At 39.6% G+C, this 66,554-nt stretch overlaps 1 protein-coding gene across 1 annotated transcript; it reads left to right on the top strand.

The window, feature by feature from the left end:
* Positions 1-20,473: 20,473 nt before the first annotated feature.
* Positions 20,474-50,205, top strand: SESN3 (sestrin 3). Its single transcript, XM_010862112.1, has 9 exons — positions 20,474-22,223; positions 25,568-25,765; positions 27,338-27,520; positions 30,491-30,727; positions 31,325-31,499; positions 35,954-36,072; positions 36,899-37,089; positions 39,941-40,085; positions 42,337-50,205. Exons 2-9 carry the CDS (start codon positions 25,658-25,660, stop codon positions 42,421-42,423), a joined length of 1,245 nt encoding a protein of 414 aa, XP_010860414.1. The 5' UTR covers positions 20,474-22,223; positions 25,568-25,657; the 3' UTR covers positions 42,424-50,205.
* Positions 50,206-66,554: the final 16,349 nt, after the last annotated feature.

The raw sequence follows: 66,554 nt of genomic DNA, 5'->3' as shown, positions 1-66,554 counted from the left end.
TTTGCACTGCTGCTGCTAAGTCGCTTCCGTCATGTCCGACTCTGTGCGACCCCATAGACGGCAGCCCACTAGGCTCCTCTGTCCCTGGGATTCTCCAGGCAAGAATACTGGAGTGGGTTGCCATTTCCTTCTCCAATGCATGAAAGTGAAAAGTGAAAGTGAAGTTGCTCAGTCGTGCCCGACTCTTAGCGACCCCATGAACTGGAGCCTACCAGGCTCCTCCATCCATGGGATTTTCCAGGCAAGAGTACTGGAGTGGAGTGCCATTGCCTTCTCCAATGATTTTGCACAGTTCAGTGAAATTTTTAGGGGCACATATATTGTGATGCAGCAGAATGACTATAATTGAAAAGGTTATCCTTTTTTTTTTCTTTCCAAATTACCCTTGGCTTTTAGTTAATTCATTGTGATAGTGTGATTAATTTAGTAAATTTACTAATTATAGATGTGATAAATTGCATATAGAAATTCAGTAGACTTTTTAAAATAATTGGACCATTGGAGATCACAGATGCCTTTAAAATATGTCACCTGTGAGGGGCCCAGAGGGAACTGTCATGAACCCATCAATCAAATTAAAGGCTAAAAGCATAATTTATTATTATAACATTATGAAAATATATGTTTGGGGTAAAAAGAAATTTAAAAATTATAAAAAATCATGATCTCTAGTACATTTGTTTTTATCCATCTGCATATATAATAAGCCTAGAAAACCATATTGGAAGGATAGAAATCACTATGTTAGCAGTAGTAGTAGTTTTAGTATGATAAAATTATGAGGAACTTTTGTTTGCTCTCTGTATTTTTTTTTTCCATCATGAGTAAAAGTGTTAATAAAAAGTTAAATCCAAGAAAGAAAAACTACAGAGGTGGGGAGAGCACACAAAATGGGGGGGTATTGTACTAACAATAGTGTAATGTGTTTCTTCATGAGGCTCTTAAGGAGGACACGGTCCATAATGGGGGAAATTAGTAACCCTTGCCAGGAATTCTATCCGAAACTTAAATATAGGGCTACTTTTCATTTTGTGCCCACTATATTCTTGACACATTACTAGATTTTTTCCTTTGTACCTTATCTCATTTAATCCTCGTAGCATATAAAGTTGAGATTCCATCCCCACTTGACCAAAGAATAAATCAAGGCTTGAAGAGGTTATTTACCTGCTGCCTTGGGTGCTGCACTATTACCATTATAATGCATTACTTTTTCCTCTGAGGACAAGTGTATTTTTGAAACACTTGTTTGAAACTCATTGCCTTAAAATGTTGTAAAACATTGCCACTCAAGACTCATGAATCCATATTTCATGTTTTGCCACAATAAGAATAAATACTGCCTCAGTGTTTATCTGTGAAATTGAACTGGGGCCTCTGTTCCATATAGCATTCTTATTTGATATTTTCATATTTTTCTCTGAGAAATCAAGTAATAACATTAACTAAATATAAAAGAAATTGTTGACTATCAGAAATGCAGCTGTCCTTTGGTACCTTGAAATTGTTTAAAAATACTTGCCAACTAAATTGTACTGATTAGATAATCATATTTGTCTATTCAAATGTTATTGAAAATAATTGTATTCGCATGGGTAAATGTCTTAGCTTTGTTAAGTTCACTTCCACTCAAGCATAACATAAAATCACCATTTGATTCTTCTTTAAATCCTCTAAAAGCTATCTTTGTGACTAGTTTATTGATTTAGACATATACTTTGTCATATGGACTTAATCCTTAGATCTTGTAATCACTTATATAATTGTCCTGAAGAAACTTAAGTGTTGTTCCCACTTCTTGTACACTCCTCTTAGACAAAAGATAGTTTGGAGCATGACTAGGAAAACTAAAATTCTTTGCTTTTACAAAGTAAAATTACACTTCAAAGAGCTAACACTAAAAACTCATGAGGAAGACCTGCAGCTTCAACCTTTACATTCATAGGCTTCTTTTTGGAACCTCGCTGCCATACTTGGAGGAAGCAAATGCTGCCCAAGTGGAGAGGAAGCAAGACACCCATTAGACAACCAGCATTTGAGTGAGACATCTTGACTTGTCAGCCAACATGCTGAAAGTTGTATACATGTTTGGCATAGCAATGGTTGTTTGATTCTTCTTTTATACGAGAAAGGGGCTTTCCAGGTGGCTCAGTGGTAAAGAATCTGCCTGCCAAGCAGGAGACGTGGGTTTGACCCCTGGGTTGGGAAGATCCCCTGGAGAAGGAAATGGCAACCCACTCTAGTATTCTTGCCTGGGAAATCCCATGGACAGAGGAAACAGATGGGCTACAGTCCATGGGGTTGCAAAGAGTTGGACATGTCTTAGCAAATAAACAGCAGCAAAAGCATAGAAGAGAAAAATCCTGTATCTTTTGGTGACTGTGTTCCAGGGAAGAAACAGCTAAAGACCTCTTAAGATTGTGTAAATTCCCTAAAAATACATTAGGGAAAATTAAAATTCATGAATATACACAGGCCTGTGCTGTGCTGTGCTGAATCGCTCAGTCGTGTCTGACTCTCTGCGACCCCATAGACTGTAGTCCACCATGTTTCTCTGTCCATGGGGATTCTCCAGGCAAGAAGACTGGAGTGGGTTGCCATGTGCTTTGCCAGAGGATCTTCCCAACCCAGGGATCAAACCCAGGTCTCCTGCATTGCAGGCTGATTCTTTACTGTCTGAGCCACCGGGGAAGCCCAAGAATACTGGAGTGGGTAGCTTATCCCTTATCCCTTCTTCCAGGGGACCCTTAATCCCCCATGCCCAGAATCAAACCAGGGTCTCCTGCATTACAGGTGGATTCTTTACCAGCTCAGCTACCAGGGATGCCCCATAGACAGGCCTAGTAATTCTTAATGCCAAAGCCAAAACTCTGTAATACGTTGTTAAGTAGAATTATATGAGAACAACAAGTCAACAAATCCATGTATTATTTTGTGATGAATTTGAAAAATTATTTATGATATATAAAAGAGTATAAATCTTATGAGGATTACTTACAAGACTACTTTCATCATTCACACAAAGGAGTTTATCATGATCCCTTGATTTATTTGGCCAGAAAAAAAAAAAAAAATGAGAGAAAGAAGAAAACCTTTAAGCAACATGGATCCTGACAAGAAATGGATCTTTTCTTCTTTAGCTTTTTTAGAGTATGGTATGTTTTCTTAACTGGATCATTGAAAAGAATCTTCGATATACTTAAAGTCATTCTGTTATAAAGATGTATACATTATATAGTATATATTTATAGGTTATCTTGGCTTATAATGTTTTACCAAAAACTCTATCTCAGTTGATTAATAGACTATAAGAAAAATGGTTACTTTTAAAACAGTATTTGTTTTAAACTAGTGAAAGCAATGAGAAAGCAATTTTAAAGCAAATTGGTTGTTTTTCTTCTGAAAACTTTCTACCAGCTTTTAGAACCTGTCACCACATTGTGATTAACCAGAAAATGTTAATGCAAAAAGGCCCTTAGAGATCATCTTTCTCATTTTTTGTTTTTCAAATGAGAAAATTGATGCCCCAGAAACTGGTCAAGGTCTCTCAGTGCTTGAGAAGGGAAAAGAACTCAGGGTTTTTGTACTGTTTTCATTGTATCACCTAGCCTATACCATTCCGTTACATATCTGTTTATTATTGTTAGAAGTTTATATGCCTAATTTCACCAGCTAGTTTGTAAGTTTCTTTGGGGCAGCTTTTATACTTTGTATATTCCTAAAAGAGCTATTGCATAAACTGTTTAACAATGAACAGTTCAGTTAGTGCATATTGATTGGGTGGGTGGTTGATTTGAATATGTGTTTTTAACTTAGAATGCTTAGTGCAGTGTTCTGGTTCCCATTAAATATCATTTCAGTGCTTAAAAATTGGTAATACTTAAATTATATGAATGATTGTTATTTATTTCAAGGTAACTAGAAGACTGAACCCAGTCTGCTAATACTGACACCTTAAGTACAGGCCATCCTTAGTTAAAATAAGTGAAGTTAGTTCAGATAGAATAAGAAAGGACAAAAAGTTGCATGGATAACATCAGTATATAAGCCAGCTTGTAAAATGGGAGGAGCTATCAGGAGAATGACAAATTAAGGAAAGTCTTTGATTATTAGAAAATGATTATTTTCACAGGTCTCAACTGTAGCATAATTATAGCTCTTTGAAATGGCAGCCCACTCCAGTATTCTTGTCTGGAAAATCCCATGGAGGGAGGAGCCTGGTAGGCTACAGTCAGTCCATGGGGTTGCAAAGAGCTGGACACAACTGAGTGACTTCACTTTCTTTTCCATCAGAAACTACGTTATGAGAATTTTGTTGCCAAAACAAATTCAAAACTTTGGATGTTGTAAAATAATCCTATTCGTTTATAATATGTATGTGTGTATGGTGTGTTTTTTAGGACAAGAATGAGTCCAGCATGCCAAGAAACAGTTTTTAAGGAGGTGGTTGTCCAAAAATTATTGCTTGCTATAATTAAATATGTAATAGACTCAGTAATATAGAAAAATTGTGATCAACCAACATTTATTGAGCACCTGATTTGAATTAATTATTCAAGTTAATTAAAATGAAACACTTCTTTCATAATCAAATTGGTGACAGAGAAGATAAAGATATGTAAGGATATGACGAGGTATCTGTATAAGTGAGAACCTGAAGAGAGACAATTTACAGGATTTGAATGACTCAGTATGGTGAATGTAGGAACTCAGTTGGGTCTTATGAGACGAATGAGCTGTAACATTGTAATAAATATGAAGAAGGGATGTGGTAATTCCACTTGGGGGTTCCAAGGATGTAGGAGCAGAAGTCCAGGAGTTGTGGGGAGTCAGCAGATCAGTGTAGGTGAAGTGAAGTGCTCATGTCAGAAATACTTGGAAAACAAACGTGGGAAAGCTCGGTATGAGCCAAAATGTTGAAAACCTTGCTTTTACTGTACTTATGCCCTCCCATCCCCCATCATAGCTGGTGATAAATCATAGCCCAGAATGGAGTAGTGATGATGGAAATGGAAAGCATATTAGAGTCACGGAGAGAAATTTTGTGAACAGGAAGTAAAGAACCTGATGTGAAGTTGTTGTTAGATATTAGGATGTTATTCATGATAGGAAATTTGGGACTTTAGATGCAGATTAAAAGAATGAAACTCTTGACTCTTGGCAGCAATTTCATCTCCCTGAACCCCATATCCTTCCATACGTCTACCTCATAAGCATATATCCCTGGATTATTAGAATCAACCTAAATCCAAGCTGCCTCAGTCTCTCGATTTCTTTAATACCAGCTGGTGTCACCATTGTGCATCATCCATTCATCCAGTGCCGAATTCTGTGATGCATCTTAGATGTCTCTCACTACCCTCATGGTCAGTCAATTCCATTTATTCTATCTCCTAAGTAACTCTCAACCTAATTCCTTTTTTTAAATTTATACTGCTTAGCTACATTGAATCTTTTTCCTAGAACATACAGTAGCCTTCTAAGAGACTTGATTTCCTTCAGCCTCCCCCATCCCAGTCCATTCTCTAACTGATGTCAGAAATGCATTCTCAAAAGATAAATATCCTTTTGATGTTGTCTATCATTTCTATGAAGTCAAAACTCTTTAGTATGACATTCATGATGTGACTCTTGCCTATGTATCAATCTTAGCCCCTAAGACAGTTTCAGGGATTATGTAGAACCAGCATATAGTTCCCCAAATGTGTCATGTCTTTGTATTTTCTATTCCTTTTGCCTGGGATGTTGTACTCTTCCAGACCTAGCCATTCTTTTCTAAGTAACCTGGCAGATTTTTATTTCTTCCTAAAGAATTATACTATCTGGAGGGCAATTTTGCTTCATCCCCTTGCAGACTTAGGTTTTCCTATCCTGTTCAACTCCATTAAAGGTCCTCACAGGTTTTTTAACTGTGCATCCAAATGTATTTACCTCATGTTTTCTTGATGTCAGTGCCTATGCTTTATTTATCTTTACACTTCCAATTTTTAGCCCAAGAACTTCCAGATAACAAATTTTTAAAAAAGGAAAAAAAAATCTGTTGAATGCATTAATAGTTCTTCTTTATAAAAGTTGCAATGTTTAATCTTAGTAAGGTTTAAAATATACTTAACACATTTTTTTCTTCAAACTCATGAAGTACTAAAATTTTATTGTAATAGATGCCATTTATTAAATGCCTATTTCATATCAGGGACTTTGCTATGCACCTTTAAAAAAAACTATAGTGAAAAATGTCCAGCTACACAAAATCAAAAAGAACAGTGTAATGAGCCTCCAAAACCCATCATCAAATTCAGTATTGACAAGATCTTGCCACTCTTTATCAATCTTGTGAATCGAATATGGCTGAAGTGACCGAGCACGCACGTTGTTGTCATTGTTGCTGAAGTAATTTAAAATTCTTTTCCTTCTACCCCTACATATGTCAGTATGCATCTCTAAAATATAGACACATTCTTGTATAGCTACAATGCCAGTGTCACACCTAACAAACTTAGCAATTATTGCTTGAAATCATCTAATTCCTCATCTTATTCAATTTCCTCCCAACTGTTTAGTGTCTTTTTAGAGGTAACTTTTTCTGAATTAGGTTCGCCATTCCATTTGGGAGTTAGGTCTTTTAAGTCTCTCTTAGGAGTTGTTCCTCCAATTGCTTTTTGTTTTTCAGGCCCTTAACTGGTTGTTGTCAGCTGTCCTCTAGAATATTTCATAACCTGGATCATTTTCTATGCTTGTTGTCCTCATGTTGTCATTTAATTTGTTCCTCTAACCTTCTGTTTCCTATCAATTTGAAGTTGGGGCTAAATGCTTGATTAAATGGGCTTCCCTTGTGGCTCAGCTGGTAGAGAATCCACCTGCAATGCAGGAGACCTGGGTTTGATCCCTGGGTTGAGAAGATCCCCTGGACAAGGGAAAGGCTACCCACTCCCGTATTCTGACCTGGACACTTCCATGGACTGTATAGTCCATGGGGTTGCAAAGAGTCTGACATAACTGATCATGTTCAAATTATTTTTGTATATAGACATTTTCTTCATCCTATTTTATGGTTCTATTGATGGATTAGAGCCCTAGTAGTGCGACTGAGTGACTTCACTTTCACTTTTCACTTTCATGCATTGGAGAGTCAGACATGACTGAAGCGACTTAGCAGCAGCAGTAGCAGTGAGACTTAAGGGTCAAAGGGCAGATGCGTGTGTAATTTTTCTAGACATTGTCAAATCCCTATCCAGAGGGTGTTTAATTTTGCATTCCCACAGTTTTTGAGAGTACCTGTTTCCCTGTAGTATTGTCAAAAAATATGTTGCCTACCTTGGATTTTTGCCAATCTGGTGTGTGAAATATAACATTTGCTTTTCTTTTTATGAGTTGTTTCTTCTGTTAATTGCCCATTCCTTGTTCGTTTTTTGATTTGGTTGTTGGTTATTCCCTTTTAATTTTCAGGAGCTCCTAATATATTAGCCATTGTGTGTTAAATTGCAACATTTGCCTTCTGATTTTTATATTTTTGTATCATACAGAAAATTTTTTTAAAGTGTGTGTATGTATATGTGTAGTTGAATTATCAATTGTTTGTTGTTTCTGGATTTTGAGTCATAATTAGTGAAGTTCCATTTGTTGTCTATTTATGTGCTAATACAGCACATAAATAAAATATTATGTTTTACTATATGGTAAGGCTAGCACCCCTCCTATGTTGCTCTTACAGGGTCTTGTTGATCATTCATGCTTAATTGTTTTATAATTAAGTTTATTTTACAAATAAAGAAATGAACACTTCCATAGAAGTTCTATGGCCATGGCAGTATGGAGAAAAGTAAAAAAAATAATAATTGTTCGTAATGATTCCTTCATACCTTGTCTTCATATGAAAGTTAATTGTAGCAATCTTTTTGCAACTGAAACTTGTTTCAGAAGGACACATAATTAGAAGGAAGAGAGGCAGAGTATATTGGAAACATTCATTTCAATCAGTGCTTCCCAAAGTGTGGCTGTGGAACTCGGGCTAAATGTTTAGCACAAAACAAAGCAGTGGCCTTCTACTGACATAGTAATCATTATTTTCCTCACTGCTCTGTATTCACAGTAAAAAAAAAAAAAAAAAAAGTTGGTTTCACTGAAGAATATCCTTGTTAAAACAGTAAAAATTAGGCATTTTATTAAATCTTGACCATGAAATGCTTAATCATTTTCAAAATGGGGAGTATATACATAAAGATCTTCTCCATGCCAAAGTATGGTGGTTGTCTTGAGAAAATGCAGCTGTGTGACTGAGTTGTAAGCCAAACTAGTCTCTTTTTATTGAACACTATTTTATATGAAAAAATGACTGACTGATAGTTATGGTTATTCAGATGGGTATTTGGCAGACATTTCTACAAAAATAAACAAAGTGAATCCATCACTTCCAGGAAAACAACCAATAGGATTTACTGCCAAAATAAAATTTGGACTTTGAGGAGAAAACAGTTTTGGAAAACTGGTATCCTCTACCATGAGCTTGTCCATTTCTCAAAGCTTAAAGATTTTTCTGATATGAACAGTGGTGACATTAACGTATTTTATTTTAAATAATATATTCAATGTATGAACATTTGGAAAGCCTGCCAAAGTCAGTGATCCAATATTTTCTTTTTTTTTAATATAAATTTATTTAATTAGAGGCTAATTACTTTATTGTAGTGGTTTTGCCATACATTGACATGAATCCGCTATGGTATACATGTGTTCCCCATCCTGAACCGCGCCCCCCCCCACCTCCCTGATCCAATATTTTCTAAATGGCTAATCAGATCAGATCAGTCGCTCAGTCGTGTCCGACTCTTTGCGACCCCATGAATCGCAGCACGCCAGGCCTCCCTGTCCCTCACCAACTCCCGGATCGATCTCTTTAAAGTATAAGATAAACCAATGGATTTTAATGTAACAAAGTAAGATGATTACTGATGTGGTTTCAGATTCCACATTCCAACAAACTTAAAAGCTACTGTTTGTCAAGTCTTAATGTAGTATCATATCATATCCAAAATTATCTTAAAAGGTTATTAAAATACTTTTGTGAAGCTGAGTCTTCTTCATGCTATAAAACATATAGAAAGAGATTGAATATAGAATTAGATGTAAGAATCCAGTTGTCTTTAATTAAGCCAGATATTTGTGCAAATGTTTAATTATGTTACTCAGTAAAATTTTTGTTTTGATTTGGAAATTATAGTTTCAAAAAATTCATTTCTGTTAATATATAATGGATTTATTCTATTTTTATTCTTAAATGAATTAAGTATTTACATTTTTCTTTGATTTAATTTCTAGTATAATAATTACTGATAGATATCACTCACATTGGGCTTCCCTGGTGGCTCAGTGGTAAAGAATATACCTGCCAATGCAGGAAACACAGGTTCGATCCCTGGGTCAGGAAGATCCCCTGGAGAAAGAAGTGGCAACCCACCTCCAGTACTCTTGCCTGGGAAATCCCATGGACAGAGGAGCCTGGCAGGCTACAATTGATGGGGTTGCAAAAACAGTCAGACAAAAGTTAGCATCTACAACAAAACAAGAAAAAAAATCACATTAATAAAAGCTTTGGGGATCAATAATTTTTGGAATATAAAGAGTTTCTAATATCAAAAATTTTGTGAACCATCTATGTACATGAGCATAATAAGTCATGTTTTAATTTTGATTACAATGGGTTTTAAGTTTACCTGTATACATTAAAACACAGCTTTAATGTTTTTTTACAATTTCTCTAAGCTGAACAAGTGACCTTTATTTTGTTAATCATTGTGTTTTGAAAAAACTGGAAACTATCATGTCATTCTGTTTCATTAGAATAACTTAGAAGACCTTTTGATTTTGTTACAACTTGGGTAGTAGATGCTAAGTACAGAGGTTTGACTTAAAGCCCTACTTTTCTTTCATACACCAGGTAGCTACATTCACAGCATATTTTTTTATTTCTCTAAAAGGCTATCAGCCATATACTGAGTAATATTAGAATGTTCTGTAACTGTTGTTCAGTCGTATTGGACTCTTTCCACGGCCCCAGGGACTGCAGCATGCCAGGCTTCCCTGTCCTTCACCATCTCACAGAGTTTGCTCAAATTCATGTCCATTGAGTCAGTAATGGCATCCAACCATCTCATTCTCTGTTGCCCCCTTCTCCTCTTGCCCTCAATCTTTCCCAGCATCAGGGTCTTTTCTAATGAGTTGGCTCTTTGCATCAAGTAGTCAAAGTATTGGAGCTTCAGCATCAGTCCTTCCAGTGAACATTCAGGGTTGATTTCCTTTAGGATGGACTAGTTTGATCTCTTTACTGTCCAAGGGACTCTGTAACTGTAATTGTTTCTAATAGGAATCTTGATTTCAAAAGTTTCCATTTTTTATTTCTTTTAATCTAATTGGGACATAATTTTAATAGGTAAAACTTTCTAAAATTAAAGCCAAGTTTTTACTACCGCACAATAAACCTCAGTGAAGTCGCTCAGTCGTGTCCGAGTCTTTGCGGCCCCATGGACTGTATTTTCCAGGCAAGAGTACTGGAGTGGGTTGCCATTTCCTTCTCCAGGGGATCTTCCCAACCCAGGGATCGAACCCTGGGCTCCCACATCACAGGCAGACGCTTTAACCTCTGAGCTACCAGCAAAACCTACACAATAGACAACATTAAAAACTGTATAAAAGTAAAGCAGTTCTTAATACTTCATGGGGAGCAATTTTATAATCAGTGGTAGAAAAGTGTATTATCTATATGTTATTAGGGAAGCATTGAATTAAGTAGTTATTATGGACTTTGTCTCAGGTGCAGAGTTTTCTGTACCTGAGAGAAATCTCATTTTCGGGGTACTTAGCCCAAAATTTTAATATATTCAACAAGTACATTTTGTCATTCTGCATCTCTAAAGAAAGTGTTTAACACTTAAAAGGTTGTATAGGAGCCTTTGTTGCTCAAGATCAGTGTCAAGGCATGAAGTATCATTACTGATTTTTAAGAAGGTAGCACAAAGTACAGGAAATTGCATGTACTGCTTGTTTTAATAACACTAGAAGATAAACAGAGAAAAGTGAATATTTGTCACATAGGGAACCCAGATGATACAAGGAAGGTCATAGATTGATGTCTAGGACTGTGGTTATTAATTTAATTTATTGGTATGTCTCAATAAGAGTACAGAGAACTGCCTCAAGTCCACAGGATACTCTTCCCCATTGAAGGAAGGAAAAGGGATGGAAGAGCCTGTACCAGACTTCTGTCTCCTCAGTTCAACTCATCATATGCATGAGGTCTACTCTTTTCATGTTGCTGTGCTATAAAGGTACAGATACTGTGTTAGAAATTGATCCTGCTGTTTAAGGTATTTATGGTCTGAAGAAAGTGATAAGATAATGATATACTTCAGTAGCTCTAAGAGAGAGAAAAACTAAATAGAATTGTGAACCTTAAGAAGAATCATTTTAATTTCCTAGAAGAACTTGGGAGTTGGTGTGAGTGGAGGAAGACCAAAGGAGTTGGTGTTTGAGCTGGGTCTTAAAGGAAGACATCAAAAAGGCAGGACAGCGCCTGGAAATACTGGTTCAAATGTCTAAATTCTGCACAACACAGAAAAGATCTGCCACGTTAGAACTCCCAAGTTTTCATTGACAAGTGAATCTAGCTTGATTTATGCTACTCTGTGGTGTATTACATGGAAAGTGGGAAAGTAGGTGCGCTCATTGCTGCTTATTACCTCTGGATGGCACTGGACTTGAACTTGACTTTAGGTTTACTGTTTAAAGGAGTAGCTAATGTGGCCTTATGTGAATCTTTAAAAAATGGAACTGAAGTTTACCTGACACCATACTCCATACTAAAGTTGATGTACTCCAAAATGAACAAGGTACTGTCCCAGTCCACTCGCACCTGACAGTTTACTAGGGGGAAGAAGGAGGTAGAGAAGCTGACAAGTGCACTCCTTTTAGTGGGAATGTTTTGAGATTGGAAGTTAGAAATCTTAATTAGTGTGTGTTGTTGAAGAAAGCTGAAATTGATGCTCTTAGTTACAAGATCTTTTTTGCAGTGTTCCTCAAATGATCGTACCCAGCGGTAGAGCTCTTGCAGAAAGGGCTTGGTTGCTTTAGTTTTAAGAGCTCAGTTAAAAAGGGGAACCAAAGTCTCAGACCTTTAGAAGGCAACAGGATTCCCCACTTATGAAGGGGAATTTTCAGTGCTCTTTGGATCCTCAGCGAATATTTGCCACACCCTGTGTTCGGGGCTGGGCTCCTGATGCTCCTGGGGTCCCTATTACACTCAGGCTCCAAGGACTAGAAGAGATGTTGTGTAATTTGCAAGATTCTTGCCTCTGATGGTATTACAATTTTCTGCTTCCCAATCTTCTATCACTAAATGACCTTAGGTCTCAGTTACTTATTACAATACATATTTTAATTGTATTGATGGTCAATTCATATTTTAATCTAGAGTAAGAGAAGTAATAATTTTATAATCTTTTAGGCCATTTTGGAATAATGGGAAATAATGTATATTCAGGTAATGGCAGACATTTAAATATGAGTTTACTATAAAATTACACATCTATGACAAACTAATTTAAAACCCATGCTTTTCTCATTTAGGGATAGAGAGTTTTTAGAACATCTCTGTGTTCCTTTCCATTTGTCCGTTCCTTCTGAAATGTGTAATGTCATCAATTTCTATAAACCCAGTCTTTATTTCTGTAATTGTCTGCCAGGAAATAAGATGACATCAGTATTATTTCAAAGCGTTGAGCCACCTTCCCATCTCTGTCCTTTTTGCAGTGGTTTCTGCCAAAATGGAACATCTAAAAAGGAGAGGAGAGTCAACAACTGTAATTTACTGTTTGTATTGATAATTTCAGTTACTTTTCTTACAGTCACACTTAAAATGTTTGTTTGAGCATGCTTTTTATACTTAAGATATTTTGTCATTGCAGTGTGTTAAATTTTTTTGAAGCTATTGAACTATCTTCTAAGGATGCCCTTAAAAATCTTCAAAAATTGAGGGATTAGTATGTTCAGTGGAATCAAAAATTTCTGCTTTGCCAGAATTGTTTATATGTTAAACACATTTCTTTAACCTCTTCAAGTGTCTATATGTAAAGTTAATTACACACATTATTCTCAGTATTATTCTCTCCTATAAATATAAATTCAAGAATAGATAGAATTTGTATGTTTTTCTTTTACATTTTAATGGATAGAATTTGTGGTTTGGTTTTCTTTTCTTTTTTTTTTGCTTTTCCATTTTTTAATGAAATATACTCAAGAAGAAAAATGTAAAAATTAAATTGAATAATTTATTTTAAAGATACTTAGTAGCTTAAAATGCAGCAATTAGTTCTCTTTAACAGTTAGCCTCTTAGGGGCAAGTAATTTGCTGATTACCTCTGCTGCTGCTGCTGCTGCTGCTATGTCGCTTCACTTGTGTCCGAATCTGTGCGATCCCATAGACAGCAGCCACCAGGCTCCCCCATCCCTGGAATTCACCAGGCATGAACACTGGAGTGGGTAGCCATTTCCTTCTCCAATGCATGAAAGTGAAAAGTGAAAGTGAAGTCACTCAGTCATGTCCGACTCTTAGCAACCCCATGGACTGCAGCCTACCAGGCTCCTCCATTCATGGGATTTTCCAGGCAAGAGTACTGGAGTGGGGTGCCACTGCCTTCTCTGGTTGATTACCTCTAAAGACTCATAATTTTAAGAATTTGTAACTTTCACATATCTTAATTTTCTAGTGGGATTAATTTACATAAAGTGATCTAGTAAATTACCTAACAGAAAAGTGTCAGAATAAGCAATTTTTAAAATACAATTCATCTTTATGCTTTTGGTCTTTTGTTTTCCAGTAGATAATTACTTAATAGGCATAATTTCAGCTGATGAATTTCAAGCATAACTTCTTTCAGTTATAACATATCTGAAAAAAGATAAAGTTTTGTACCACTCTTGAGATCATAACCTTTGTAAAATAATCTCTTAGGACACATGACACTGATATATAAAAAGTATGAGTTCTTATTTTTTTAACTAGTTTTTCTCTTGATTGAAATTGTAGGATTTTATGGAAAAAATTTTAAGCAAATTCTGTGAATGTTGTCTTAAGATATTTGAAGGAAAATCAATTAAATTTACTACTGTCTAAAGTTTCTTATATATTTTATACCTCCTTTTATTTTAATAAGTCAACATACTGGAGAATTTCCTTTCTTCTTTTTAAGTTAGTGATTTGAAAATTGTCATCAAATTGAGACTCTGAATGGTATCTGCAAACTTTTCTGCCATTGTGATTAATTTGTTGGTGTTTTGGTTTTCCAGTCTTACTATCCAAATCAAATTTTTATTTCTATGAAGTTACCTTGCTGCTACTGCTAAGTCACTTCAGTCATGTCCGACTCTGTGTGACCCCATGGATGGCAGCCCACCAGGCTCCCCCATCCCTGGGATTCTCCAGGCAAGAACACTGGAGTGGGTTGCCATGTCCTTCTCCAATGCATGAAAGTGAAAAGTGAAAGTGAAGTCGCTCAGTCATGTCTGACTCTTAGCAACCCTATGGACTGCAGCCTACCAGACTCCTCCGTCCATGGGATTTTCCAGGCAAGAGTACTGGAGTGGGGTGCCATTGCCTTCTCCGATGAAGTTACCTTAATACTCGCTTATTCTGCTTGTGTTCATTCCTGAATTTTTAACCATTTTGTATCTTTACATTATCTGAGTGGCTGAAACCAAGACTAATCAATGCTATGGAGCCATGCTGTGCCATAGAACCTTTGGCAATGATAGAAGAATTCAGCTTGGTACCCACATGTGGCTGTTATATACTTTACATGTGGCTAGTGCAATCAAGACACTTAGTTTTTATCTCCTATTTAATGTTAATCAAGTTAAATTTGGGTTTCTCTGGTGGCTCAGATGGTAAACAATCTACCTGCTATGCAGGAGACCAGAGTTCAGTCCATGGGTTGGGAAGATCTCCTGGAGAAGAGAATGGCAACCTACTCCAATGTTCTTGCCTGGAGAACTCCATGGACAGAAGAGCCTGGTGGGCTATAGTCCATGGGGTCACAAAGAGTCGGACACAACTGAGCAATTAACGCAACAACAAACTTAAATTTAAATAGCCACATATGGCTAAGGGATACTATAATAGACAGTACAGTTAACAAACAAACCCGGACTTGATTTTTTGTTTTATTTTTACACAGTTATTAAACAAGATTTATGACTTCAAGTTCATTGTGTAAGATTCACTACTATGATCAAAGTCATTTATTCCCTAGGACAGGATATTAGCTTTATATTTAAGAAAGGAAAACTTCACAATATTATTACTCAAAATTAGTGCAACTGCAAGTTATTTTCACTTCTAATATAGACCAACCCTGGAATTCTTCTATTAGAGTAGTGTATGTTGAGAAAGTATATCACAGCTGTTCTAGTTTGGTGTGTTTTATTTTGTTTTAGGGAAAATTGATAGAATAAAAGTGGAATCTTCTTTTGTATTGCACTTTGTGTTTTTGGGTTTTGGGGTTTTTTTTTAAGTGTTATCTCCTCAAAAGCTAGGGCCTAGAATTGACATGACTCTCAGTTGTGAGGGGGAAATAATTCTTAGCATGAGAGACACTCTTACAGTTGAGATGGAGCTGGGGAAAGGAGAGCTGAAAGATACTGTTGGGAAAAGGCAATTATCAGATTTAGCGACTAACTAAATGCAGATTCCTAAGATAAAGGGTCGAGGATAACTCTGTAAATCAGAGCCAGGGTTACTGGTATTGTGTGGTGATTTTATAACTTAAAGAGGAAAGTAAGGACCAGCTGGTTTATGGTAGGAGACTGGTTTTAAACATGTTAATTTTAAGGTTCCAGCATGTCACAGGCAGTTCAAAATGGCCCAAGTCTGATGGAAGGGCAGAGCAGTGCTAACTCGAGCTCTTTAGCAAAGGTGCAGGAGTCTATTACAGGGCCTGCTTGCTTTTCATATCATATACCCTTCTCTCTCCTTTACCCACTCCACCCTTCTCCCACCAGTATGGTGAGGCTCACACAGTCCAGCAGAGTTTTGTTTGTATCAGGAAAATGGAAGCCATGGATCAGAATACTCACTTGAGAGAATGAATGCTGATGAAGGAGATGCAGGGAATGTCTAGGAAGAGGGTACAAGTGGTGAAAGAAATTGGAGGATTTCCTGGCTTCAGAGCCAGGAAAGCCAAACTAGGGGAGAGTTGCCTAGCAAAAGGCAGATCTGAGTTTTGCACAGAGGCAAGAAGGCTGGAGATCACAGAGGTAGCATCTCAGCTGGGATCTGAAGAGTGTGAAGAGCTGCCCTTCAGTGGGTGTGAAGTTTCAGTTATGCTAGATGACAAAGTCCTAGACATCTGTTACACAACGTTGTGCTTATAGTTAACAGTAATGTACTGTACAGTAATTACTATAATGTTAGGTGGGTAGAGCTCATGTTATATATTTTTTACCGTAAGTTTTAAAAGGGGAAAAGACAAAGTCCTTGATACTTTTTTGCAGACTGTACTATGTGCAGACATTGAGACAAAAGATTCTTAGAACTGGCTGATTTTTTTTTTTTTTTCTTTTCCCAAATTGCTTCTGTCTGAATTCACTCTCAATATGGTTGAGAGCATTTCTGCAATTAGATTAAAATGCTTAGTTATGGGATTGAGTAGGTGTGACCATCAAACCAGTAACTCTGCAGAGGAGTCATTTAACATTTCAAAAGGCATTAAGATGCCTGAAGATGTGATTTCACAAAAATCAGATGTAGTCTTGAGTAGCATGTCTGATGGTGGAGCCTTGTCCAATGGCGATATTTCCACAGACTGTGCAGTCAGAGTCAGAGCCACAGGTGTTTGTTGGGCACTTGAAATGTGACCAGTGTGATTGAGCAACTGGACTTTGAATTATATTTAATTTTAATGAATTTAAATATAGTCACATGTGGCTGATGGCTACTGTATAAGGCAACCCAGGTCTAGAGACTTCAGGAAAGTTAATCAGAGCATAAGTAAAGTAGGAACCCAGTTCTTGGGTATTTTGGATTTGAAATGAAAGATGAGGAAAGGTTTTACAAAGTATTACTGGAGACGAGAACTCCAGCTTATGGTTGTAAATGGAATCTTTTGGATATGGTATTGAGAAAATGGAGTATTTCCTGCCATATCAGTAAAAAAGGATGTGAGGGTCATCAGTGATTTCATCTCTCCAAATGTGAATTTCTGAGCCCTGAGGGCACCCAGGAATCTGAAGTGATCTGGCAGCCATGGCTGCAGCCACTCCCTGTGGTGAGCACAGAAGCTCAGATGTAAAAAAATGCAGCATACTGGCCCAGAGAGCTGAGATGCATATGAAAGGAATGATGTCAGTGAGCCCAGGCTCTTGCATCTTCCCATATGTATAAAAACACTAAATTCCTTGACTTGAGGTATCTGGTTTTCTTTAATTCACAAAAAATACTTTCAATGTTCAGACCTGCCCTTTGTTGCAAACTTCTGTATAACCTGACTCCTCCCCCTGCCTCCTTGGAGCAGTTCTCTCAGGGTTACTTGAGATGCTGCCTCCTGGGCTTAAGTCCTAAAAATTTCCATCAAATAAAACATAACTCTCAACTTTTTACCAACTGAGCTACAAAGTGAAATCACTCAGTTGCATCCGACTCTTTGGACCCCATGGACTGTAGGCCGCCAGGCTCCTCCATCCATGGGATTTTCCAGGCAACAATACTGGAGTGGACTGCCATACCCTCCTCCAAGGGATCTTCCCCACCCAGGGATTGAACCTTGGTCAGGAAGATCCTCTGGAGAAGGAAATGGCAACCCACTCCAGTACTCTTGGCTGGAAAATCCCATGGACAGAGGAGCATGGTAGGCTCCTACAGTCCATGGGGTCACAAAGACTCAGACATGACTGAGAGACTTCACTCACTCACTCAACTTTTAGGTCGTGACTGTTTTTTAAGTCAGCAGTACTATCCTACTTCTTTTGTGTTTTATTTTATCAACTTTAAAAACATATAGAGATAGAAAGTAGGTGGGGAATAAATGTTCAGTAAAAGAATTTTAAGGAGAATTTATAAACTGCCTTGATCATTGAAAGAACTTTTCCACCTTCATATAAATATACAAAGCAGTTAACTGAGAGGACAGTAGTATCCTCACCAGAAAAGATGCTTCTTCTACAGAAGCAGGAAGTAGGCTGATTCTTTCAATTGTGACACCATTTTAAAACTATAACTGAAGAAGTCTACATGTTGGTATAATTTTAAAATGTTAGTTTTCCCTTCTCTTCAGTGGGCTTCCCTGGTGATTCAAGACAGTTAAGGATCTTCCTGCAATGCGGGTGACCTGGGTTCAGTCCCTGAGTTGGGACCATCCCCTGGAGAAGGGAACAGCTACCCACTCCAGTATTCTGGCCTGGAGAATTCCATGAACTGTAGTCCATAGGGTTGCAAAGAGTCAGACACAACTGAGCAACTCTCACTTTTCAGTGTATAAATAGCTCTCTTAGGTGAGGCCACATCATCTCTCCCCTCGGCTATTGCAGTAGCTTCCTAGCTGGGGGTTTGTTTGTTTGTTTCTTTTGGGGTATTTTTCTTTGTTTGTTTGTTTTCCCCCCCCTCTGGAGTGACTGTATCACACCAAGAATTGTATTATTAAAAACAGAGATCTGACCCACAACTCTGCTTAGGGAATTTTTATCTGAACTATGTATACACTTGCTTCCCTGGTGGCTCAGTGGTAAAGAATCCACCTGCCAATGCAGGAGACGAGGGTTCATCCCTGGATTGGGAAGATCCCCTAGAGGAGGGCATGGCAACTCATGCCAGTATTCTTGCCTGGGGAATCCCATAGGGAGAGGGGCCTGGCGGGCCACAGTCCATGGGTTGCAAGAGTCAGACATAGCTTAGTGACTAAGTCACCACCAGTACCGTGTATACAATTAAAAGTTTCAAAAACATTTTTTGAAGGCTGTTTTTCACTTTTGAAGTTAGTGAGTTAAGTGAACATTTTCTCAACTGATGGAAATAAAATTGGTAAAACATATTGGTAGTATGCAACAAGAACTTTATAACATATTGGTAGTATGCAACAAGAACTTTATAAAGATTTATAACCTAAACCCCAGTAAACCCACATCTGGGAATCTTTCTAAAGAAACCATCTTAAATACCACAAAATATGCCCCCAAGTCTCTATACAAAGATATTCACCATAGCGCTATTTACAATAATGGAACTGTACATACACCAATATAAACTATACACCCACGTAAACCATGGTGGTTTAGTGGCTAAGTTGTGTCTAACTCTTGTGACCCCATGGACTAGAACCCACCAGGGTCCTCTGTTTATGGGATTTTCCAGGTAAGAATACTAGAATGGGTTGCCATTCCCTTCTCCAGGGGATCTTCCTGACCCAGGTATTGAACCCACATTTCTTGTGTCTCCGGCATCACAGGCAGATTCTTTATTTGCTGAGCCATTGGGGAAGCAAATGACTAAGTAAATGATAATTCATAAAATGATGTGCTCCCATACCGCTTTGTATATGCGTATACAAACTATGATATAGTTAATGCATTTCTGCCGGTCTACTACTTTTTCATGTCCCCACTGTACTTCAGTTCAGTCACTCAGTTGTGTCCAACTCTTTGTGACCCCATGGACTGCAGCACTCCAGGCTTCCCTGTCCATCGCCAACTCCCAGAGCTTACTCAAACTCATGTCCATCAAGTCGGTAATGCCATCCAACCATCTCATCCTCTGTCGTCCCCTTCTCCTCCCACCTTCAGTCTTTCCCAGCATCAGGATCTTTTCCAGTGAGTCAGTTCTTCACATCAGGTCGCCAAAGTATTAGAGTTTCAGCTTCAGCATCAGTCCTTCCAATGAATATTCAGGACTGATTTCCTTTAGGATGGACTGGTTGTATCTCTTTGCAGTCCAAGGGAATCTCAAGAGTCTTCTCCAACGCCACAGTTCAAAAGCATCAGTTCTTTGGCTGTACTTAGCACATTGTGAATGCTCAGTGAATATCTGCTGGATAAATGAACAAATGAGCGTTGACACAAATGAAATCATTATCAGTTGCTTCTTATCAACTGGTTAAAATTAACATGTTATATTCTTTTAAGTATAGAAGTATGCAGTTCCACTTATGATGAAAATGTATTTCACATTTAAACCTTGGCCAATCCAGAAAATATTTTTGTAGGCAAAATAACTATTTCAGACCTTTAAAGATAAATCAGTTGATAAATATATCAAGTAATGATTTTTAAAAATAAGTCATATTAGTAATAAATCATTCTCTATCTCCAAAGTCCCTTTGTACACTTTTAGTTTATTTTTCTCTCCCCATATTTTCTCTGAATTTCATGTATTTTTTGAAATAAATATATATAAAAGACTCCACTTATCTCCCTATTGACATTTTTCCCCTCAAACCTGTGATCTGTCTTCACAATCAGTTCCTCTAACTGCTTTGTTTATTTGAAGTGATCAGTTGTCAAGGAAATTGCCTTTCACATATTGGTGCCTTAGGCTGTGTTATATAGAGAGTATTCAAATTTTCATTTCCTATAATTTACTAAGACTAGCAAGGAGAAGAAGTCTGTCATTTTCTTCTAAATTAGTTTTCTAGGTAAACCCAGATGATAGTTGATGCAGGCAAGAAATACTAATATTAGAAATTCTAAATTGTTTCTTTTGACATGGAATCTTCTAATGTACTTCACCAGCAGATTGAGATCTCTTTGTCATCCCTTCACAAATATAACCTAGATGATTAGTTCTTCCTAAAGCACTAGCAGTTTAAGATGATCATTATTTAATATATTTATCTCAGTAGCACCCTGAAAATTGTTGGAGATTGTGTGCCAGACTTCTGAGGGGCAGGGCCCATGTCCATCTTGCTCACCCTGTATCTTGAGGCTACCACAGTATCTGGTTCGGTTCTCAAAAGATTGTTGAATACTTGACTGCTTCCTAATGAAGTGAGGGATTCAAATACTTTTTTGTGTTTGGTAGGCTCTTGGATTGTAAGGAACAAAAAAGATTCAGGCTACCTTGCGGAGAAAGAAATAGGGAAAAAGGGAGCGGAGAGAAGGGCAAGCTCAATGTTAACACTCCTTTCCAGGAGACGTCTGTTCCCCTGTTCTTCAGTTTCTCACTCAGTCTTTATAATATTCATAAACCATAGCAGAGCCGCTGTTTTTATATTACGACTTTGGAGGGCTTCTATTTCATAAACTTATTACTTTTATTATAGAAAATCAAGTGGCTGTTCCTCCTGTCTCTTCTCCTGGTAAGAAGGATTTCAAAACCAGAGAGCCTGCCTCTGACTCTTCTTGCTCTTCCTTATACCTACAGAGGAGGAAGTTTGTTCCTGATGGGAATTTTTCTGACTCATAGATGAATGTACTTAAATGGGGACACAAAAACAATATTTTTAAAAAGTTAAAATGAACACAGACATGCCATTGGTGATCTGGCAGATTTTACTACTAAGTAGAATAGCGACAGAACAATAAACATTATTATAGTCTCCATTTCTCGGTGAAATTAACCTCTGCTTCTCCATGTTTTACATTGTTCTTACCCAAAGCTTCAGAGGTTTATATTAGATATGCTTATTCCTATTTTATTCAGAAAGAAAAACAGAAATCAGACCATTGCTTTAGGAGGTTGTGTGTAATACTCTTAGAATCCAACTTTTCCTTTAGCTTTCAAATTGAGGTTCAACAGTATGCTAGTATACTGTTAGATATGATTTTATTATGGAGGCTGATGGTTTCCAGTCATGTCAAATATGGGCTAAAAAATCTCTGGTGCTATAGAGTACGACTGAGGGAAATAACATTTGAGGAGCCTGCTTGTGTGCCCAGCACCATGGTAGGAGCTTGTCTGTCTCGTTATCTTGTTCATGCAATGACCCCATAGTTTATTTGCTGTTGTTGTTGTTATTGTTGTTGTTTGTTATGGGGCTGGAGGGGGCGGAATCCAAGACCTAACACTTTGAGTTTACATAATTCTATTTACTTATTCCATTTATTTTATACTTTAGCAATTTATACCAATTTAACTTTTCATAGAAAGTCATCATTAATGCATAAAACTTTTCTTTTAAAAACAGGATAAAAGAATCAGAGTATCTCAACCCTTGACAAGAGGACCAAGTGCCTTTATTCCAGAGAAGGAAGTAAGTCAATCTGTCTTAATATATATAAAGTGATTTTTAAAATAACTCAATTGTGTCAAAGAATATCTGCATTTTTTAATATGGAAGTAAACATGTATTTTGCTCTTATTCTTATTTGTCAGAAAACCACAGAAGTATTTTCTTTTCAACTTCACTTGAAAGATTGTATGTGTAATAATCATCTTATTTGGAGTTAGACAGTACTGCAAGTTTAGAAAAATATAAATTTTACCATATTTGATTTCAAATATAGCATTTCTGAACAAAGCTGCTAACAGTAATAAAACTTAATATTATCATGTAGGTTTAAGGTTTTAAAATGGCCAGTGTTTCATGGTGATTATAGGTTACATAAATGTTAAGAAAAGACATTTTTAAGTGAAAAAGTAAGCTTCCCAACTAAATCTATTGAAGAAAACATGATATTCAGTTCAGTTCGGTCGCTCAGTCGTGTCCGAATCTTTGCTTCCCCATGAACCACAGCACACCAGGCCTCCCTGTCGACACATCACCAACTCCCGGAATTTACTCAAACTCATGTCCATCGAGTTGGTGATGCCATCCAGCCATCTCATCCTCTGTCATCCCCTTCTCCTCCTGCCCCCAGTCCCTCCCAGCATCAGGGTCTTTTCCAGTGAGTCAACTTCACATGAGGTGGCCAAAATATTGGAGTTTCAGCTTTAGCATCAGTCCTTCCAATGAACATCTAGGACTGATGTCCTTTAGGATGGACTGGTTGGACCTCCTTGCAGTCCAAGGGTCTCTCAAGAGTCTTCTCCAACACCACAGTTCAAAAGCATCAATTCTTCAGCACTCAGCTTTCTTTATATTCCAACTCTCACATCCATACATTACCACTGGAAAAACAGTGCCTTGACTAGACGGACCTTTGTTGGCAAAGTAATAATCACTAGTAATTCGTCTTTTCATTTGGTTCTGAGTCTCTGATGAGACAGAATGTCAGAGAATCTCCACTACAAGCTGCACTTTTGATGAAGCTGGGGGAGTCAAGATGATAAATGCAGAAAGAATGTTTGTGAAATGACACAAAAGATATTATAAGAAAATTTACATGCCTGTTCAGTGGGTATACATCTCTATGAAAGATCACAGCAATGTTTAGGACCTGGAGATTCCTAGCTGCCTTTAACTTATACTTGGGCTAAGAAAAATTTCAGGCCCACTAATTGAGTTTTCTCTGCTTCAAGGAGTTATTAACTCATATTAACCATGGTTAATATATTGATTTACTATTGATTGCAAAAAGGTATCATTTATCTTAAAGCACTAGCATTATTCCTATATTGTTCAGAAATTAGTCAAGATATGTTTGAATACCTATGATGTTTCAGGTATCCCTTAAAGAATGAGTAGAATTTGAATAATAATACATGTCAGGTCGCACTAGAGTCAGCAGTTCCATCATGTTCATTTTGACTTTTTAGTGACCTTGCCATTTCCATGAAACTCCAAAGTTACCTGTAATGTTTCAGGAGCTCAGGGACTGTAGGTAATCATGCATTAGAGAAACTGCTGGGCTTGTCCTGTTTCCCTCATAGAGCACACGGCTGCTCTTGGCAGAGTGATTGCCTAATACATATATAAAGGCTTCCTGAAATGCTGCCATTTACACAGAATGTATTTGGAGACAATCTGGTTTGCAGAAGCAACGGCTGTTTTCAGGCTCTGTTGCATCATACGAATCTATTAATGTCTTTTAGGCATCAGTTAAGCAGAAGAATCTTCTGCTGGAAAGCAAAACAAAACAACAAATATTCTGTCCCTAATTATATAGAGTTTATCATGATCCATTCCATTTTTAACTGTCATCTTGGTTCCCTGTAGTTGACAAAATGGGAGGACATGAACAAATGTAAATACATTTGGTTTTATAGTGAGCCAAAGTGGAATTGCCTTTTTTTTACACCATTGTAATTAACATTTCCTCACAATTAACACTTTTCAAACATTACATTTCCTTTGGGATTAAATTTTCCTCAATCAATAGTGCCTTTGTATAATTTGTACGTATCTTCAGAAGAGATTGTGAGGCCAGCCCTGAAAAGTAAACAGAGCTTCTTAAGATCAGTGTGGATCTTTAGAAAGACCACAAGTCTAGATTTGAGGAGACCTAGATTCTAGACCCAGAGAAGGCAATGGCACCCCACTGCAGTACTCTTGCCTGGAAAATCCCATGGACAGAGGAGCCTGGTGGGCTGCAGTCCATGGGGTCACAAAGAGTCGGACACGACTGAGCGACTTCACTTTCACTTTTCACTTTCATGCATTGGAGAAGGAAATGGCAACCCACTCCAGTGTCCTTGCCTGGAGAATCCCAGGGACGGGGGAGCCTGGTGGGCTGCCGTCTGTGGGGTCGCACAGAGTCGGACACAACTGAAGCGACTTAGCAGCAGCAGATTCTAAACCAGGCTCTACTATTAAATAGCTGTATGAGCTGAAATTTAATCTTGAGTCTGTTACCTTATCTAAAATAAGGAACAAATTCTTCGTAAGTCTAGAACTCTAATTCTAAAATGCCAATAAATAAGGAACCAAGCCGAGAAACACACATCTGATGTTCATTGATTCCCACTGAAACAAGTCCTTCCATGGGGTGCTAATAAGCTCTTAACACCTTCAGAAGCCAATTATTGGTATGATGCCCAAGCTGTCATTGTTTATAAACCTGTATGTGAATAATCTATTTTTGAAAAAGTCCTTTTGATTTTCTCAGATGCTGCACGTTCATTTTAATAACTTACCTTGTTTCTAGTAATTAATATGATAGGCTCAGAATGGGAATCTAGTATCCTATTAATTTTTCAATTAACACTTTCCTACAAATTATCCTATTTTTCTTTGTCACCAAAAAAGACTGCAGAAAGCTTTTTTAATGTTGAATAACGAAAACAAGCAAGGGATCAGACTGAAAAATGTCTGTCCTAAGATATAGTCATTAAGTGTGTTCATAGGCTATTGAGAGAAAATTCTAAATGCTTTCCCTCCCCACGAATCAGTGTGACAATAGCCAGGCAAGCAGGCCCTGAAAATTTTTGCCTTATGTGCCTGGCAAAGCAGATGGAAGCTTCTTTTCTCCAACTTCATAGCTGTGTGTATAATGTTTGATAATTTGACATTTGTTGTTTAATAAATTGTGGTCCCAGAGCCAAAAATGAATGGTGCTTTCGTTTTCATTTCTGTTTCTAGTATGAAAAACTGCATTATTTCAGTGTCTGTTAATGTCAAAAGGACCTTCATCGGCTTCAGTCATGGAATAATGCGTGTAAACCACTAGTGTGTTTACTTCTCAGCCTTGATTTTGTTTTGTGTTTCTTGGTTGAAAGGTTGTCCAGGCAAACACAGTGGATGAACGTACTAACTTTCTTGTGGAAGAATACTCTACATCCGGTCGCTTGGATAACATCACCCAGGTCATGAGCCTGCACACGCAGTACCTGGAGTCCTTCCTGAGGAGCCAGTTCTACATGCTGCGCATGGATGGCCCCCTTCCTCTACCGCACCGGCACTACATCGCCATCATGGTACGCTCACTTCCGGTTCCTGTGTTCACGTGACTTGGTCCTCATTTAGTCCCTCTCCCTGCTGGTATTACTTGTGGTGCAGAGCTAAGTATAATCACACGGAAACAACAACTCAAGAAGCTTGTGACCTTTTGGATTCCAAATCCACTGGTTACATTTTGAATGTTGTAACTCACATAATATACTGAATGTTTCTGATTTAATTATTAGTAAAGTTTTCCATGTTTAATCTCATGATTAAAGATGTTTATAGGGTCGAAAGTAATGTTCCTGCTGCTGCTACTGCTGCTAAGTCGCTTCAGTCGTGTCCGACTCTGTGCAACCCCATAGACGGCAGCCCACCAGGCTCCTCCGTCCATGGGATTCTCCAGGCAAGAGTACTGGAGTGGGGTGCCATTGCCTTCTCCGAAGTAATGTTCCTAGTGTCCCTCAAATTTTCCTTTTACTCCTGATAGTTTTCTTTCAGTATTAATATAAAACAGGTTGGTTGTGATTTTTTTATTTAGTCATTCTGTACATGAAGAATATCACTAATTTGGCTAAATAAGAGCAAAGTATTAGCACTAGGCGACTCTGTCAGAGAAGAATTCTTAAATAAGTTATACTACTAAGTTTAGTACTTGGTACAAGCTAGTTAACTAGTTAATTATAAATTGGGATGATGGGCAGCAGGAATAAGAAGGTAGAAACAGTGCTACAGTTGGACTGTTGCTGGAGAAAAGAACAAGATGCAAGTGCAATATATTTGGAGAAGTTAGGGGAACATCTGGGCTGGCAGAGTGATCACAGCCAGCCAGGAGTTAGTTTTTATCAAGTTGAATTTGTTTATGCTCTCACTGAAGTTTTAAACAACAAAAAAAGGGCTGCATCCTGTGTTTTATTAAATGATGAACTTGTCTAAGATTACTCAGCTTAAGGTTTTGACGACACTAAGTCTGAAAGCCAACTTAGAATGGTCACCAACAAAGAGAGAAATAAGATGTGGAAAACAGAGTAAAACAGTACTATTTAACTGAGAAGCAGCCCTGAGGAAACGAGCGGTGAAAAGTCTGTTTTGCATGGATTTACCAATTTATCAAGGCTGATTCTGGCTTGCCTAGGAAAGAAAGGGTCAGTGAGCTTCAGTTTCATCTCAATAGGAGGATGGGCACAGATAAGGCTGATTCACAGTTATCTCAAAGGGAATAAGAAAAATACTCAAACTAGTATATATTCTGAATTGGTACAAGTTAATCAGATTTTATTGTGTTTTAAATAGAATATAGTTGATCTTACTTACCATAATAAAATGAACATATACTTCCTTCACATAAATAGAAAATGGGTTCTAGATTGACCCCTACCACTTCTGGATGAGGAAGTAATTGGCTTCATGTGACATTTACTTATATGTCAGCTTTATGTATCGATTCAAGAATCTATGACAGCATTGTGATGAAAGTTTTAGGAAGAGCATTCTCTAAGAAAAGAATATTAGCTATAAAAATGAACTTTAAATGACTGTCCTAGTAATTGTAGAATAAGACCGTACCATGACTGTTTTATCCACCAAATCTTTTCTTTGTGTTGTAGGCTGCAGCTAGACATCAGTGTTCTTACTTAATAAACATGCATGTGGATGAATTTTTAAAGACAGGAGGTATTGCTGAATGGTTGAATGGTTTGCAATATGTACCACAAAGACTGAAAAATCTTAATGAAATAAACAAGCTGTTAGCACACCGACCCTGGCTGATCACAAAAGAGCACATTCAGGTACTGAGTATTTCTTTAGGGGAGAAAGAAATTTTACTAATGATTCTTAAAGTTATTTTCAGTTAAGTATTTTGCTTAAGACTTACTTTGAAATACTTGCATGTTAGGAATTTGAAAAATAAAAAATAAATAGTGTATTGAAATGTGTAGAAAATGTAAGTCATTGGGTTTAAGTTAAATATAAATGAATACTTCTCTGTAAGTGAAAAATCACTCAGTCATGTCCAACTCTTTGTGACCCCATGGACTATACAGTCCATGGGATTCTCTGGGCCAGAATCCTGGAGTGGGTAGCCTATCCCTTCTTCAATGTATCTTCCCCACCCAGGAATTGAACAGGGGTCTCCTGCACTGCAGGTGGATTCTTAACCAGTTGAGCTACCAGGAAAGCCCACTTCTCTTTAAGTAATCAGTAATTAGCAAATAGCTATAAGAAAAGTTGATTTCTATTTTCAAGCAGTAGGCAGAACAAAGAAAATGCATTAGGAGGATAACATACATAGGTTCTAGTCTTTAACTCTTAACTACAAAGTATGTGACCTTTTTTAAGTTAACTTTTGTGGGCCTTGGTAGTTCACCCTTCTATAAATGAGATGCCTAGATTAAATGAGTTCTAAATTCTTTTGCAGTTCTAACATTTCATAATTTTAAGATTTTGAAAAAATGATTTTTCAAATAAAAGTGATTTGCCAACTGATGTGTATATACTTACATGCCTCTAGAGACTAGAACTTAGATAAGAAAGAGAACTGTGATTGGCTGGAGCACTTGCCCTTCAAAAGCAGCATCTGTTAAAAGCCTCCAGGATGAGGTTGTTGAATTAGTGCCATGCTTGGCACTATTCAGTTAGTTGGAGTCATCAGCTAAATGATTATCAGCAGAAGCCTTAGGTACTTAAAACCCCTTCTTCTCATGCATTAGAAATGTCCTGGGTTTAGTTTTTCCCCTCATGTTGTTAGTTATTTGCCCAATTAAACCAAACTCAGCTTTTGTCAGTCTGTATACTCTCAGATTTGTATTATCTATTAGGGCTTGTTTATAAAATATGAACAAAGCTATAGCAGAAAGGTGCTATTTATAATAGCAAATAAGAAATTTAGAAGCAATTTAAATGTGTAAGGAAATGGAACTGAAATTCTGGGCTACAATATGCCCATGCTTAATAATTAATTGAAGACAGTGGAGCCTCATGAAAATCAAATTTTTCAAAAAGTTAGAAAAGCAGAGAAAAATGGTTGTATACTCTGATTATTTAATTATACTTTGAAAAATAAAAGAAGATATGTAAAAGTTACATAAAAGTGGTAGAATATGATTGATTTTTCCTTTTTTTCCCCCTGAGCTTTTGGTAATGTATTAAATTTGTATGTAGTTAAATAATGGAGAGTAAAGCAAAAGCAGTTTTTTGGTTTTAGTTTTTAGATGTGAAGTAAGCCAAGTGAAAGTTTTAGATTTGAGAACAGATCCCCATCACACACTGAAAGATAGATTAATTAGATAAAGATTGATGGGGAAAACCTTGAATGGATTAATAGCTGGAATTGTGATGATTACTGTGTTTAATGGCTTCACTTATGATTCCAACATTCATCTGGGAAAAGTGAAAGTGAAAGTCATTCAGTCATGGCCAACTTTGTGACCCCATGGACTATACAGTCTGTGGAATTCTCCAGGCCAGAATACTGGAGTGGGTAGCCTTCCCCTTCTCCAGCGGATCTTCCCAACCCAGGAATCCAACTGGGGCCTCCTGCATTGCAGACGGATTCTTTACCAACTGAGCTATCAGGGAAGCCCATTCATCTGGAGGATCCAGTAAAATAGCGTGTAAAAATATATGGAATTTAGAAAGATGGTAACAATAACCCGGTGTATGAGACAGCAAAAGAGACACTGATGTATAGAACAGTCTTATGGACTCTGTGGGAGAGGGAGAGGGTGGGAAGATTTGGGAGATTGGCAATGAAACATGTAAAATATCATGTAGGAAACGAGTTGCCAGTCCAGGTTTGATGCATGATGCTGGATGCTTGGGGCTGGTGCACTGGGACGGCCCAGAGGGATGGTATGGGGAGGGAGGAGGGAGGAGGGTTCGGGATGGGGAGCACATGTATACCTGTGGCGGATTCATTTTGATATTTGGCAAAACTAATACAATTATGTAAAGTTTAAAAATAAAGTAAAATTAGAGAAAAAAAAAAAAGTGCTCTGATATTTTTATTTTTTGTTGGTTTTTTTTTAACTTTTTATTTTGTATTAGATTATAGCTAGTTAACATTGTTGTGATAGTTTCAGGTGGATAGCAAAGGGACTCAGCCATACATGTACACATATGCATTCTCCTTTAAACTCCCCTCCCATCCAGGCTGCTGCATAACATTGAGCAGAGTTACCTGTGCTGTACAGTAGGACCTTGTTGGTTATCCATTTTAAATAGAGCAGATTTTTTTTAAATGTCCCTTCAAATGTGAGGTAGTTTTCTACAGTGTCTATCATCTGCTGTAGGTTCTTCCTCTGTCAGAGACGATATCCAAGACAGTTAAAAGTTGACCTACTGAATTAAATATTTATGTTATTTTTAAGGTAGAGTCTCTACCTTTAAAACCTTCAAATAAGTGGTCTTGCTAGAGAAACTTTAAAGTCCCTTCTAGCATCAGTGTTCTTGGATTCTCTAAAATACCTTATTAAAATAGCATAATATAGAAAAGTGCTTTGGAAACAGAAACTCCATTATATGTATAAGGAATTTCAGAGAAGCTACAGTGTAATTCTAATGTTAGTTTTGATAGGTTTAATGTAATATTGTTTGACCAAAGCTGTATCTTTACTATATGAAACAGTTTAAATGGAATTTTTAGTATTATTTCTATAAATGGACATATGGAATTTTATACATTTTTCCATACTTTCTAAAATTGCTTTGTAACATTCTATGATTTTCACTTTTATTCTTGACTGGCTTTCTCATTTCAGAAACTTGTCAAAACTGGAGAAAATAATTGGTCTCTGCCTGAACTGGTACATGCTGTGGTCCTACTGGCTCATTATCACGCTTTGGCAAGCTTTGTTTTTGGTAGTGGCATCAATCCAGAAAGAGATCCAGAAATCTCCAATGGATTCAGGCTAATACCAGTCAACAACTTCTGTGTGTGTGATCTCGCTAATGACAACAACATAGAGAATGCATCCCTTACCGGCAGCAACTTCGGGGTTTGTTTTCTTAACTGTTTTTCTTTACTACTTTGCCTTTAAACTTGCTACATTAAAAACATATAGAGAAATTATCTGATTAAATGGGATATTATATGCGTGAAATATTTTGTATAATCTTTTATTACCCTAAAACTTTAACCTGTTGCTGAAGTTCTGAATTGTCTTAAGGAGGCTTTTAAAGCAATTGCAAATCATAAGGCTTGTAAGGCTGCACCAGTTTTAGAAACAAGTAATAGTATAATCTAATATATATCAAATTCTGTTGTATTGAGTTGGCCAAAAAGTTTGTTTGCATTTTTCTGAAAGCTGTTATGGGAAAACCTGAATGAACTTTTTGGCCAATCCAGTAGAATTCTAGATTAAATAAATCCATTCATATAAACTTTCTGTGTTTGTAGCTGAAGCAGAAACACTATACCTCTGAAAATGTTTAATTTTGCCATATGGTTTTCTTTGGAGTTAATGGGAAGCCCACTTAGGAAATTAATGACTATGTTAGTGCCGCTGTACATAAGGTGATATTGGGAGATGGAGACATTTACCGGAACAACTTTTAATATTAATAACACCCAATATTATCTTCTCTGGCTCCAGATTGTCGATTCGCTAAGTGAGCTAGAGGCCTTAATGGAAAGAATGAAAAGGCTTCAAGAAGAAAGGGAAGATGAAGAGGCGTCTCAGGAAGAAATGACCACTCGCTTTGAGAAGGAGAAGAAAGAAAGTCTTTTTGTGGTCTCTGGAGATACTTTTCATTCATTTCCTCATTCAGGTGCTTTTTCTCTTTCACCATCTTTGCCTTTTCTCTTTGCCTTTGACTTCCCTGGTAGCTCAGACCCTGGGTTGGGAAGGTCCCTATTGTTCTTAGAACCCTGACTGACCACCTCAGACCACCTTCAGTATTTTCCATATGGATAATGGAATGATTCCACTATCATGTTCCTTTTAGTTAGTTCTCTTCTACCTGATGCTGATGCTATTGCTTCCCCTCTTGTGTTGCTGCATCTTTGAATATATTTCAAATCCAATTGAGAGGTACTTCAGCTGTGTATGTAGTTCATGCTCTTATCCTGGATAAAATGTTATTCAGAGCAGACCAACTGCTTATAAAGTTAGATAAGAGTATTTAATCCATCCTACTTGTGTGATTTTTTTTAATGATAGGTAAAATCCTGTTTCAATAGATGTAATTTGTAAGAAATATCTCTTCCTTTTTTGTGGGTGTGGAGTATGTGGGAGGATTGTTCTCACAATGCTGCTTTTTTCCAGATTATTTCTAAAGTTACACCAAAGTAACATTGCACTTGTATTTGCATTTCTTTGCAGAAACCTTTGGAATTATATAAAAATGTATTTTAGGTCATTTTCTTAGGTTGAATTTGGAGGAATTCATCCTGTATTAAAAGTTAGGCTTTTCTGTATCAAAAGGCTTCTTTGCTTTAGTCTTTAAAATACATTTCTTTTCCTAATACTCTGAGAGACTTTTAAATAGGAGGGAAACTTTTCAATTACAACTTAAAAAGATACTAAACACCACATAGTACATGTTATTAAAATAGCATGGAGTCAGTAGACTTCAAAAGCTTAAACCCTTCCAACTCATCAATCTACACAACATTTATTTTTAAAGTAGAGCTCTGTAGGTTTAACAGAGGGCTTCAAAATGACTAGTCATAAGGTTAGTCAGTCTCATAAATCCTGAGAGTAATTGATTTGGCCATGACTGGTTTATTAATATTAAATATAACATTGACCAATAGCTTTCAGAAATTTTACCAGGAAGAGCAAGATCCCTCTTTTATCATTTCCCCAGCGATTTCTTTTATGAAAGATTTTATCTACCAAATTGAGTATATTTAATAATGATTTCTCAGAACTTCTGACCAGCAGGAAATCCCAAATATAAAGAAGTGTTTCGGTTATTGGTTTGCTATTCATACTACAGACATTTATTGTACTCCGCGTAGTCTCAGCAGGGTAGTAGGCACTAATGTTTCCAGGCTAAATGAGACGTGATTGCTGCCCTCTGCAGGCTCTCATTGCTAGTGGGAGAGAGAGAAATGCAATATGAAGCAGAATGTGAGGAATAAATGGAGCAGTGATGGAGAGTTAGGAATGTGCACAGAAGGGGGCCTAGGGAGAGACCTCCTCTAGCCGCTTGGCTCTGAGCTAAACCTTAGAGACTTGAGTGCAGGGGAGTCAGGCAGTGGCTGGTGGGGGGGGGTGGGCAGTTGGTGGTAAATAGCACACCTGCCTGAGCCAGCACACAGTGGTGAGGAAACAGGATGGTGGGTGCAGGAGCAATTGGTTCTATGTTGTTAGGATGTGACACATGAGGTAGGTATTGTGAACAGGAAGCTGATTGGGTAGATAGAGACCTTATCATGATGACCTTTCCAGCCTTAAAGATCATGTAACCAGCCATATTTGCAACATGTTGACTTGTGATGTCTATAAAACCTCCAATCTGAAAACAGCTACAGGTGCCTCTCAGACTTTAATATGCATGTGAATCACTGAGGAATCTTGTTGAAATGCAGATTTTTGTGTTCAGTCTGTCTGTGCCAGGACCTGAGGAGCTACGTTTCAATCGTGGCTTCATGTAATGCCCATGCTCCTGGTCTGCACACTTGGAAAGCCAGGGTTGAACAGGAGAGGGTTTTAAGCCCGAAATAAAGTTTTGGAAGTTATCAATATATATTTGGGAGTTAAAATCAAAAGAGTTGTTTATAAAAAATCATCTAGAGAAAACAAGTGGGACAAAGGAAAGTAATGAGTGTAGGGTAAACCTTCTAGGGAAGCCAATATTTTAAAATGCAAACATTGTATTAAAGTTAGTAGTATGCATTTACTTTTAGACATTAATTTTTGTAAGTGTGAAAAACTTGGGTTTGCCTGGTGGCTCAGTGGTAAAGAACCCATCTGCAGTGCAAGAGATGGAGGTTCTTATCCTGGATTAGGAAGATCCCCTGGAGAAGGAAATGGCAACCCACTCCAATATTCTTGCCTGGGAAATCCCATGGACAGAGAAGCCTGGCAGCTACAGTCCATGGGGTCACATGGGATGAAAAATTCTAATATACATCTCTTTATAACTATAAATAGACACAAAATCCAGAAAAAGAGAGTAAACTTATTTAGCATACTTTACCTGACATAAATAAAACACTATATCCCAAACTGCAACCTTATACCATTATTTTCAAGTGCACATAGAAAATTTACCAATATCAACCATATATTGTTAATGAAGCAAATATCAGCAAATTTTAAGAGATTTAAACTTTACAGGGTGTACCTTTTGACTATAACAGAAGTAAGCTAGAAATCAATAAGGAATAACTAGAAGTTTCTCAAATGTTTAGAAATGAAACAGTATACTTCTAAATAGTTCATAGGGAAATAAAAAGTTGCAGTGGAAATTAGAAAATATTTGGAGCTGAATGGCAGTGAAAGATGGCACAGACAATATTTATTATTATCTTTTTTTGGCCATGCTGGGCAGCTTGTAAGATCTTAGTTCCCTAACCAGGGATTGAACTCAGGTGCCCTGCAGTGGAAGCTCAGAGTCCTAACCAATGGACCACCAGGAAATTCCCTAGACATTGATTTTTTAAAGCTTCTCTAAGACAACTAGAGCTTGAAGGGCATATATGTTTTATTTCTTTTTTTTGTTTAATTTATTTATTTTTGACTGTACGGGGTCTTCATTGCTACACAGGCTTTTTCTCTAGTTGTGGTGAGTGGGGGCTACTCTCTTTTTAAAATTTTTAAAAGATTCATCCATCTTACTATCCTTGTCTCAGATTCGTTCCTTTATGGCTGAGTAATATTCCATTGTATATATGTACTACAACTTCTTTGCCTAAGCATCTGTTGATGGACATCTAGGTTGTTTCCATGTCCTGGCTATTGTAATAGTGGTACTCTCTAGTTGCGGTGCTCAGACTTTGCATTTCTGTGGCTTTTCTTGTTGTAGAACATGGGTTCTAGGCACACGGGCGTTAGTAATTGCAGCACTGTCTTTAGAGCACAGGCTCAGTAGTTGAGACGCACAGGCTCAGTTGCTCCGTATCGTGTGGGATCCCCTTAGACTGGGGATCAAACCTGTACCTCCTTCGTTGGCAGGCAGATTCTTCACCACTGAGTCACTGGGGAAGCCCTTTTCTTATTATTGAAAGTATATTTTAGAATGTCAGTCTTTCTCTTCTTAGATGCTTGAGCAAGAACTTTTGCCTTCTAAAGTGAATTTTGAATTTACTAAGCAAGTCTTAGACCTTGGTGGAAAGTTATATTCTGATTTTAACAAGAGGCTACATCATTTATAAATTAGGAAATAAATTGTTTCATTCTTTACTGTTCACCATTCCCAGTACTAAATTTGCTGGTCACACGAAGATAAGAGAAAAATGACTCAGTATGTGGCTGAGTTATGTTTGTAGACTTACCGTGTTTTAAAATGGAAATAGAATCTTATTTTTCCCTATAACAAGTTTCTTGGTTTGATCAGTATGATAAAGCATTTCAGATTCCATTTAGAGATTCTAAGAATAGTTTTTCAAGTCTTTTGAAGAAAATGTTTGAAGTTTTCTACAAGGGTACTATTCTATAGCTTGGTAGCAGAGTTGACTAGCATTTATTAGTTTTTTGCTTTTCAAATTAGAATGATGTTCCATTACTGTAACATAGTATTTTTTGTATTTTATTTGTATCCATCTCTTAGGAGTAGAAGAATGTGGATAATATGCAAAGTACCAGTCCAGAGTTTGAAATATTTCTTTAAATAGAATTAAAATTGGAGTTTTAGATTTGTCAGAATATTAATTTTAACTCCTTTTAAAAAAAATTTTAACTTCTTAAGGTAAATTTAGGAAAAAAATGTTTGTATTGGGTAGGCCAAAAAGTTCATTTACATTTTTCTGTAACATCTTACAGAAAATTCCAAGTGAACTTTTTGACTAAACTAATATTTAGATATTTTAATTTAGTCAGTTTTTTGCCTGAATAGCTACAGCTAAATGTTACAGTTGCCGGCATTTAGTAATGAAATTGCATTCAAAACTTGAGCAAAAGGTATTTTATGTGAATACAAGGCATGTAGTCAATATTGACACTATGGAAATCCTTGGAAAAGCTATAGTGAAAAATTGGAAGAAAGTGCAATTAATTCATTGTTCTAACTCTGTACAGTTTCCTTAATACCAAATTGTTCATTATTGTCCTTAGATTTTGAGGATGACATGATTATAACATCTGATGTCTCCCGATATATTGAAGACCCTGGTTTTGGATATGAAGACTTTGCCAGACGAGGGGAGGAACATTTGCCAACATTCCGAGCTCAGGTATGAGACGCCTTTAATTCAGAGAAATTGGAGAAGAGATACTGTCACTTTAACTGTGAAATGTTGAATAAGTTGACTCCCATAGAAACTAATAGAACATTTTGATAGAATCTATAAATATCTTTATTTAACCTACTTTTCAGCCTTGTCTAATTTGATATCCCAGTTGATGGATTAGTATTTCAGCATCCCCTCTACCTCCAACCCCAAGAAGGCAAAAGGAAACTGCTTTATGTGGTTACTTGCATTATTGCATGGTAGTAGTATCATGTTCATGTTTTGGAGAGAAGCAGGGAGGAAACTGAGTGACACGTTCACATTTATAATAAGAAGGCATTTTTATAGAAAGGCCATATGTCTATAATTATGGGCTGAAGGGCCACCTGTTCCCCATCCCTAGATAAGAGCCACAGTAGTGATGTGGTTCATAAAGACAGTGCAGGCGAGATCAAAGACAGACTCCTCTGTGCTTGTTTCAGATGATCTGCTAGCCATCCGTGTCACTGAGTAGGTTTAGTCCTGTAGGACTATTCCAGGGCTTTCTGGGGTTCTTCCAGATGAGGGTGTAGTTTGCATAGTCCATGACCATGGGAAGTAGCCAGAGTTTATCACCAGTGTCCCTCATCCTGGACCCAGTGAGGAAATAGCACGGCCCTCCCGTCTACAAACTGATGTGTCGGTAAAGCAATCTTGGTAAAGTGACAAACTCAGAATCCGTGAAAGGATTACAGACTGAAATATCTCCACTTGCTTCAGTGGTTATACTTCACAAAAACATAGACTTTAAATGGACAGTGACCATTTTTGATACATTTTATTCTTTTAGGACTATACCTGGGAAAATCACGGGTTCTCCTTGGTGAACAGACTTTACTCTGATATTGGACATCTTCTTGACGAGAAGTTCCGCATGGTCTACAATCTCACCTATAACACTATGGCCACCCATGAGGATGTTGACACAACGATGCTGCGCAGAGCTTTATTTAACTACGTTCACTGTATGTTTGGAATCAGGTATGGTTGTCGTAGAGACAGGTGTGTGTGTGTGTGTGTGTGTGTGCTAAGTTGTTTCAGTCGTGTCCACCTCTTTGAGACCCCAAGGACTGTAGCCCTCCAGGCTCCTCTGTCCATGGGATTCTCCTGGCAAGAATACTGGTGTGGGTTGCCATGCCCTTTTCCTGGGGATTTTCCCAACCCAGGGATTAAACCCATGTCTCTAATGTCTCCTGCATTGGCAGGCAGGTTCTTTACTACTAGCACCGCCTGGAAAGCCCTATAGAGACAGTTGTACGTGTTTCTAAATGAAAATTCTGACAGGAGTCTTACCTTTTTCCTGTTAAAGAGTATATACTTCTGGGGAGAAAATTACATGTGGACTCCTGACTATAAAAAATTAACTCTATTTTCTAGAAGAGCATTTTTCTTTGTTTAAAAGGCTTAATATGCACATATAAATACAGTAGTAAAATTTTACTAAGGAGGGAAAAAACATCAGTAATCATTGGGGACAGTAGTAAAACTCTCCATTTGAGAATCCCTCCTGCAAGAACTGAACCTTTCAGAAGTATAGATGATATGCCATTGTGCAGGCATACTCAGTCGCTCCAGTCGTGTCTGACTCCGTGCGACCCCATGGACTACAGGCTGCCAGGCTCCTCTGTCCCTGGGATTCTCCAGGCAAGAATACCGGAGTGGGATACCATGCCCTCATCCAGGGAATCTTCCTGACCCAGGGATCAAACCCATTTCTCCTGTATCTCCTGCATTGCAGACAGATTCTTTACTGCTGAGCCACAGGAGAAGCCCATGATATCCTGTTAGATAACTATAGCAAGTGCTGGTTGGTTGGTTGGTTTTTGAAGGTATGGTATAATTTGGGTATAAATGAAACTAAGATAAGAGTCTGCCTTCATAAAACTTACATAAGCTCATGTAAGAATACTGAAATGAAACTGTAAGTCAGAATAAATTAGTGGCACCTAAATTTAGAAAGTTTGAATTGAGAGGACTGAGAGTGAAGGAGTGAATAAGACTGAATGGTGTAATCAGGAAAGCTCTCCTTGGAGAACATCCTTTTTGAGCTGGGTTTTGAAGACTTCTATGGAGATAGATCTGCCAAAAGAGAAAATCCCCAGTTATGAATACATTCAATTGACTCTGTACTGTATCCTTTCTGATATAGTATCACAAAGCCCTCATGGAACGGAATTAGAATTCTATTTGTTAAGCAAAGTGGTTTCTATAACTTTGACTTAAAAAAAAATCCCAAATTTCCTGGAAAAGTCAACTAATATGAAATATTCTACATAAAAGATACTATTATGATGGTAAATAGTAGCTCCGCTATTTGCCCATTTACTATTCTAGAAAGAATCATCACATTTTAAAATTTAATATACCAACCTAATTAAGAAAAATAAACAGTAATAGATTTTAATTCAAATAGATTTTAATTCAATACATGTTATAAATTAATATTATATTCAAAATAATATTATATTTAAGGCAATAAATTGGTGATATTTCTCTGCTGGGTGCTACTAAATAAAGCTTATGTAAAATCCCAGAGTTTTTTTTTTTAACTAAGTATTATGTTTGGATTAAAAATAAACCAAAAATACAGAAGAGAAAGCCCACAAGCTCCCACCACTACATTTACTCTCATAGCTATTTCTGAGCCCGTTTATACTGTTAGTCTCTCATCTCATGAATGAACTATCTACACTCCTATGCACTAGGGCACAGAATCCCATCTCCTCTCATCTAAAGATCCCTCTTCTGGCAATTCTCCCTTCTCTCTCCTGCATAATTAGCTTTACTCTCTTAATCGAATCTTTTCCATCAATATGTAAACATGCCTTTATTTCTCTCATCATCTCAAAAAAAAATCCTTTCTCATCCTTCATTTCCCTCTGACTGTTGCCTCACACTTCTGCTCCCATGCACAGCAGATCCGTTTGATAACATTTTGTATATCTACTGTCACCATTTTCTTATCCCCTGTTCTCTTGTGAACTGACTGCAGTGTCAGGCTTTTACTCCTGCACAGCAGCAGAACTACAAAACTACTCTTTCTAAGGTTGTGCTTCACCTCTCCATAGCTCCTTGCCTCGACCCGTTCTCTGTGGTATCTTCTTTGCCTACTTGGTAGCATCAGACATAATTGATTATTCCCTCTTCCTTGAGACACTAGGGGCTTCCTGGTGTCTCAGACAGTAAAGAATCTGCCTGCCAAGCAGGAGACCTGGGTTTGATCCCTGGGTCGGGAAGATCCCCTGGAGAAAGGGAATGGCTACACACTCCAATATTCTTGCCTTGAGAATTCCAGGGACAGAGGAGCCTGGCAGGCTACAGTTCATGGGGTCACAAAGAGGTGGACATGACTGAGCGACTTTCACTTTCACTAAGACGCTAGACTCCTACCTTAGGGTTTTACACTTGCTTCTTCTCCTCCTCCCAGTATTAGCTTAGATGTCAGTCTCTTAGAGAAGCCTTCCTGCCCATTCTATCTAAAATCACAACTCTCCTCCTAGCCCCCAGCTGTATTTTATCTCCATAGCAGTTGTCACCATCTGATATATTATATGGTGCTCTTTTTCATTTTTCTTTTTTCTCCAATAGAATACAAATTCCATGAGACTAGGGCTTTTTGTCTATTTTGTTCATTTGTGCTTCATCAGTGCCTGAAGGAGTACATGGAAACTACATGGCTTATAGTAGGCACTCAAATATTTATTATTTAAAGGAGTTAATGAATGAGCTTTTGGTATTTAATTACTAGGTAATTGTTGTGTCTTGGTATAACTTTAGAAATCAGAAATTTTGATTCTGCCATTCTAAAGCTTGTTATCATTATTGCTTCTAGGTATGATGACTACGATTATGGAGAAGTTAATCAATTACTTGAACGAAGCCTGAAGGTTTACATTAAGACAGTGACCTGCTATCCTGAGAGGACTACCAAGCGCATGTATGATAGTTACTGGCGTCAGTTCAAACACTCAGAAAAGGTGTGTTTCATGACTTAACATAGACGTATATTCCACATAAGGAGTAATGATTATGAAAAATTAAATGTGAAAATAGTAATAAATCAGCACCATCAGAGAAGTTGGAAGTGGCATCATTTGGCCATCAGTTTTTTTTTTTTTTACAATGTTTTAAAATTCAAATTTATTGAATGGTGACTAAATTTTGGTTATGTGTTTTTCCCAGTGTGGTGTATAAAGTAAAAGCTTAGCATTGGCCTTTGAAAGATTGGATCTGAAAATTGGATCTTGGCTCAGCAGACATATCCATTTAGAGAATTTTTTCATTCTAGCCATTTTACAGTTAACCTATTAGAACAATAGTTCTCATTCCAATTTGGTAATTTAGTGATTTGACAATATAATGCAGACCTTTGAGCCAAGTATATTATTATATGAGGAATTTTTTGGATTGAAATATCAATATATAGGAAACATTATTTAAGACCTAATGAATGACCATTATAATGGTATAGTATAAGTATGGCCTTAAATCATGAGTCTATTGACGTTTAAATCCAAGAATCTTCCATTTATACCACAGTTCCTAAGCTTGAGAGTAAGAAAACCTTTTTAGAGTCCTAATATTCACTAATTAACTATATGACTTTGATAGAGAATGTTATGACTTCGATCCCTAGCAGTCTTTCTTGAAGTCTTAGAGCCAATCACACATCAGATAAACACCCATTTACCTCCAGCATCTCTCCTTGATAGATCTGTATGCTCTACTTACAAGTTTGTATTACAATTTTTCCCTTTGCTCAGTGGTATCTAGAAATTCTCCTTACTCATCAAGAGAATAGATCCAATGATATATCTAACCTGTAGAAAGATATCAAAATAATTTAAATATATCATACTTCTTTGTAAAAGCTTTTGAAGATATGTGGGTGCTTATTTTAACCTGTCAGGTGAAATGAATCCCCCTCAAAAATTCCCCCAGGTGCTTGTTCACAGCTGTATATGAAAGACTCTAGGCAAGCTAAGCGTATCTAAGTTGTTCAATCCCTTAATCGTGTCTGACTCTTTTCGACCCCATGGACTGCGGCACTCCAGGCTTCCCTGTCCTTCACTATCTCCCAGAGTTTGCTCACATTCATGTCCTTTGAGTCAGTGATACCATCTGACCATCTCATATTCTGGCACCCCCTTCTCCTCTTGCCCTCAATCTCCCAGCATCAGGGTCAGATCCAATACTTCAAAGCCCAATGCTAAACTTTTACTTTATACTCCACATTGAACAAAACACATAACCAAAATTTAGCCACCACTCAGTAAATTACCAGATACTGATTTCAGATTGCTTTAAGCTTCAGATTTTCACCTTGGTTTCTCCCATGTACAGGCATACCTCAAAGATATTCTGGGTTTGGTTCTAGACCACTGCAGCAAAGTTAATATCACAATAAAGCAAGACACATGAATTTTTGGTTTCCCAGTGCATGTAAAAGTTGAGTTTATAATACAGTGTAGCCTATTAAGTGTATAAGAGCATCATGTCTTTAAAAACAAAACAGTATGTGTACCTTAATTAAAAAATAGTTTATTGATAAAAAAAAATGCTAACCATCATTTGAGCCTAAAGTGTCATAATCTTTTTTGTGGTGGAGGGTTTGAAATGTTGTGAGGATTATCAGATGTGACAAAGAAGTGAGCAAATGCTGTTGAAAAATGACGCCAGTAGACTTGCTCAATGCAGGGTTGCCACAAACCTTCATCAGTTTGTGAAAAAAGAAAGAAAAGCAGTGTCTATGTGGTGCATTAAAGCAAAAGCTCAATAAAATGAGGTATGCCTGTAAATAGTAAAAAATGTTTTTAAGAACTTTCCAAGGAATAAATACAGGCTGATTTTCAGCCATATAAAATTTTACATCTGGAAGAAAGTATTTTTTGTAGGAGAACTGTAATTTGCAAAAAGTATTTTTGTTTTACAACCCAAAGGATTATCTGGCTTTACAGCTCTCCTAAGAAAATTACTGGACTTTTTAAGATTCTAGGGGTCATTTTTACTGCTCACATTTTTTTAATAAACAGTTTTCTTATGAGTCTTACATCATGTGCACACATAAACATGCACAGGCATGTGTGTTTGTATGTGTGTCTGTAAAACTGGTGAGGTTATAATATCTAATGTTAGAATACATTTGTGAATGTCTGATTATATGAAATAAATTAAAGTTTTTTCAGTTGTTTATAATGGTCACTAAATTGGTAACACTTTGATTTCTAGGTTCATGTCAATTTACTTCTAATGGAAGCACGGATGCAAGCTGAGCTTCTGTATGCTCTTCGTGCCATAACTCGGCATTTGACCTGAAGCATCACCCAGGGAAGATATCATATATGTGTAAAGACCTTTTCGCATAGGATATACATCAGAAGCTGTTTGTGATGTAGCATCAAACATTATTCAATTCTCTAGTGTCAAAGTTTTAGCCGTTTCTTGGGGGCGGCTGTAATGTGCAATGATGTGTTTTCTTTTCCTTGATGCTTAACATGACTAACAATTGCAAAAATAATACTGAGGAGCACTACTTGGCATTGTTTGTAGTTGGGTTTTTGGATACTGATCATAAATCATGAACCTAGTTTGTTAATGCTTAACTTCAGTGCTTTGGGGTTTGTATGTGTATTTTTGTTCTTTCCTTTTTTTTTTTTTTTTCTAATAAGGAAAAGCGCTTACAATCTGCTCGAGCAATTGTTTTTCAGATATCGGAATTCAGCAATGAATGACCTCCTCTGGCCATTCTAGAACTTTAAGGTTGTGTCCTACACCTGGTGGAGGAGAAGCATGCGCTGTTGGACTAAGCTGCTCACAGGACACGCATCTGTGTCTCCAGGAGTTTATTTGTCAGGCACTGTTTATTTTTTTGTTTGTTTTTTTTTTTTACTGCTATTGGCGATAACATGAAATGTGATACAGCCATTGTCCATAATTTAATGTGAAATTGATCATGATGAATTCTATAGCATGCTACTGAAATGCCAAATTCAGCTAGTTCCTTTCTCTTCTGAAACAGAAGCTTCCGTTTTCCATATCAGATGTATATATTCAAAGTGGAATTATGCACACTCCTTTCTATCACTGACAGTAATCCTCAGTCATCAGAGTAATCAGTGCTCACAGGACTGCTTACAGTTCATTTAGTTGGCACATAGAAACATGTACCCACACAAGACTGACCAAAAATTTTCTTTGCACATTTTTCTTTTCTCATAGTGTTTTCTATATTACAGTAAGCAGAGGAAGGTTAATATGCCTATATTTTTTTCCTGTTAGGCTTCTAGAACTTACTTTCCACGGTTTTTCTTATGATAGGTTAAACAGTTGATTATTCAAAGGTAAAAATTGTGTTTCTATGCATTAATGTGATTGAACAACAACAACACAAGAGTGCAATATGTAAAAAAAAAAAGAGAGAGAGAGAAAAAGACTCAACAAACTTTCCCCCTATTATGTATGTCACTGCAGAAGTGTCCTTTTACCACAGAGCTATAAAGAAATTTAGTTCAGATTTCTTTATCGCACAAGGCTTTTGCCTTCCTGGGGTTGAACAATGTTCCTTTTACAATGCCAAAGCATCCCCATTCCCAGAACAATCTCTTTGGACAACTGGTTTAAAAAAGATCTCAAGTCTTACGGGAGGAAAAAGCATCCCCAAAGTCACATTTTTGCATTGGTTTATGTTGCTTGATTAGACTATCTTCACAGAGCACAATGCTGTACATTTATAGCTTTAATTTGTATTATGTTAATGAACCAGTGAAGTGCCTAAAGAGATGCTCACAGCTATCCGGTAGGACACGACTGCACTGCTTAAACACTTTTTGGTTAACTAAGGGTGACTTGAATTTTACACAAACATACTAATTTTTTTTTAAAAAATCCATTTTTTTCACAGTAAAGAAGATAAATTTTTCCGTTAGCATTCCCACAAAGATTGCATTTTAGACTTGTAATCTAGGACTTAACTTTGTCTTTCCTCTCATGAAAGAATTGTGGGCTAGTGTTCTCGTCAATCATTTTCCCCTTCCATTTATCATTCTTTTCTGGTACAATCCATTAGGTTGCTTTCTGTTAGGCTTTGTTCTAGGTAAGAAAATAGCAAGATGACTGTACACCTATGAATATAAGGTAGTTCTGCATTTTTAGATTCCAGGATCTTGTTTGAAATCTTCCATGTGAGGGAAAAAACTACTAATATTTTTCAAGACAGGGTGGTTTATTTAAAAAGATTATTCAAAGAACTCATGCCAGATCGAGTCTGTTTTGTTTATTGCATATACCATATGTTGATGTTATTCCATATCACATTATATAGATAGGTACTAACTACAAAGAAAGTATTTAGGGGAATGGCAAAATATGAATGACAACATGCATGTCCATTTGACTTCCCTAATTTTAGAACTTTCAAGTTGAGGATACCCTTTACTCTTGACATTTTGTTTTTTTTAACTAGAATTCTTTCAGCTAATATCCCTTTGTTTTTGTGCAGGTGACCTGTATTAGAGGTTGAAAAATAATTTATATATTGAAAAGGAGGAAAAATTCTCATAGAACATCATAAGAGCTTTAAACCAAAAGGGGAAACAAGGTTTAAGTAACTAAAATGGCCACTTAGTTTTTGTTTTGCATTGCCCACCCCAGAAATGTAAGTAGTTGAAGTTTGGGTTATGGGAATATTATTAGTGCCTTTACTAGATCTCTTTCCTAGCAAAGTTTCTTTTTAGCTTAGCATAGATGTATCTTATCGCTAATCAGGAAAATCAGTTGACTTGGAACTATAAACAAAAATAAAACAAGATATTTATGAACCTCACTGAATCAGCCTAGAAAAATTGACTTTGGAGGTGCCAAAGCACCTGCCAAGATGCAGCCTGCACAGCCTTCTAGGTTGTGAATACCGTTTGTACAGCGAGTTTGCTGTGAATTTCAGCTACTGCAAACTTGAAATTCTGATGCGGTTTTCCAGGGTGGTATTTTTTCAGAGTATTGAATTTACTATGTAGTAATTTATAGTATAGCTTTTTATATTAAAATGTGATATTTTTTAAAAGAGCTCTCTGGTTCAATTGGTGTCATGATGTGACTATACGATCTGCTAACCTACCCCTTGGGCTCACATTGTGCCAAACTGAGATGTACACATGTACGTGAAAAAAACAAAAAGCACATGTGAATGTGAAGTCTCTAACTCCGTTGCTTATTATTTTCAAATTAGTCTAATAATCCATTGATGTATATGCTTGAAATGGTTCTCTGTTTACTTTCGAATTTCGAGTTTTCCTGCTAGAGTTAGAATGCTCAGTTTTCTCGGATCACCTTAAGAAAATCCAAATACTCTTCTCTCTGAAAGTAAATGGTGAACCCAGTCCCTTGACTATGGGAGTGGCCAGACAGGTGCCTCCTTAAATCCTTCGGATTCGGCTTCCTCAGATGGACTCGTGATAATTAGAGGAAAGCAGGCTTTTGAGATGGGACAACTTGTAACTTTCTTCACCTTTTTGAGCTAAGGATATTGTCTCAGTCTCAGGAAGAACCTTTGTCCCATTTGGGATACCTTTTAACTAAAAGATGGCTAATGTGGAACCTGGGGCATGGTGTTGGCTTTTAATTATAGCTTTAAACCCAAATGATAACAACACAAGACTGTCTTAGAATAGAACTCTCAATGTCAGCTCTATATCAAAATCATATTTGAACCAGAGCCCCTATTTTAATTGTGCTATAAAGTCCCTTAAAGATTTCAAATGCTTCTAAAACCTAGTTAACATTATTCCTGAGCAACTTTTTTCCCCACCTTACAGAGTTTTTAAATCCAAACTATTAAATTTTTATGCTACAGCAAAATGAAATTATCAACCAGCAGTTAAAAATGTGTACTTAAAAATAGTTCACCATTTTTGTGCAGAGTACATGCCTATATGGTGGTAAGATTCTTTTAAACTCTAAGGGCAGTTCATCAGGGAAAAAAATAAATTTCAGTGCATGTTATGAAAATTATTTGCACTGTGCTAGTAAAATGAGGTTTTCATTTTTGTTTTATGTTGTGTTTTAAAGACAATTCTAAATCATTCCTCTGGAAAGCAAGACCTTAAACTCTTTATCTAGGGGGACTTTTTCTTCTTTTATGCAAATAGACGGTCTTGCATGGAGTGAAAATTATGCAACTATAATGTTATATAAATAGTATATGAAATTTGCTAATAGTATAATTTAACAGGAAACTGAAAGATATGTGGCTCCTCTATTCAGACTGAGTTTTAAATTACCTAATTTCATAGTCAGAACCTATTCTAGGTGGCCATCATCATAAACTCTGTTTCCCGATTATATCCATCTGAAGACTGAGAATCAAATTAGTCTTTCCTTAAAACAGTACTGTAACATGAATGTATTCATCTCAGTCAACAGAACTTCAGTGCCCCCTCCATGTGGAACTTACTTCCATGCTAATTTGGCTTCATCAGTAGTGTCTGCTCAGGTGAGACCTAGAACAAAAACAGCTGGAGTGAAATGGATCGAAGGGGTAGAGGTACCTGTCGAGGCAGAGCCCTGTGAGGAAGGAAGAGTTTTTCAAAGAACACATGGACCATAACTCTACTGGCGTGGCTGCCCTCAGCATCACACACCCAGTCTGAAGGAGCCTTTCCTGTTGCGGGAGCTCCTGCCTACATTCAGCCCACCCTTTCCTGCCTGCTTATTCTTCCTCCCAAGTGCCTCGGCCTCAACCGTGCTCACTCTCCTCCCCTCCCCTCGGCCCATCTTGGTGTGAACGCTGTTTCACAAACCAGACATCACCAGCCACCTGCTGATCATCACCAGCATTTACTTTTCCCAGTTACTTTTTCTCCATTCATGAGGAATAATACAACTTGTCCCAACTCCCTTGAAATTCCTCAATCATCTAGGTATATTTTGGCTCACCTTTGCCCTCGATCCCCTACCGGAAATTATGTAGCACCACGTGTGATCGCGTCCATCCCATACTGTTCTGCCCTTTCCCAGCTGCCAGAATATCTTGCTCTCCTCTACCTCATCCCCAAAGAGCCTATAAACTCAGAGTATCCAACCATTTTCATGGATTCACTCTCTGTTGTTCAGAAGTACTACTTCCATATTTTAAATAAATCATAGAAGAGTTTTGCCTTCTATCAAAGTAGGAATCTTTATATTTATACATGATAAGAAATCGAACTATTTCTACCATGCAGAATTTAGCATTTAGCAGGATTTTAAAGTGATTGAAATGCCATCCTAACCTGGATCTGTATTAGGTAGTAAATACCTGCATTAGTCCACGTTATTTGAATGTAAAGTGAAAATTCTCCAGCAGTCCAGACTAATCTGTAACCAATCAGTGGAACAGGAAATTTCTGGCATAGACATGGGTGGTGTTTCTGACATTTGTTTTATGGGTGTCATTTGGGCCTTGAAACATATTTCAAATAGAAGAACATATGATACACGGCATTTAGGTAGTCCCATTGGATCACAGAAGCCTACTGGATTTAAAATATAGATAAAATACCACAAAATTGGCTACCTAAGGGTTTGATCAAGCTTCCCTCATTGGACTAAGCTTGGAGCCCCTGTTCCTACCCTGTTTCTCGCTGGGGAAAATGAGCTGTGAGATGAAAAGGGAATGCACTTCCTTTGTAGTCCTTATTCCCCTGGCGTACTTCCAGGATATCCAGGCAGTATCATCCAGGAACAGGAAGCGCACAGAAGGGGAAGAAGCCACAGCACTTCCGGTCTGGCCAGTGCCTGCTTAGCGCGGTCCATAGACAAATGCTGTCAGGTTTCTAACGGGGGGGTGTGTTCATCTGTAGACAGTTGTCTGACCTGAAGACAAACCCCACCCTGTTTGAAAGTACAGATTAAAATATTATGATCTGTGGTGGTATCCGGGTGCCTTCCACGCCCATTTGTGAACACCCCAACAAAAAACAGAGTCCAGTAAATACCTTTAAGGGCCCAGGAATGAATATATGCCTAGTTAAGAAATGAGACTTGAAAAAGTAGAGCCTGAAGGAATAGTTTTTCTTAAATCCTATGTTATAAAATGTTCCTTCTAGCTTTAAATTAATTATGAGTGCACCACCGTGAGGTCCAGAGTTGAAAAAGAAGGAATATGAGGGTGGTGGGGGGTGGGGGGGACAGGTTGGGGGATGAATACCTGATTCTTTTCAATGCTTGTGGAAATCTTTGAAGTAATGAAATTCATACTATAGAATGGCCATTAGAACAAACACCCTATTTTACAGCTCATAGTACAACATCAAATGTTAGTAAGTCTAACTATGATAAATGTAATTTTGGGTATATAAATTTGCTAAAGCAGTCTATTTTCTTGCATTCCTCAGTTTAACTTCATAAAAAAATCAAAAGGAGAGAGGCTCTCTAGTCTTTAATGCTGAAGTATTATCAATCCTGATTAGCTTAAGTTTATGCATTATGACACCTACTGAATGAAACTGATTATACATCTCCTTTTAAGTTGATCAGTCTTTACAAGTTGTCGACTGATTCCCAAATCTGATAAGGAAGGATCAAAAAGTAGAATCAAGGAAATTCATCAGTTGGTAGCCAAGAAATTTCCTTTGTAATGTTGAAACTTGTTTTCTCCTTCCTGAATTTTACTGATTCTCTAAAATAAAGGGAAAGAGTTAAATGCTACCCTTGTTCACCAAGGGAAGTCATCCCACCTCTATACCTAGTGCAGATATTCCCTTTACATCTATATATCTTCCCTGGAAAGAAAATACCTTTTTTTCCCTTCCTCTTTTCTCTTTTCACATCTACTCTTTTTAATCAGATAAGATAGACAAAGAAAGCAAACCACAAGCCAGTTTGGCATCTTCTCCATGCTGATAGAATACTCACAGCCACATGCACAGTTGGAGCAAGGTTACACAGAACCCTGTCAGGTCAGCGTGGAGCATGGCCTTGCTACTTGGATTAGCTCCTTCAACCCTGAAAATAACTTTCCTGGTCATGGAACAACTGGATGTATCCTTTAGCTTATGAAATAGGATTTGAACTTGAAATCTCTCTTTTTTAAAAAGAACCTGATTTTGCAGGGCAGCTACATCATGAATGTATATATTAAGACTTTGTAGCTGAATTGCACACGAAATCAGATTGCCAACTTCTTATCTTTCAATTTTAGACATCATTTTATCCTTAAGTTGTGAGTGATATATGTAGCATGCTGTGAAATGTCTGTTATAGTTCTTTAATTCATCAGTATTAATACAGAATTATCTTTTTGCGTTCCTTGGTACTTTTTATTCCATGTAATCAGAAGCTGTGATGTTTTGCCTTTGTAGTCCTGTGCTTTGTTACTGTAATTTTTTTCTTTTTTACGAAGCACGTGACTTTGGACTAATGTGAGGCGGATGACGTGATCTTTAAGACTGCTATATATCTATCAGTCTCTTACTATATAAGGTTTCAATTAGAATAAGCTTTTATCAAATAGATCATTGATGCAATTTAGGATTCACACGATTTTCAGTGTCAAATGGCGATCTTACATTTATAGCTTCAATTCTGAAGACAACAAACTTGATAAACAGCCACTTTAAACTTGTTCTGGCAAATCAGACCCTGCTGTAGATGTAGTCTAAGTTAGTTAACCATATAAGCCTTTTCGACTATTATGCCCTCCACATGAGTCAGCAGTTAAGAAGAGTATAGAACCCATGAAAGCTTTTTGTATGTATAACTAGGTTTTATTTTTCTTATGTTGCTGATTTTACAATTCTGACTAAAGCTGACCTCAATGGATCAGTTTATGTGTAATATTCTAGTGCTTTAATGCCTCTTTTTTTTTTTGGAGGGATGGGTAATATTATTTGAACAGCTACAGAAGGAACTGTTGGTGAGTCAAGGCAAACACATTTGAAATAAAGCAACTGTGTATTAACATGTTAACAATTCATAACTGCACTTTTTATGACATTTTGAAAATCTATTTATAGGTACAGAACAATGGGTTTTGTTAAACTGTATCACATTTATACTTGCAGAAATTTATTTCATTGTTATTAGTAGGAATTTTATTGGTTCAATAAAATTGGCAAAACTGAACACTGACTATTTGCTTTTATATATATATATATATATTTAATTGAATATTCAAGAAGCATTCTAGTGTAGGTTTTGTTTGTTAATTATTGGATATGCATTCTGAAAGATATCAGCATTGTTGTAAGAGTCATTTTCCCTCTTGTTTCTTTCTGACCCACAGTTTTCTTGTAACATTTATTACAACCACTTAATATTGCATTAATGGAATAGTGTAAATTGTGCAAAATATAGAGTTATTATTACTTTGAAACTGTCCATTGTGATCTCAGCAATAGGAAAATTAATTTCACTATTATCTTTTATTAACCAAAAATAGTAAGGTAGAATGGGAAAAGGGGCATTTAACCTGGGGCAGAGCCTGAATTCAAAGCTTATTCTTTTTCACTTAAGCTTTGTGACCTTAAGTAACTTGATATCTAGGATCCATGATTTCTGTACCACAATCTGAGGGAGATAATTGCCTTCTTGAGATAGTTGCTTGAGATTGGGTGATGTGTAAGAAGGGATTTGAAATACGCAGTACAGTGATGAGTCTGACTGGATGCCTGAGAAAACCCAGAGAATAGTGCTGTTGCTAATTGAAATAAAGAGTTAGGAAGGAGAGTTTCGGAGGCGGGGGTGTATATACACGTGTAATGAGGTGACAGTAAGACTGTCAAGTAGAAATGTAAAGTAGTCTTTGGGAAAGCTAGAGAGGATGTGCAAAGTCTTTTGTGCAAGGTATTCCAAGGAGAGCCCTAACTTTCTATTTTTCTTAGCTCACTAATTACACAAAAACTCAGAGCAAAGGCAAGAACTCTCCTTTGTGCCATGTGTCCAGCTGTACTGCGCACATGTGTGCTAAGTTGTTTAAGCCGTGTGCAACTCTTTGTGATCCCATAGGCTGTAGCCCACCAGGCTTCTCCGTCCACAGGATTCTCTAGGCAAGAAGACTGAGGTGGGTGGCTGTGCCCTCCTCTAGGGGATTTTCCTGACCCAGGATGGAACCCGCATCTTCTGCAGCTCCTGCATTGGCAGGTGGGTTCTTGACCACTAGTGCCACCTGGGAAGCCCCCAGCTGTACTGGGAGATCAGCAAAAACCAGCTTCTTGCTGATTAGAGTCTGTCATTTTCAATAATATGTGACCTCTAGGGGAGATAATGGAGAAGGAAATTGCAACCCACTCCAGTACTCTTGACTGGTTAATCCCGTGAACAGAGGAGACTGGCGGGCTACAGTCTATGGGGTCACAAAGAGTCAGACAAGACTTGGCAAGCAAACAGCAGCAGCAGTAGCAGGAGAGAGAAAGGACAGGGCATGTCAGACCACACTCAGCCAACAGCTAAATTTCCACTTCTTCCCCAATTCAAGATCCAGCTTTTTGACCCTAGTTCCCTAGGAACTGATTAATAACTTTGGCCATTTTTAAAAGTAAAATGAAACCCCTTATGTGTGTACTTGGTCTTTTCACATATACGGTCTCATTTAATCCTCATAATAACTTTGTAAAGAACTGGTAATATTTTACACAAGAGGAAACAGTCTTGAGAGCTTTGCCCAAGAGTTGGTGCCTTAGAATCAGCACAGTGGGGGATCTGAATTCCATCTTTCTGACACCACTTTTACACTGAACTTCACTACCTTAATCCAGCCTAAGTTTCTTGGTTAATGATGTAAATGACTATGCTTGCAACATGACATCTTGCTTGAAAAATTAAAGAATAGTTCAAACTCCCAAACAAAATTTAGATAACTTACTTTTCTGGCTAATTTGCAACTTTTTTTAAATTTTAAAAAATAGGGTCTTTTTTCCCCCCTCCAGTCCTGAATAAGCCTTTTGATTTAAAAGATGATATCTTAGGGGGGAGGTTCACCTGTCAGCTTAAAGGTTGGAAGTTTTTCCCAAGAGAACAATAAACCTGATCCTGAAGAAGACTTGGGCTTCCCTGGGGGCTCAGATGGTAAAGAATCTGCCTCCAGTGCAGGAGACCCAGCTGCGATCCCTGGGTCAAGACGATCCCCCGGAGAAGGGAATGGCTACCGCTCCAGGATTCTTGCCTGGAGAATTCCATGGACAGAGAAGACTTGTGAGCTACAGTTCATGCGGTTGCAAAGAACGACTGACCCTTTTCTTAAAGAAGACCCAGAAAAACTTAAAACTGTGTTGTTGTTGTTTTTTATTTTTAGGACCTTTCTATGTGGTGGAAGTTACCAATACAAAGGCATAGTTTCTAACTCAGGTAATTTTCTAATTGAATTGAAAAGAAAATCTGTCTCAGAAAAATGTCTCTTCTCCCATAATCTCACATACTTGACATGTTTCAAAACACAGGTGAGTCCACACCTTTCCATAAAACTCTTATTTTAATTCACCCATAGCATTCTTTAAAGGGATCTGAGACAAGAATGCTTAATAATCCATCTTGCACTAGCCTGCTTCTAAAATAAACAAACGAACCCTTCATCCTCATATCAACGTGAAATTCAGGAAGACTCCTAGTTACGCTTTTACCACCCATTGACTATTTCCTTTATTTGCTGAGGCATTAGTGCCAACTGCTTCACACACACCAGCCACTTCACACACCAACCACTTTACCATGTGCTGTGGCCACCAGCTTCACACAGGCTGGGGCCAGGTTTTCCCAGAGACAGTGGGAAAACACCTCTTAGGTCTGGCTTCCTGCCCTGGGGCTGCCCTGAGTTCTTGTGGCAGGGTACCAGAAGGACCTTTTTGTTATTCAGATTCTCAGTTGTGTTCGACTCTTTGTGACCCCGTGGACTAGAGCACTCCAGGCTTCCCTGTCCTTCACTGTCTCCCAGAGCTTGTCAAACTCATGTCCATTGAGTTGGTGATGCCATCCAACCATCTCATCCTCTGTCATCCCCTTCTCTTCCTGCCCTCAATCTTTCCCAGCATCAGGGTCTTTCCCAAGGAGCCGAATCTTACCATCAGATGGCCAAAGTGCTGGAGCTTCAGCTTCAGCATCGGTCCTTCCAGTGAATATTCAGGGTTGATTTCCTTTGGGAGTAACTGGTTTGATCTCCTTGGTGTCCAAGGGACTCTCAAGAGTCTTCTCCAGACCTCCATGCTGATCGCATACAACCGCAAGGGTGAGGAGTTAGCAGTCAACCCCTGCACAGTGACTAACTGGAGACCAGGGGTGACTGTTTGCTTCTTTCCATCTGCTGGGTCTCAGTTCAGAAACTCAGAGGACCTGGTAGAACTGAGTACCAGTCCACTCTTTCCTCCTTTTCCTGCTTTACTCCCCCTGTCCTCCACTTCTGCCCCTCAAGCTCAAATAAACTTTAATCTCAGGCTTTGCTTCCTGGAAGTCCACATCAAGATAAGGCAGTGCAGTGCAGGGGTTTAGGTGGCAGGTCCTAGAATAAATTCAAATCTCAGCTCCACCACGGCAAACTATTTGGCCATGAACAAATCACCAGATCTTATGGTTCCTCCATTTTCTCATCTATACTTGGAGATAACAGGAATAAGAAGGAAGACATGGCCCTTGTCGTTAAAAGGTGGGGGAGGGGGGAGGGCGAATGTGGGTAAGAGAGGTAACATGAGACAACGTAGGAAAGAAGAAGATAATAACTTGTAACGTGGTATAAAAAGAGCCATCATTTATCAAGTTATCATGTATCCTATCTAAACATTAAGAACTTTAAATACATTATTTTATCCTAATCCCCTTGAAAGCGGGTATCTTCCCCATTTTAGAGAGATAAAAATAGAGGTAGAGCAAGATGAAGCAACTTGTCTGAGGCTGAACAAGTGGATGATAGAACTATCCTCAGATTTGTCTGGCTTTAACCACTCGTCTTTTCCCTTGATGCCAAATAAAGAGATGTGTGAGTGAGTGAGTCACTAAGTCATGTCCAACTTTTTGCGACCCCATGGACTGACCCACCAGGCTCCCCTGTCCCTGGGATTCTCCAGGCAAGAATACTGGAGTGGGTTGCCAATTACTTGAGAGAATCATGCATTTTTGTTAGCTGTTAATGGTGATGATTTTTCAAGCAGCCAGTATTGAAACAGGTGCTGGTAGAATTGCTAAGATTTGGATTGCAGTGATGGAGGAGCTATGCCTTTAGAAGGGAGGACAGGGGCAAGCGTCCACTGCAGTGTGCATGTGCAGGATCTACATTAGAAGATGGATTTGGAAGCTGTAATTTGGTCAGACTGCAGGGTCTGAAAGGTCAGGCTAAAGAACTTGTATATATTCATTTGGAAAAGGAGATGGAAACCATTTTCCAGCACTGGCATGGAGTTGTCCCTTATTTTGAAACAATAGCATCTCCTTGGCAACCAGAGCCTGACTAGAATTTCAGGGCAGTGTAGAAACAGAAGGGCCTCCCTGGTGGCTTAGCGGTGAAGAATCCACCTGCAGAGCAGGAAATGCAGGTTCAATCCCTGGGTCGGGAAGATCCCCTGGAGGAGGGCATGGCGACCCACCCCATATTCTTGCCTGGAAAGTTCCAGGGACAGAGGAGCTTGCCAGGCTGCAGTGCACAGGGATGAACAGACTCGGACATGACTAAAGTGACTGAGCATGCATGCACGCATAGAGACAGCATCTGCCAGGTGACTGTGATGCCTTCTTTGGGATGTTTTCTGAATGCCTTGAGTAATTTCTCGAATGCTTTTGCACTTCCCCCTCAGTGATATACTCCAGGCCATGACTGGTAAAGCCTAAGACACACAAAGCAAACTGTTGGGGGTGCAGGTTGGCGTACCCTCCCACCTGTGTGCACACAGACACTCCTGATGTCTAGAACCAATGTAAGACCCTTCAGAGCTTGGTGCTTTCTAACCATGTGGTACCTAAGGAGAAAAAGATTCAGTGATCAATGTGTTTGCATAAATGGCACCAACGGATGTCCTCCCTATAGCCACATGCTTTGGAACATGACTTGACAACTTCACTTGTCAAAAGGGAGGGTCTGTTTCTCCTCCTCGAACGTGGGCTCCTTCGGTGGCTGAGCCGACCAACAGTGTGGCAGAGGTGCAGTGTGCAAGTCACAGACACAGGTTCTAAGAGGCCTTGCACATTTCCACTCTCTCAGAGGATGAGCCACTTGGAGCAAGCTGAATTGCCCCAGTGGTTCTAGCTAAGACGTGAGAAAGCTCACCCAAGATTCAGTCAGTTCAGTTCAGTCGCTAAGTTGTGTCCGACTCTTTGAGACCCCATGGACTGCAGCACTCCAGGCTTCCCTGTCCATCACTAACTCCTGGAATTTACTCAAACTCATGTCCACTGAGTCGGTGATGCTATGCAACCATCTCATTCTCTGTCATCCCCTTCTCCTCCTGCCTTCAATCTTTGCCAGCATCAGGGTCTTTTCACCCATGATCAGTTAAGTCTTTTAGCCTGGATGCTAGCCTGACAACTGACTCCTGACTTGGGGGTGGCGCCTCACCCAGCCCAGTTCAGGTCAGCAAAATCGCCCCACAACCCAGAGGCTCATGAGCAGAGCTCAGTATGCACTGTGAGCCATTGAGGTTTTGCAGTTGTATGTCGCACAGCATGTCTGTGGCAATGGATAACTGATAGAACGCCAGTGCTGGAGGCAGTTAGCTCTTCACCCTCCGAGAAACTGGATCGGGAAATTTCTTCTTATATCACAGTCGATGAAGGGGAACCTTGAAAACAGTCATAGGAGTTTCCACCTATAATCTCTAGAGTCAATGTCATTGGTAACCTAATAATCAGCCCTTTGTTCATCCTTGTCCTCAGAATGTCCATCTTCACAGGGTAAAATGTATGGCATTCCTGTTAAGCTTGTTCTTAAGACTTCATCCTCAATATTTTGGATCCAAAGTATGACTGTACTCATAACTGGACTGGTGAGGTTAGGGCCAAAATACCCAAACTCTAGACTATAAAAATCACTGAAGGACTTGCTAAAAATCCAGGTTCGTGGAACCATCCCCAGAAATTCTGATTTAATGAATATGGGGCAGATACCAGGAATCTCCATTTTTAAAAAGCATCCGTGGTAACTGGGAGGCCACATGCTCAGACTTTGAGGGGAAAATGGTTGGGTTACAAGATGAGCTTTCCAGTTCTGAATGGAATGAAGCTACAATACAGAGTCATGCATTCATGCATGCTAAGTCACTTCAGTGGTGTCCAACTTTGTGCGGCCCCATGGACCATAGCCCGCCAGGCTCCTCCATCATAGGATTCTCCAGGCAGGAATACTGGAGTGAGTTGCCGTGCCCTCCTCTGGGGGAATCTTCCCAACCCAGGTATCAAAGCCATGCCCCTTAGGTCTCCTGCATTGGCAGGCGGGTTCTTTACCACTAGCACCACCTGGAAAATCCACAGGGTGATACGACAGGGTAATAATCGAAGTCTGTGAAAAGAAAAGCAAACCAGTCAACAGGAAGACAAGTGAACACAGAAAATAATCATAAATAAGGTACAAGGAAAAGAAATGCTTTTCTCCAGGCTTTTCAATAAAGTTTCCTGCACTACTTTGATTTCTGCCTCAAGTGAAGTTTAGGCCAAATTAGTAGTTCTCAACCACACTGATCTCTGAGAACCCCAATCCTACCCCGAGATTCTAGTGGCGTTAGTCTGAGGTGCATGCAAGACATTTGGTTTTGAAAAGTTCTCCTGGTCATTCCAATGTCCAGCACATTTTGAGAACCAGTGAGCGAAGTTAATAACCCCTCCCACCAAGTACACCCCTTCCTAACAGTGGAAAGAACTGCAGCCTGATTTCCCACCTCCAGGCAGAATAGAGAGAAGGGAGCCAGATTAGGGAGAGACAAAAAGGAATTCCAAGCTCCTTCTAAAATCACTCTTTATGGCAGAGTCTTAGAAGTGCTGAGGTGGGTGGTGAACATGGAAACATACAACCAGTTCGCGTGACCCCAGGAAAAGAAGGCCGTGCCCACGCTTGCTTGTGAGCAGAGCAAGTTTTGCAGACTGAAGTCATTCTAGATGTCTGTCTCTGTATGCAGTGTGTACCCTTGAAAGCGTGGTATACCAGTTACGTGGTGTCTTTCATAATTAACTCTTCTCTCTCTAACTTTGTGGTAAGAATGCTTGTCTGGTATTTCAGTATTTATTGAATGCACAGATCCTGTATGACATAAAATAGTTCCATGAAAATAAGGCCTAGGGGAATTTTAAAAACGAAATGGACTCTGGGGGGTTACAAGTGTGAAGAATGGTGTTCAAATCACCTCCCTGTGCGATGAAATTTACAGGGAAGCTTCTTAAAAACAGACGTTCCTGGAAACCACCCAAACTTACTGAATCAGAATGGGAGGTAAGGGGCCAATACAACGTCCCTTTTTACAAGCTCCCCACACAACTTTTATGCACTCTGCACCACAAGAGGCTCCTTTTGAGAACCATCTATCTTTGGGGACACCCCCTCCCTCGGACAACTTTATACACAGAGTTACACAGTGTTAAATCCACTGTCTTCACCCACTCTGGATGTTCAGTATATGACAGAGAAACCAAAGAAGACTACATGTTAACAAAGCAGCTAGTCCAAAGGCCTCCAGAAGAAGCTGTGTCAGAGATGGGTTCCCCATAGTGAAAATGAACCCCCTGCCATTAACTCCAGATACAAACATCTCCTGAAGTGGAAATTCCTGAAACGGAACTTCTCGGCCAGAAGGCAAAACCACTCTTAATGTTATTCATTGCCGAATTGCTTTCCAGAAAGGCTGTGCAGCAGAAGAGCCCATCTTGAGAAACTCAGTAGTCGAGGCCAACATGAGGAGAAGGCCAGGGAAAGAGGTGGGGCAGGAGCTTCCAGTGACTGGACCCACACGCCACGTGCAGAGCCTGTTCTCAATGCCGCCAGCAGTCAACAGACGATAAAACAGGAGCTCCCTGCCCTCAAGATGTTTACAGTCAGGAGCAGGGGGCAGGGAATAGTAAGCAAGAAAATCTTAGTATCATAGCCTAGAAATTGCAATAAACGTTGTCAAGGGAAAGACAGGGAACAAGAGTGAATTGTGGTCTGGCAGGGTTCTCAGAGGAGGTTACATTTATGCAAATTAGCTCACTTGCACAGGATGTTAATTTGGGGCAGCTGTCCCAGGGCCAAGGTCACCGGTTCCTCTGTGATTTCTTAAAGCCTTGGCATTGGTGGCATCGGGGAACAATGATGAGGGAGGTGTTAGAGGAAGGGGAATTCCCGGGTGCCTGTCACTTGCTTCCCCACTACAGAATGTTCTTTCCTCCCCAGCATCTTCCCTGAGGTTGCTGGGGGCCCAGGGACTAAGTGTCCTCACCCAGTGAGTCTCCCCAAAGAACGGGAGACTACCTACAGAACTGTGACCCCAGACACAAAGGCCTGGCCAGCCGTGAATGGGTGGGAGAGAAGCTGTCACAGGCCCTGTGCCAATCAGAAGATGTTTGGGCTCTTGTCTGAGCCTGGAGACCTGATGACCTGGCCTGCACTGGCCCCTAAGGGAGCCAAGCCCTTGCTCAAAGCTGAGTGCCCCAGAGGGTGTCAGGTACCACTCAGCCTGTCTGCAAAGAAATGCTAACCAGGGTTGCCATGGTGATTTTTGTGCTGCAGGCATTGGGGGTTAGATGGGAGGGCCTTGGGGCCTGGCCTTGAGTATACAGCCCAAGAGTTCCCTGCCTGGGAAGTCTGTCTGAAAGACACCCCAACCGAAGGGTGCATTTATTCTCTCAAGGCCCCTGTCAGACTCCTCTATTGGATCTCTTTAATTAAATTTCTTACAAAGTAAACAGTATGGTATTATTCACATGTGTGTGTGTGTGCTCACTAATGTCCTATTCTTTGCAACCCCATGGACTGCAGCCCGCCAGGCTCCTCTGTCTATGGGATTCTCCAGGCAAGAATACTGGAGTGGGTTGCCATTGCCTTCTCCAGTGTGTGCTCAGTCGTGTCTGACTCTTTGCAACCCTATGGACTGTAGCCCGCCAGGTTCCTCTGTCCATGGGATTCTCCAGGCAATACTGGAGAGGGTTGCCATTTCCTACTCCAAGGTATCTTCCTGACCCAGGGATCGAACCCATGTCTCTTGCGCCTCCAGCATTGGCAGGCAGATTCTTTACCACTGCACCACCCGGGAAGCCCCAGTCATTCATATACAATCCCATTAACTACACACATGGGAAGCCCTGTTTGAAGGCATCCTCCTTAAGCACTGTGAGAAAGCACAAAGTCACGGGGAAGAGCTTAGACTCTGGGGTCAAACAAACTCAAGTTCAAAATCCAGCTGCAGCACCCACTGGCTCCACTCTACAGGTTCAGAGATGCTGGGCAGGTTCTGAAACTTTCTTCTGCCTTCCTTCTTGGTTTTACAGAATGGGGATGAAAGAACCTACTTTTCAGGGGTGTTGTAAGAATTCAGTGAGACGATATCTGTAGAAGACTTGAAAATCATCGTAATAATGACAATGCTAATATTTATTGAGCACTTCAAATACATCACATGTGGTCACAGGGGCTTAACAACCAAATGAATGGAACTGGGGGCCTTTCCCAATCCAGCCTGACCCCGCATTTCCAGACTCCTTTTGTGATTTTCACTCCCTCCCCAGGCCAGATACAAGTCCTCGGCTACAGCCACCCCAGCCCCCCGGCCCTCCTTCCAGCCAGTTCACGCCTCTGACCACGCTCCCCTCTCCCTGGGTTCAGCCGGCACCACCTTGGTCTACCGAACTCCTCCTCACCTTTCCGGGCGCAGTTCAAATGTCACCTGCTCTTTGAAGCCACCCCTGCCACCTCCAGGCAATCAGCTGCATGCTCCTCCACACTCCCACACACTTCCTCCCCACCCTCTGAATGATCATAATAAACACGAGGACCAAGCACTGGGTAGAAGCACTTTATTTGAGCTCATTCAACGGATGTAGGTATTGCAATGAACCCCATTTTAGCATGCAAAACTTAAGGCCCAGAGAAGCTAAGTAACTTGCCCAATGCCACACAGCCCAGCAACAGCCAAGCCAGGGCACAGGCCTTCCGACCCAGAGCCGGCATCAGTAACCACGGCACATCCCGTTTCTGCCCACAAGCCCATCTCCTCCAGCGGGCAGGGAGAGCCAGGGATTGTGCCTCGTGCATTTCGGCGACCCTGGGTCCCAGCAGCAGCTGGCACACAGGCAAGTGCAAACGCCCCCTCCCTCCCTCCACCCCCAGACAGCAAACCAGAGACTATTTTAGGAAAAACCACTAATGCAGGAAAACTCACCCATGTGTCCTGGTCTCCTTTTCTTTCTGCCCGTGATTAGGAAACTGCTCTGAGTCCTGTCCAAGGGGCCCAGGCCAGTCTCTTTGAAGTTGATGAATAATAATGAGCTTCTCCAAGTTTACTGAACTTAAAAAAAAAAAAAAAAACAGCTATTTTCCCCCATGGAGAGGTCTGAAGCCTAATGATAAAACAGAGACATAGTCTTTGTCATGAGATCTTTTCCTGTTGAAAGGAAGAGAATTCACATTGTTGTACAGAAAAAACTAACACAACAACATTGTAAAGAAATTATATTCCAATTTTAAAAAGCATATATTAAAAAAGAGTAATAACAGAATTCAAAGGCAACCAGGCTTCCAGAAAGTTCCCTGTCAGGGCAGGTCCCAGAGCAATCTTAAGAAGGAGCTTGTGAAGAAGGTGCCACTGGCTACAAAGGCATGCCCAAGCGGCAGCCTGGGTCCCCAGCCCAGCTCCGCACCTCTCAGTTAGCCCTGGGGTCAGGGGGAAGCCAGGAGTCCCAGGGAAGGAACATTTGAGAAATTTTTGGAGCTAGGAAGACTGGAAGGTTGCCTAGCCAGTGCTTGTGCCTTTTTTCTTTTTCCAAGCCTAAATCAGGTGTTTCCAGGATTCTTGTCCTTTTCCCATTGGAAGCAGATCGTGCCTGGGGCCAACTGGCCCTTTGCCCCAAGTCACCCATGTTCCTCAGGACTTTTTTCTTCTTAGAAATAAAAAGATGGGGCTTTGTCAAGATGAAACAACATTCCTCTCAAAGCCCCAAGTCTGACTCACTGCACAAGAGGAGGTCTTTAAGATGCTCCGGTTAATTCCCTAATAAAACTAACCTTTTTTGGATGGAGGTCAAAAAGAGAATCAATATCTTTTCAACTCAGGTCCTCATCAGCTCTGTAAAAGATGGATGTGTAAGCCAAGGCTTCAACTTGGGCAAGCCTCAAATTAGAAAAATGCTTGAAACTAGGCTTGGGAGGGGACGGGGATGTGGTGAGGAAATGCGGGGGTGGGGAGGCACTGGGACCTTGCCTCCAGCCTGCAGTTACTGAGGTCACGAGTTTGTACCTTCCTGACCCCACTGCTCAGTGTACTCTGAGCACATATTTATATCAAAATGCATACGGAAATCAAAGGTGGATGTCACGGGGTTGCGGTTCTCGAGTGATTCATCATCCTACAAAGGACAGGAGACCAAACAGAAGCAAAGATCTGTATGTAAAGGTCTTGATATATGGTAGGGGGCCTCTCAAAGTCACTCCCTGGCCTCCTCTGGGCTCTGGATACGATCGCAGGGAGGGTTCCTGGGAGGAGAAGAACACTTGGAACTTGGAAAGAGAAAGATCACTGGGGATCTGAGTGGCCAGTGGGGCTGGCAGGTTGGAAGACGGCCAGGGGTATGTGATGAGCAAGAAGGAGCTGATGGGGACATGGGGAGACAGGAGAGGAGGGAGGAAGGGGAGGGCAGAACATGTGATCGGGGGCCACCAAGGCCAACCCGGTGGTTCAGCCCAGCCTGGGCTTCAAGAAGAAGCCAGACTCCGACCGTCACGTGTGCGCCTGTGTGCGTGTTGGCTTGCTTTTCCCTTCAATGTTTTATTTAAAATATTTAATGATATTATAAAACTCTGAATTTGAAAGTCTGGAGTGGGAGAACATCCACTCTTCAGTTTTCAGCTCAGCTCCATAACCATTCCTCCTACTCATCGCCCAATGCAGACACTGACGTTCCCTGCCCAGGCACCACAGGCACTTGTGACCCCCACCCAATGGATTCCTGGGAAACTGGACATTTTCAGAATGATGGAAATGGTGTTCAGGACAGTCACCCGCATGTAGAGTTGCCAGATAAAATGTAGACACCCAGTTCAATTTGAGCTTCAGATAAATAGAAACATTTTAATATGTCCCTACAATAAAAATTAATTTTCTTAATTTCAAACTGAACTGAGCATCTCTTTTTGTTTGTTTGTTTTTTGTTTAATCTGGCAACCCTACTCCTATGGCATATATCAAACCAACAGGGAGAAAGAAAGGATGAGACCAAATGCAGAGGCTGAACAGTCCCAGAAAGAGTCAGATAATAATAGCTCCTATATGAAGGCAGATGGCGAGATTAGAGATGAGCGATGTTCTGGAAAAAGAAGAAGCAGATCATGTAGCCTGGTTAAAGATGTGGACCCAAAGCAGAGAATAATCCATCACAGAAACACAACTGATACTATAGCTCCATGGTAAGCGGACAGGTAGACGAGATGCTCCCAGCTTCAGTTTCCCCATTACCACCTCCTAGTGTGTGGAGAGAAGTAAAGAGATCATGGAAGTGCCTTGCAAGTGCTGCCCAAACAGGAGTTGTAATCACAAAAGCCTCAGCCCCGTTCTTCCCCACATACACCACTGCTCCAGCCACGCCACTTTCGTGCAGTGCCCTCTCCAGTCACTTTGCATGCATGCGTGCTCAGTAGCTCAATTGCTCAGTTGTGGTTGACTCTTCGCAACCCCATGAACTGTAGCCCACTAGGCTCCACTGTCCATGGAATTCTCCAGGCAAGAATACTGGAGTGGGTTGCCATTTCATCCTCCAGGGGATCTTCTCGACCCAGGGATTGAACCCGTGTCTCCTGCAGCTCCTGCATTGGCAGGCAGATTCTTTACCCCTGAGCTACCTGGGAAGCTCCCAGCTATTTTAAGTATAGGGCAAATGTCCCCTTGTTCCATCTTCCGCTGACCACTCTTCCGTCTTGGTACTATAGGACTCAGAGTTTCCTGTCCTGGCAAAACTAATGACCTTTCCTTTGCTGTTTAGTGAGCCTTGGGTAAATATGTACATGGCCAGAGATGGGGACACAGACTCACAAGCCAGAAGCTCTGATGGTCCAGGTGGCCTTCAGCTGATGACCAAACAGCCTCTGGGTCACATCAAATGTCCTCGAACCTACCCCTGGTTCCTCTGATTTCAGCCACCAGACAGAAACCTGCTCTGCAGATAACAAGGCATAGTGGTCCAGAAACTGACCCTCACTGTCCCACGTTCTGTAACTTGGGGTGGATTCTGAGGCTTTTCCATCTAAACATAAGGTTTCACTTTGTTATCTGATGTCCTCTTATTTCTGTTGCCTTTTTCGTTTCGTCATATTGCACGTTTCCCCACGTTAGGACCAGTGCTATTCCTGAAAGTGTTTAAACAGCTTCTGAGTTCAACGCGATGGGGCATAGGGTGTTCTTTCTTGCTTGGATTTCTACAAGTCACCTTGCTCCATTTGTAGAAAACTCTGCCTTCCTTACACACACCTCCAGACCAGCTTGGGCCAGGACACTGCACCTTTCCTTAGCTTCTGTTGCCACCTGCAGGATCATTTGGGGGAGAGTTCAAGGACCCTGGATGGCATCACAAAGAGAAAGCAAGGCTGGTGTGGAACCTTTGGGCTTCACCAGTTGTCAAGAGATTTCACAAGACACAACCTCATCACCTCTCTGGCGCTCAGGCTCCAATATTTAATTAGCTGAATGGCTTTGGGCAGTCACTTCTGTGAGTCTATTTCCTCATCTCTGAAATAGTATTTGATATCCAGAAAATCATTTTGATGGTGACTATTGAAAGTCACTCATTCATTTATGTGTTTCAGAAGCAAAGACCACATCAGATACAAAGTCATGAAAAAGTAAGTTCTCCTAAAAAAAAATAAGATCACATTCTTAGGGTGGTATCAGTCAAATGCACAGAAGACTCTTCACTGTTGTGACACAGGTGGGAACAAAGTGTCATGGGAACAAAGCAGTGACTACCTCTGTCCCGTACAAGCAGAGAAGGTGTCACAGTAGAGCTGGATTTGGAAAAACACCCAGGAGCTCCCCAGAATTCCAAAGACCACACATCAAGAAGGGAAAGAACATTTCAAAGAGAGGGAGCAATGACCCAAAATGCTTTGCCCTAGCTTGCTCTAGAAAGTTCCCAAGAAGTGAATGAACTTTCACATCCTGCAGCAGGCTTGGTAGAAGAGAATGTAAGGAGAGAGGATCAGGCCAACTCCAAAGCCAGGAGACAGCCACTCTTGCTGCCCATGGCGAGGCCCTGCTCTGGACAGAGTCTAGGATGCCAACCATGAAAAGGACCTGGGAGGATGTGAACAGATCATTCAAGGCAAGGACCGGGAGGTCTGCTTCATGACCTGGCTCTGCCACCCACTCACCTCGTGGCCTTGACTAAGCGCGCCATCCTCTTCAGGCTTCAGTGCTCTTATTTGCAAAAGAGGGTAAAATACCCACCTCAGGGTGTTGTTGCAAGATGCAAGCGAGATCATCAACCCAGTGCCTGCACAGACATGCCCAGATACACTAGCCGCTGGGGTCACTATCAGAGGTGAGCCTTCAGGAAATCACTACCTTTCCAAACCTACATTCCTCATCCATAAAATGACAGTAACAGTGTTTACCATGCACACATCAGGAATTATTAATAATTGTGAAGACACCATCAAGAGATATAAACCATAAAGTTCATACAAACCTGAGTTACAAAAAAGAGAGACGATGAGGTCCTCAAACCTGTATCTTTAAAATACAACGGAGTGCCTACTACTTGTAAGGCATTTTCCCTTTCATTACCTCATTTAACTTTTCAAGGACAACCCTACGAAGTGGGTCCCAGGTTTATGTTCATTTGAGGCCTGATGGCAAGAGTCAGAGAGGCTGCTGCTGCTGCTAAGTTGCTTCAGTCGTGTCTGACTCTCTGCGATCCCATAGACGGCAGCCCACCAGGCTCCACTGTCCCTGGGATTCTCCAGGCAAAAATACTGGAGTGGGTTGCCATGTCTTTCTCCAAGGCATGAAAGTGAAAAGTGAAAGTAAAGTCACTCAGTCGTGTCCAACTCTTTGAGACCCCATGGACTGCAGCCCACCAGGCTCCTCCATCCATGGGATTTTCCAGACAAGAGTACTGGAGTGGGGTGCCATTGCCTTCTCCAGTCAGACAAGCTAGGCTTGTCCATTTAACAGATGCTTCCTAAGCAGATCTATGCCTGAGCCACAATCCAGGGGGTTCATGGGAGTTGGGGCCAAGCATTAACAGGTTCCCCTGTGATGTGTGCAAAGGTGGCCCAGGCTCTGGGCATGGACTCCTGCACCCCACTCATCCTCACACTCATCTCTCCAGCCTTAGGCCTTTCAGCACGGCGTGCATGCATCCTGACACTCCCCTCATTTCTATCCCCAGCCCAGCCCTCCCGACCATGAGTGTCTGCCTAGCCAACCTTTTCGCTCGCTTTTCTAATTGACACCGCACCATGAATATGTCCAAAATTGAGCTCTACTCCCCCTTTTCTCCACAGTCTTCAAGTCCCAGCGGCAGCTCTATCCTTCCAGCTGCACGGAGTCATCTCCAATTTCCCTCACATCCTACAGGAGGGCATGCTAAGTTTCTTCAGTCATTTCTGACTCTTAGCAACCTTAGGGACTGTATCCCACCAGGTTCCTCTGTCCATGGGATTCTCCAGGCAAGAATAATGTAATGAGTTGCCATGCCCTCCTCCAGGGGATCTTCTCCACCCAGGGATCAAACACAGGAGGGCAGGAATCTTTTTTCTCCTACCTTGAAAACCACATGCAGAATCTGAGCACTTCTCTTCACCCCTGGCCCTAAAGAAGCTCCCCGGATCACCACCATGGTCCCCATTTTGTTGTTCCTCACTATTCACAGCCAAGTGCAATCCTTGTGATGAGTAAGTACCTACCTGCTGAGCAAAATGCTTGAATGGCTCCCCACTTCTTTCACATTCAGATCAGATCAGATCAGATCAGTCGCTCAGTCATGTACGACTTTGCAACCCCATGAACCGCAGCAAGCCAGGCCTCCCTGTCCATCACCAACTCCCGGAGTTCACTCAGACTCACGTCCATCGAGTCAGTGATGCCATCCAGCCATCTCATCCTCTGTCGTCCCCTTCTCCTCCTGCCCCCAATCCCTCCCAGCATCCAGGTCTTTTCCAATAAGTCAACTCTTCACATGAGGTGGCCAAATTACTGGAGTTTCAGCTTTAGCATCATTCCTTCCAAAGAAATCCCAGGGATGATCTCCTTCAGAATGGACTGGTTGGATCTCCTTGCAGTCCAAGGGACTCTCAAGAGTCTTCTCCAACACCACAGTTCAAAAGCCTC

This window comes from Bison bison, unplaced genomic scaffold (assembly GCF_000754665.1).
Source record: "Bison bison bison isolate TAMUID 2011002044 unplaced genomic scaffold, Bison_UMD1.0 scf7180017864478, whole genome shotgun sequence".
Lineage (NCBI taxonomy): Eukaryota > Metazoa > Chordata > Mammalia > Artiodactyla > Bovidae > Bison > Bison bison.
Note: the sequence above shows the minus strand (reverse complement) of the source record. Positions and strands in the feature narration are given on the sequence as shown.

Excerpts from the sequence above, each read along its gene's own strand:
- SESN3 (XM_010862112.1), top strand. The coding sequence starts at position 25,658 with ATGAGCCTGCACACGCAGTACCTGGAGTCCTTCCTGAGGAGCCAGTTC. Across the intron at positions 30,728-31,324 it reads TTACCGGCAGCAACTTCGGG|ATTGTCGATTCGCTAAGTGA; the intron begins GTTTGTTTTCTT and ends CTCTGGCTCCAG. Across the intron at positions 31,500-35,953 it reads TCATTCATTTCCTCATTCAG|ATTTTGAGGATGACATGATT; the intron begins GTGCTTTTTCTC and ends TATTGTCCTTAG.